The 72,089-nt window shown below is 36.8% G+C and overlaps 1 pseudogene; it reads left to right on the forward strand.

The window, feature by feature from the left end:
* The first annotated feature begins 21,886 nt into the window (after positions 1-21,886).
* Positions 21,887-45,332, forward strand: LOC122896576 (annotated as a pseudogene).
* The last annotated feature ends 26,757 nt before the right edge of the window (positions 45,333-72,089 follow it).

Genomic DNA, 72,089 nt, shown 5'->3' on the forward strand with positions numbered 1-72,089 from the left:
AATTTGTTCTATCACATTGATTGATTTGAGACTGTTGAACCATCCTTGTAGCCCAGAGATGAATCCCACCTGGTCATTGTGGATAATCTTTTTAATGTGCTGTTGGATCCTGTTGGCTAGGATCTTGTTGAGAATCTTAGGATCCATATTCATCAGTGATATTGGACTAATTCTCCTTTTTGGTAAGGTTTTTGCCTGGTTTGGGAATCAGGATAATGCTGGCTTCATAGAAAGAGTTTGGAAGTTTTCCTTCTGCTTCAATTTTTTGAAAGAGCTTCGAGAGAATAGGTGTTATTTCTTCTTTGAAAGTTTGGTAGAATTCCCGAGGGAATCCGTCAGGTCCTGGGCTCTTGTTTTTTGGGAGGTTTTTGATCAATGCTTCAATCTTGTTATTAGATATCCATCTATTCAGGTTGTCGATTTTTTACTGGTTCAATTTTGGGAGTTTATAGTTTTCCAGGAATGCATCCATTTCATCTAGGTTGCTTAGCTTATTGGCATATAACTGTTGATAGTAACTTCTGATGATTGTTGCTCCTTCCTTGGTGTTCGTTGTGATCTCTCCCTTTTCATTCATATTTTTATTAATTTGGTCTTTGTTCCTTTTCTTTTGGATTAGTGTGGCCAATGGTTTATCAATCTTATTGATTCTTTCAAAAAACCAGCTTCTAGTTTCATTGATACGTTCTACGGTATCTCTGGTTTCTCCCTCATTGATCTCAGCTCTAATCTTGATGATTTCCCTTCTTATGTGTGGAGTTGGTTTGATTTGTTGTTGATTCTCCCGTTCTTTAAGGTGTAGAGACAGCTGGTGTATTCTGGATTTTTCTATTTTTTTGAGGGAGACTTGGATGGCTATGTATTTCCCCCATAGGACCACCTTTGCTGTATCCCATAGGTTTTGGCCCAAAGTGTCTTCATTCTCATTGGTTTCCATGAATTGTTTCAGTTCTTCTTTGATCTCCTGGTTGATCCAAGCATTCTTAAGCAAGGTGGTCTTTAGCTTCCAGGTGTTTGAGTTCCTTCTGAACTTTTCCTTGTGATTGAGCTCCAGTTTCAAAGCATTGTGATCTGAGAATATGCAGGGAATAATCTCAGTTTTTTGTTATCTTTTGAGTCCTGATTTGTGACCCAGTATGTGATCTATTCTTGAGAAGGTTCTGTGTGAACTTGAGAAGAATGAGTATTCTGTTGTTTTAGGGTGGAATGTTCTGTATATATCTATGAGGTCCATCTGTTCCAATGTGTCATTTAATGCTCTTGTTTCTTTATTCATTTTCTGCTTCAATGATCTATTTCTTTTTTTTAAAGATTTTATTTATTTATTTGACAGAGAGAGATAAGAAGTAGGCAGAGAGGCAGGCAGAGAGAGAGAGAGAGAGAGAGAGGAGAAAGCAGGCTCCCTGCTGAGCAGAGAGCCCGATGCAGGACTCGATCCCAGGACCCTGAGATCATGACCTGAGCCGAAGGCAGTGGCTTAACCCACTGAGCCACCCAGGCGCCCCTCGATGATCTATTTCTGAGAGAGGTGTGTTAAGATCTCGTACGATTAGTGTATTCATATCAATATGACTCTTTATCTTGATTAACAGTTTTCTTAAGTAATTGGCTTCTCCCATATTGGGAGCATAGATATTTACAATTGTTAGATCATCTTGGTGGATAGTCCCTTTAAGGATTATGTAGTGTCCTTCTGTATCTCTGAGTACAGTCTTTAGTTTAAAGACTAATTTATCTGATATGAGAATCGCTACCGCAGCCTTCTTTTGAGGCCCATTGGCTTGAAAGATGCTTCTCCATCCCTTCACTTTCAGTCTTGGTGTATCTTTAGGTTCAAAATGTGTCTCTTGTAGACAACATATGGATGGGTCCTGTTCTTTTATCCAATCTGCTACCCTGTGCCGTTTTATGAATGCATTTAGGCCATTCACATTGAGAGTGATTATTGATAGATACGTTTTTATTGACATCGAGTTACCTTTGAAGTCTTTCTTTCTGTAGACTGTCTCTATATTTCTGTTCAATGCTATTCTTGGGATTTTTCCTCTTTTATAGAACCCCCCTTAATATTTCCTGCAGTGTCGGCTTGGTGGTTGCATAGTCTTTTAAGCCTTGCCGGTCTTGGAAACTCTTTATCTCTCCATCCATTTTGAATGTCAGTCTTGCTGGATAAAGTAGTCTTGGCTTCATGTTCTTCTCATTAGTATCCTGAATATATCTTGCCAGCCTCTTCTGGCTTGCCAGGTGTCTGTGGACAGGTCTGACGTTATTCTGATGGGCTTCCCTTTGTAAGTAAGGAGCCTCTTTGCCCTCTCAGCTTTCAAGAGATCATACCTACAATTATAATTCCTCAATTTGACTATCAGTTTTCGTGATTTTTTTTTGGAATGTATAATCTTGGGTGGAGACTGTTCAGCCTCTAGTACATGAACGCTGGTTTCATTCATGATACTGGGAAAATTTTCATGAAGGACTTGTTCCACTATATCTTCTAGACTTCTTTCTTTCTCCTCCCCTTCAGGGATTCCAATAATTCTGACATTGGAACGCTTCATGGCATCATTTATTTCCTGACTCTGTTTTCATGGTTTCTAAGCTGTTTGTTCCAGGCTTCCTCCTGATCCTTTCTCTCTATCTGGTTGTCCTCCAGATCACTTATTCTATCTTCTGTCTCAATTACCCTAGCTTTGAGAGAGTTTAGATTAGATTTAAACTCATTGAGAGCATTGTGAATCTCCTCCCTGGTAGCTTTAATCTCCGCCCTAATATTGTGAACATGATCTCCGGTCGCTTTCAGTTCAGCCCTAATCAATTCCCTTTGGTCATCCATGGCTTTCTCCAACCTAGCTATTGCTTGGATAATTGTTAGCCTTAATTCTCTTTCCGACATATTGTCTATGTTGATAGCCATTAGCTCTGTTGCAGAAGGTCCATCCTCTGTGTTTTTCTTCTGTTGGGCATTCCTTCTCCTAGTCATTTTGGTGGGAGATGACTGAATAGATGTAGCTGGATGTATCAACTATGGTGCAGTCAAGGTGCACAGTTGGACACTTCTGAGCAATCAATATTCCCCACCCAAAGGAGAGACAAAAGAAATGAAAAAGAAAAAGAAAAGAAAAGAAAAAAAAGAGAGAGAGAGAGAGACAGGAAAGAAAGGGAAGATGAAAGAGAAGGATCATCCCAGATGGGCCCCAAGGTAAGATATATAAAGTAGACAAACAAAAAGAGACAAAAAGACTGATACAAGTATATGACAAGAGAAAAAGAAATATATATATATGCAAATAAAGGAACAACTTCGTCAAGAAGAACCCCAAGTGTAAATTTATATGCTATCAGGACAAACTCAAAAACACAGAAACACTGGTGGAAGAAGAAGATGGGAGAGTTCTTATAAATTCTCAGTGTGTGCGAGGAAGGTTGTTTTGATTCTTCCTGGATGTATCTTGATATCTTTGTTAAAGAACTCAACTTTCCTAAGATAAAGGGGATTTAAAAATTGGTTTACCTATAGGGGTAGTATTGATTGGGGAAAGAGGATTACTTTGAAGTTTAACTCTATATGAATATTAGAGGATAAAAATAAAAAGGAATAAACTAGACTAAACTAAACTAAAATTTTAAAAAAGGAGTTCAAAAAATAAAAATGCAAAAGAAAAACATAGGTGTATGTATCAAAAAGTTCAGGTTAGAAGGGTATTGTGGAATTTGATGTACTGTACAACTCGCTGTGATGGTAAATAGGTTACAAAAAACCATCTATGTGTAAAAAAAAAAAAAAAAATACCAGAATAGTGGGAACGAGTGAACAATAAAAGTTTTCCTATGAAGTAGTGGTTGTTCTCTTGTAGTCCTTTTTTTTTCCTCTTTTGTTTTTTTTTTTTTTTTTTTCATTTCTTGGTTTGTTTTCTGGGAAGGTGCCTGCCACGTGGGTTGTCAGTCAATGAAGTTTCCTGAGTTAAGTCCTCCTGCCCCCTCAAGGGGGTGGGCTCTGAGGAAACTGTTTTTTTTTTTTTTTCAGGCTTTTGTTCTCTGACTGTTTTTGTTTGTTCACTTTTTTTTTTTTCTCTCACCTTGTCCGCCTTTGATGGTTTTTGTAGTTTTAGAGGAAAACAAACCGCACCTTGATCTCCCTCTCAGAGAGAAGCCTCAGTCTGGCTGCAGAGCCTAAATAAGTTCCCCCTTGGCTGCTGGCAGAGCAGGTACCAAGTTGCAGACCCTGGGGATGCAGGATCTTTTGCTTGTACCCAAAGCCAAGGCAGTGGCGGCTCTCTGGGAGCTCCCGACTGCCAGAGAGGTTCCAATCAGCAATCACACACTGAGATTTTGCCACTGGCCCAGGATGGGAGTGCCTGGTCTTGTTGGGTCTAAGAGTGCCCAGCTTGCACACACCTCTTTCAGGGGCGGCTATGGGTCGCGCGCACTCTCAGGCACTGAGAAGGGGGCACAGATATGAGATCACCAGCCTGGGCTTTTGCGCAACTCTGTCAAGGGAGAGTTTGGGGCGTGCGGCTTAGGCTTTGGAAACAATGGTGCGGGTCAAAGAGCACTGGCTGGGCCTTTGTAACTCTCTCAGTGGAGCATGAGGGACGTGCACGCGTATCTCAGGCTTTGTAGTAGGGCTCACGCGTTCTGCCAACCTGCGTGGCTCCGGTACCCTCACAGGAGCCAGAACCCACGCATTCTCGGGCGCCCTGGCAGCTTAGGGACCAAGACCTAGTTTCTCCGCCGCACTCTCTCTGCCTCAGCACCGGGGAGGCTGTCCTGGGACTGGGGACTTAAGCCCCTGTCCCTAGCTGCCCTGATTCCCACAATTTCCCCCTACAATCCTTTGCTCTTTTGGAGTGCTTTCAACCAGTCTCCAAGTTAATGCTGGTCCCCAGAGGCAGGGCACTCTGATTCGTATTGTATTACTTTCCAACCGGTCACCTCTGGTGGCTCCCTCCCCCTTTTGTTTATCTTCTGATATCAGTCTGCCGTTCCCACTCTGCTTTACCTGCCCACTGGCGTCTTCTGCCCCTGTAGAGATCCAGACGTGTATGATTCTGATCTTAGGCTGATTTCATGGGTGAATGGAGTTCTTTGGTAGGTAATCAGCTCACTTTGGGGTACCGGCTGAAAAGGCACCTCCTCATACTCCCCCGCCATCCAGTTCCTTCCCTGGGTCTTGTTTTTTTTTTTTTTTTTGTCCATTCTGATATCCTGTGTCTTTTGACTGGGCATTTACCCCATTTACATTCAAGGTAACTATTGAAATATATTAATTTAAGGCCATTGTATTGCCTGTAAGGTGACTGTTACTGTATATTGTCTCTGTTCTTTTCTGGTCTGTTACTTTTAGGCTCTCTCTTTGCTTAGAATACCCTTTCAAAATTTTCTGTAGGGTTAGTCTGGTGTTTGCCAACTCTTTTGGTTTTTGTTTGTTATGGAAGCTTTTTATCTCTTCTTCTCTTTTCAATGACAGCCCCGCTGTACATACTATTCTTGGCTCAATATTTTTCTCATTTAGTGCTCTGAATATATCATGCCAGTCCTTTCTGACCTGCCAGGTCTCTGTAGATAGGTCTGCTGCCAATCCAACATTTCTAACATTTTATGTTACAGAGCTCTTGTCCCAAGCTGCTTTCAGGATTTTCTCTTTGTCACTGAGACTTGTAAGTTTTGCTATTAGATGACAGGGTGAGGACCTATTTTTATTTATTTTGAGGGGGGTTGTCTGTGTCTCCTGGATTTTGATGCCTGTTCCCTTCTCCAAATTAGGGAGATTCTATGCCATAATTTGCTCCAATATACATTCTCTCTCTCTCTCTCTCTCTCTCTCTCTCTCTCTTTCTTCTTATTCTGGGATCCCAATTATGCTAAAATTGTTTCATCTTATGGCATTACTTATCTCTTGAATTCTCCCCTTGTGGTCTAATAGTTGTTTGTTTCTCTTTTTCTCAGCTTCTTTATTCTCTATCATTTGGTCTTCCATATCATTCTTTCTCTCTTCTGCCTCTCTTCTGCCTCATCCTAGCAGTAAGAGCCTCCATTTTTTATTGCACCTCATTAATAGCATTTTAAATTTCTACTTGGTTAGATTTTAGTTATTTTATTTCTCCAAAAGGGGATTTTATTTCTCCATAAAGACATTCTCTAGTATCTTCCATGCTTTTTATGAACCCAACTAGCACTTTGATAGTCGTAATTCTTAACTTTAGTTTTGACATTTTACTAATGCCCACATTGATTAGGTCCTTAGCCATCAGAACTGTCCCTTGTTCCCTTTGTGGTGAGTTTTTTTTTTTTTGCCTTGTCATTTTATCCAGATAAGAATAGATGAGTGGGAGAAAAAAATACTAAAAGGATAGCAACAATCCCAGAAAAATATACACTAACCAAGTCAGAAGAGACACAAAACTGGGTGAACAAGAAAGGAGGAAGAAAACAAAGAGAAATTATATGTGTGTTTGTGTGTGTGTGTCTGTGTCTGTGTGTGTGTTTATATATATATATAAATTATATGTATATACATATAATTTATATATCATTTTATATAATATATTTTATATAATATATAAACAAAGAAAAGAAAGGAAGAAAACAAAGAGAAATAATGTATATTTTATATATATTTGTATATATAAATATAAATTACAAATATATACACATATATATACATATGTATATATATCCTCCTTTCTTGTTTACCCATGTGTATGTATGTGTGTGTGTGTGTGTGTGTGTATATATATATATATATATATATATATATATATTAGGCTGGTGAATAGAACAGAGCCACACACTTGATTTTGGATGTATTTTGATCTGTTAGAAGAAACTACCTCCCAAAATTTTAAGGGAAGAAACATTTATATATATAGAAAAATAAGGGTAAACACGTTGAAAGGATGGAATGTGTCTTTAAAGATGAATATTTAAAAGATTCTAAAAAAGAAATTGATTAGATAAGAAGTTGTTTGAAAAAAGAATAAAAAAGAGGAAACAATATGATCATGCTGGAAGCTAGAACAAAGTCCTGTGCTAAATTTAGGGTATATTTTTATCTATTAGAAGAAACCGTACCACACAATTTTAAAGAAGAAAAGAAACCCATATGTACACAAAAAATAAGGTTAAATACAATGAAGAGGTGGAGTATGACTATAACAATAGAAAGTTTAAAATATTTTTAAAAAGGTATTGATAAGATAAGTTAGTTCAAAAACGTTAAAACAAGAGAGAACTATTTTTTTAAAAGAATAAGAAAAAAATAAAATTTAAGAAGTTATCTTTGAAAGACAGGAATCATGGGAAAAAATCCATGAATTCTATGTGTTGCTTTCCCCTAGCTCTGGAGTTTCACAATTCTCATTAATTGGTGAACATGGTCTTGGCTTGTTGTTCTTGTTAATCTTCTGGGGAAGGGGCCTATTGCCATGATTTCAAATATCTTTGCCTGAGGCAGAATTGCAGCACCCTTGCCAGTGGCCAGGCTAAATAATCTGCTCAGTTTTGCTCTCAATAGCTTTTGTTCCCTTAAATCTTTCCATACAGTTTTGGAGGACAGGAATAAAGATGGCAGCCTCCCAATCTCTGGCCCCAGAGGAGCCAAGAGCATCCCCCCCCCCTTCAGTGCACGCTCAGAGAAAAGCAGTCAATCACTCTCATCTCCATGGTCTCCAGCCACACTCCAAGCTCACCAAGCTTGTGACTGAGCATTTCTATCTCTGGTGCACAGCCCCACCTGGAGTCTCCAAACCTGAGTAAGTATTGCAGTGTGCTGCACAGCCCCTGACAGAGGAGGAAGGAGGGAATCTCCCTGGATCTGCCACTTGTGGGGGTCCTGCTCAAAGAGTAGTGGCCTGAATGTGTCTTTGATCATGATTTAAGGTAACCCTGAGCTGAGAGCCCATGCCTCTGCTCCATCTGTAGCCAGCTTTCCTGTTCCAGGAAAATCATCTCAGAGCTCTGCCACACTCAGACACCCCTGGTCTTTTTGTGACCCCCAAGGGTCCTGAGACTGCACTGTCTCCATAAGGGCTCCACCCCCTGCTTAGTCTCTAGAGTGACATCTCTCAGCGGAGCTGACTTCCAAAGTTCTGATTTTGTGCTCTGGTGCTCTACCGCTTGCCAGGAGCTGGCCTCTTCCTCCACAATCTATCCTCCCAAATGTTGTCCTGGATTCACTTCACCCCACATCCTACCATGAGGAAAGCAATAAATTTTCTTTTCCTAGAATTGCTACTCTTCTCTTTGATCTCCTGTTGAGTTTGTAGGTATTCAAAATCATTTGATAAATATCCAGCTGAACTCCTGGGACCTGATGATATTTAGGTCTCCTACTCCACTGCTATCCTGCTCCTCCCCTGAAATCTCAACTTAAGATATGGTTACAGCAATGCAGAGATCACACGTACATACTGCAGTAAAATCCAATGTTGACAGCTGAACTAGATAAGGGTGCATAAAGCTTTTTTCCACATAGAAAAGGTAAGCTGTTTTCTCAGTCCCCAGAGAATCAAATACCCTTCAAATGTTTATCAGTTTGCTACATGGGTACACCAGGACATAGGAATGTCTAAGCAACATCCCCCTCTAACAGCAGAAATGGAATCAGGACTCACAGTCTCCAGCCCATGCTGCCATTCACTGAGGGGTCCAGTGTTCTGTTTGGAGCAATTTTTAATAGTCAAGAACTTTCATGTAATTTATCATATAATTTATTTCCTCAGTATAACCAGATATATTGATTTTTATTAACTGAACAATTTTAAATTATGAATGGGCATTTATTCTCCAGTTAAAATGTGCCTTTCAACATTAGACTCCACAGAGTAATAAGAAAATTTTAAAAGATGAATTAATTGTGATATGTCCAACAGATATGCCAACATTATATTCTATAGTTCATGGCTCTATTACAAGTTCTTACACACAGTATGCAATTCACCAGAGCAAATTATGTATAATTTTCACAATTGTGCTGTGATGCTAGATGTTTTTTGCTATGATCTCAGCATAGTAAATGTAGGAAAATCTTTTAAAATTCCTAGCTCTAGAGTTATATACAATAAGAAGGGCTGACACTTTTTTTCTTTTTTTGTAATAGAGCAATGGTTTGTGCATTTATCCATATATTTATAGTTGAGACTTTATATTTGATTGGCATTTTAAGCAAGTTCACATAGTTGTTTTGTTTGCTTGTGAGTTAATTTTTTCTACAAAAATCATGATTAATTGATGGTTTACAATTAATCATGGAAATAGTAGGACAAATTCAGAAAATAAAAAAAAATAATTAAAGACTATTGGGATTGACACATGTAAAAGATTAAAAGGACAAATTTTATTTGGTCAAATAGTATTTTAGAAAGGTGTGATGTTTAATTTTATGTGTCAATATGTCTAAGCTATTTTCCTATAATATTCATTTAAACACAGGTCTTGATATTACTTACTCTTAAGGTATTTTTAGACAAGATAAATATTTAAATCTGTAGCTTTTGAATAGACATTAACTTTTATTATGTGGGTGGATCTCATCCAATAAGCTGAAGGCCTTAAGAGAAAATACACTGAGGTCCTTTGAGGAAAATGGAAGTTTGCTTCTACACAGTCTTGGACTTCAGTTGCAATACCAACTCTTCTCTGGATCTCCAGCCTGCTTGCCTACCTTGCATAATTTAGACTTCTGTGGTATAAAAACAAGTGAGTCAGTTCTTGTGTATACACATGCATTCACACACCTACACACAGTGTTGGTTCAATTCCACTAGAGAACACTGACTAATATGGGAGTCAAATATAGGATTATAACCTCATGTACTGGAGGTGCAGAAATAGTGTAATTGTAAAAATGGGAATGTGTACCTAGTAGTAATATGATAAAATTCAGTAAACTCAAATGTTGATTGAAAATTTCATTGTTTTTACTTAAATTCCAATTAGTTAACACAGTGTAATATTAGTTTGAGGTGACCAATATAATGATTCAACACTTCCATACATCAATTGTTATTCATCAGAACAACTGCACTCCTTAAGTCCCATCATCACTTATTTAAAGGTTTATTATTTTTTTTAGAGAAATAGAGAGCATGAAAGGGGGAGGGGTAAAGAGAAAGGCAGAGGGGGAGAGAGTAGGGAGAGTGAGAGAAGCAGACTCCCCACTGGGTGCAGAGCCCAATATGGAGCCAAAATCAAGAGTCAGACCTTCAACCGACTGACCCAGCCAGGCACCTGCCCCCCATCATCTATTTAATCCATGCCCTCCCCTTACCAGACTCCATTCTGGTAACCATCAGGTTGTTTTCCATGTTTTTTTTTCTTTTGTTCCAAATCTTTATTTAAATTCTTGTTAATTACCATACAGTGTAATTTGGTTTCAGGAGTATAGTTAATGATGTATCACTTATTTAAAACACACAATGGTCATCATAACAAGTACTCTCCTTAATATGCATCACCCTTTAAGCACATTCTCCACCCACCTCCCTCCATCAACCCTCAATTTGTTCTCTGTAGTTAAGAGTCTTTTATGGTTTGTTTCCCTCTCTATTTTCTTTCCCCCTGCTTCCTACAGGTCCATCTGTTTTGTTTCTTAAATTCCATATATGATTAAAATCATATGGTATTTATCTTATACTGAGTGACTTATTTCACTTAGCATAATACACTCTAGCTCCATCCACATTATAGCAAATATCAAGATTTCATACATTTTTGTGTCTAAATAATATTACTTTATATATATAACCCAGTTGTTATATATATTATGAATTATTAAGAATTATATTTATTAATATATAACATAAAATTATTGTACTTATTTCATACTTAATTATTAAAATGATTATTAATAATTATGATTTATTAATTCACCAATTGATGGACATTTGGGTTTTTTCCATAGCTTGGGTATTGTTGATGAAGCTGATATAAATGTTGAGGTGTATGTACCCCTTTGAATCATCTTTTCTGTATCCTTTGGTAGTGCCTGTATACCTAGTAGTGCAATTGCTAGGTAGTATGGTAGTTCTATTTTTAACTTTTTAAGGAAACTTTATACTGTTGATCAGAGTGACTGGACCAGTTTTCATCCCACCAATGATATAGGAGGACTCCCCCTTTCTCCACATGTTTGCCAACGTCTGCTGTGTCTTGTGTTGTTGATTTTAGCCATTCTGACAGGTGTGAGGTGGTATTTTATCATCATTTTGATATGTATTTCCCTGATGATGAGTGATGTTGAGCATCTTTTCATGTGTCTGTTACCAATCTGGATGTCTTCTCTGGGAAATATCTATTCATGTCATCTGTCCATTTCTTCACCACATTATTTGTTTTTTGAGGTATTGGGTTTGATAAGCTCTTTATAGATATTGGACACTATCTATCAGATATGTCATTTGAAAATATCTTCTCTCATTCTATATACTGCCTTTTAGGGTTTATTGTTTGTTTTGTTTTGTTTTTTGTTTGTTGGTTGGTTGGTTGGTTTGCTTCACTATGCAGAAGTTTTTATCTTGATAAAGCCCCAATAGTTTACTTTTGCTTTTGTTTCCCTTGCTTCAGGGGATATATGTAGTAAGAAGTTGCTACAGCTGAGGTCAAAGAATTTTCTGCCTCTGTTCTCTTCTAAGATTTTGATGGTTTCCTGTCACACACTTAGGTCTTCTATCCATTTTTAATTCATTTTTGTGTAGGATGTAAGAAGGTGGTCCAGGTTCATTCTTTCACATTTTGCAGTCCAGTTTTTCCAACATTTGTTGAAGACACTTTTTATTCCATTAGATATTCTTTTCTGCTTTGTCAAAAGTTAGTTGGCCTTGGGGCGCCTGGGTAATTCAGTCATTAGGCATCTGTCTTGGGCTCAGGTCGTGATCCCAGGGTCCTGGGATCAAGCCCTGCATCAGGCTCCTTACTCAGCAAGAAGCCTGCTTCTCCCTCTCCCTCTCCCTCTCCCCTGGCTTGTGCTCCCTCTCTTGCATTCTCTCTCTCTCTCTCTCTCTCTCTCTCTGTCAAATAAATAAATAAAATATTTTCTAAAAAAATAGTTGACCACATAGTTGTATGTCATTTCTGGGTATTCCATTCTGTTCCATTGATCTATGTGTTTGTGCCAGTATCATCCTGTCTTGATCACTACAGCTTTGTAACATAGCTTGAAGTCCAGAATCATGATGCCTTCAGTTTTGCCTTTCTTTTTAAAAATTGCCTTGTCCATTCAGGGTCTTCTTTGGTTACATACATATTTCAGGGTTGTTTGTTTTAGCTCTGTGAAAAATACTGGTGGTGTTTTGATAGAGATTGTATTATATGTGTAGATTGCTTTGGGCAATCTACACATATAATTTTAATAATAATTCTTCTTCCAATCCATGAACATGGAATACTTTTTCCATTTCTTTGTGTCACCTTTAATATCTTCCATAAATGTTCTACAATTTGCAGAATACAGATCTTTTTATTTCATTAATTAAATTTAATCCTATCTGACGGATTTTGGTGTAATTGTAAATGGGATCCATTCCTTGATTTTTTTCTGATTCTTTATTATTGATGTACAGAAATGCAACAGATTTCAGTATATTGATTTTCCATCCTGCAACTTTGCTGAAATTGTGCATAAGTTCTAGCAATTTTTTGGTGGAGTCTTTTGAGTTTTCTACGTAGAGTATCATGTTGTCTGCTAATAGTGGAAGTTTGCCTTCTGCCTTGACAATTTGGATGATTTTTATTTCTTTTTGTTGTCTAATTGCTGAGGCTAGCACTTTCAGTACTATGTTAAATGACAATGGTGACAGCGGATATCCTTGTCTTGTTTCTGACCATAGAGGAAAAGCTTTCAGTTTTTCCCCACTGAGGATGCTGTGGGTCTTTCAAATGTGGATTTTATGATGTTTAGTTATGTTCCATCTATGCCTATTTTGTTGATTTTTTTTCTTTTTTATCAAGAATGGATTCTGCATTTTGTCAAATTGTTTTTCTGCATCTATTGAGAAAATTATATGGTTCTTACCCTTTCTTTTATTAAAGTGGTGTATGACGTTGATTGATTTGCAAGTATTGATCCACCCCTGCATCCCAGGAACAAATCCTTCTTGATTGTGGTAGGTAATTCTTTTTTATTTTTATTTATTTTTTTAATAGTTTCAGGTGAACACTCTTTTTTTATTTTCTTGGAAGATTTTATTTATTTATTTGACAGAGATCACAAGTAGGCAGAGAGGCAGGCAGAGAGAAAGAGGAGGAAGCAGGCTTCCTACTGAGCAGAGAGCCCGATGTGGGGTTTGATCCCAAGACCCTGGGATAGTGACCTGAGCCAAAGGCAGAGGCTTTAACCCACTAAGCCACCCAGGCGCTCTGGTAATTTTTTAAAAAAAATTTTTTTAAATTTATTTGACAGAGAGAGAGAGACATCACAAGTAGGCAGAGAGGCAGGCAGAGGGGAGGGGGAAGCAGGCTCCCCGCAGAGTAGAGAGCCTGATGCGGGGCTCAATTCCAGGGTACTGAGATCACAACCTGAGCTGAAGGCAAAGGCTTAACCCACTGAGCCACCCAGGTGCCCCGGTAAGTCTTTTAATGTACTCTTGGATTTGATTGTCCAGTACTTTCCTGAGAATTTTTGTATTCATCTTCATCAGGGATATGGGCCTGTTATTCTTCTTTGTCATGGGTTCTTTGTCTGGTTTTGAAATCAAGGTAATGCTGGATTCATAGGAGCTTAGAAGTTTTATTTTCATTTCTATTTTTTAGAACAGTTCCAGAAGAATAGGTATTTCCTTTTCTTTAAATGTTTGGTAGAATTCCCCCTGGGACACCGTCTGTCCTTTGTTTGGCAGGAGATTTTTTAAACTGATTCAATTTCATTTCTGGTTTTACTCTGTTCAAATTACCTATTTTTCCTGTTCCAGTTTTTGCACTTCGTATGTTTTCAGGAACTCACCCATTTATTCCAGATTGCCCCATTTGTTTGCATATAATTTTTCATAATATTCTTTTATAATTGTTTTATTTCTCTCTCATTCATGATTTTATTTATTTAAGAATTGTCTTTGTTCTCTTGGTAAGTCTGGCTACGAGTTTATTAGTTTTATTATTTATTTCAATGAACCATCTTTTACTTTTTTGATCCATTCTTCTGTTCTTTTTGTTTCCATATTGTTTACTTCTGCTCTAATCTTTATTATTTCAGTTCTAGTGGTGTTAGGCTCTAAGTGCCATTCTTTTTCTTGTTCCTTTAAATGTAAGGTTAGGTTGTGCAAATGAGATTTTTCTCGCTTCTTGAGATAAGCCTGTATTGCAATATATTTCCCTCTAAGAACTGTCTTTGCTGCATCCCAAAGATTCTGAAGTGTCTTTGTTTTGTTTTGTTTTTATTTTCATATGTTTGCATGTAATTTTTCCTTCTTTAATTTCCTAGTTAACCCATTCATTTTTATTTAAGATTGTATTTTTTTATTTTTTTATTTTTAATAAACATATAATGTATTTTTATCCCCAGAGGTAAGGTCTGTGAATCGCCAGGTTAACACACTTCACAGCACTCACCATAGCACATACCCTCCCCAATGTCCATAAACCCACCCCCCTCTCCCAACCATCCTCCCCCCAGCAAATGTTTTCTGAGATTAAGAGTCATTTATGGTTTGTCTCCCTCCCAACCCTATCTTGTTTCATTTATTCTTCTCCTACCCCATTAACCCACTTAACCCCCCTTACCCCCTTAACCCCCCCATGTTGCATCTCCACTTCCTCATATCAGGGAGAACATATGAGAGTTGTCTTTCCCCAATTGACATACTTCACTAATCATGATAACCTCTAGTTCAATCCACGTTGTCGCAAATGGCAAGATTTCATTTCCTTTGATGGCTGCATAGTATTCCATTGTGTATATAAATATATCACTTCTTTATCAATTCATCTGTTGATGAACATCTAGGCTCTTTCCATAGTTTGGCTATTGTAGACATTGTTACTATAAACATTCAGGTGTACATACCCCTTTGGATCACTATGTTTGTATCTTTAGGGTAAATACCCAGTAGTGAAATTTCTGGGTCATAGGGTAATTCTATTTTCAACATTTTGAGAAAGCTCCATGCTGTTTTCCAGAGTGGTTGCACCAGGTTGCATTCCCACCAACAGTGTAGGAGGGTTCCCCTTTTTTCACATCCTCGCCAGCATCTGTCATTTCCTGACTTGTTAATTTTAGCCATTCTGACTGGTGTGAGGTGATATCTCATTGTGGTTTTGATTTTTATTTCCCTGATGCCGAGTGATGTGGAGCACTTTTTCATGTGTCTGTTGGCCATCTGGATGTCTTCTTTGCAGAAATGTCTGTTCATGTCTTCTGCCCATTTCTTGATGGGATTATTTGTTCTTTGGGTGTTGAGTTTGCTAAGTTCTTTATAGGTTTTGGACACTAGTCTTTTATCTTATATGTCGTTTGCAAATATCTTCTCCCATTCTGTCAGCTGTCTATTGGTTCTGTTAACTGTTTCCTTTGCTTTGCAAAAGCTTTTGATATTGATAAAATTCCAATAGTTCATTTTTGCCCTTGCTTCCCTTGCCTTTGGCAATGTTCCTAGGAAGATGTTACTGAGGCTGAGGTCGAAGAGGTTGCTGCCTGTGTTCTCCTCAAGGATTTGGATGGATTCCTTTCTCACACTGAGATCCTTTATCCATTTTGAGTTTATTTTCGTGTGTGGTGTAAGGAAATGATCCAATTTCATTTTTCTGCATGTGGCTGTCCAATTTTCCAAACACCATTTACTGAAGAGGCTGTCTTTTTTCCATTGGACATTCTTTCCTGCTTTGTCAAAGATTAGTTGACCATAGAGTTGAGGGTCTATTTCTGGGCTTTATATTCTGTTCCATTGATCTATGTGTCGGTTTTTGTGTCAGTACCATGCTGTCTTGATGATGACAGCTTTGTAATAGAGCTTGAAGTCCAGAATTGTGATGCCACCAACTTTGGCTTTCTTTTTCAATATTCCTTTGACTATCTGAAGTCTTTTCTGGTTCCACATAAATTTTAGGGTTATTTTTTCCATTTCACTGGAAAAAAATGGATGGTATTTTGTTAGGAATTGCATTAAAAGTGTAGACTACTTTAGGTAGTATAGACATTTTCACAATATGTGCTCTTTCAATCCAGGAGCATGGAACATTTTTCCATTTCTTTGTGTCTTCCTCAATGTCTTTCATGAGTACTTTATAGTTTTCTGAGCATAGATTCTTAGCTTCTTTGGTTAGGTTTATTCCTAGGTATCTTATAGTTTTGGGTGCAATTGAAAATGGGATTGATTCCTTAATTTCTCTTTCTTCTATCTTGTTGTTGGTATAGAGAAATGCAACTGATTTTTGTGCATTGATTTTATATCCTGACACTTTACTGAATTCCTGTACAAGTTCTAGCAGTTTTGGAGTGGAGTCTTTTGGGTTTTTCACATATAGTATCATATCATCTGTGAAGAGTGATAGTTTGACTACTTCTTTGCCAATTTGGATGCCTTTAATTTCCTTTTGTTGTCTGACTGCTGAAGCTAAGACTTCTAGTTCTAGGTTGAATAGCAGTGGTGATAATGGACATCCCTGCCATGTTCCTGACCTTAGCGGAAAAGCTTTCAGTTTTTCTCCATTGAGAATGATATTTCTGGTGGGTTTTTCATAGATGGCTTTGATGATATTGAGGTATGTGCCCTCTATCCCTACACTTTGAAAAGTTTTGATCAGGAAGGGATGCGGTACTTTGTCAAATGCTTTTTCAGCATCTATTGAGAGTATCATATGGTTCTTGCTCTTTCTTTTATTAATGTATTATATCACATTTATTGATTTGCAGATGTTGAACCAACCTTGCAGCCCTGGAATAAATCCCACTTGGTCGTGGTGAATAATCCTTTTAATATACTGTTAAATCCTTTTGGCTAGAATTTAGGTGAGAATTTTCATATCTGTGTCCATCAAGGATATTGGTCCGTAGTTTTCTTTTTAGATGGGATCCTTGTCTGGCTTTGGGATCAAGGTGCTGCTGTCTTTAAAATGAGTTTGGAAGTTTTCCTTCCATTTCTATTTTTTGGGACAGTTTCAGAAGAATAGGAATTAGTTCTTCTTTAAATGTTTGGTAGAGGGGCACCTGGGTGGCTCAGCAGGTTAAGCCTCTGCCTTCGGCTCGGGTCATGATCCCAGGGTCCTGGGATCAAGCCCCACATTGGGCTCTCTGCTCAGCAGGGAGCCTGCTTCCTCTTCTCTCTCTGCCTACCTCTCTGCCTACTTGTTGTGATATCTGTCAAATAAATAAATAAAATCTTTTTAAAATAAATAAATAAATATTTGGTAGAATTCCCCCCAGAAGCCGTCTGGCCCTGGGCTTTTGTTTGTTTCGAGATTTTTGATGACTGTTTTAATCTCTTTACTGGTTATGGGTCTGTTTAAGTTTTCTATTTTTTCCTAGTTTAGTTGAGGTAATTTATATGTCTCTAGGAATGCATCCATTTCTTCCAGATTTTCAAATTTATTGGTGTAGAGTTGCTCATGGTATGCTCTTATAATTGTTTGTATTTCTTTGGTGTTAGTTGTGATCTCTCCTCTATCATTCATGATTTTATTTATCTGTGTCTTTTCTCTTTTCTTTTTGATAAGTCTGGCCAGGGGTTTATCAATCTTATTAATTCTTTTAAAGAACCAGCTCCTAGTTTAGTTGATTTGTTCTATTGTTTTTTTTTTTTTTTTTTTTGGTTTCTATTTCAGTGATTCTTGCTCTGATCTTTATGATTTCTCTTCTCCTGCTGAGTTTAGGCTTTCTTTCTTGTTCTTTCTCCAGCTCCTTTAGGTGTAGGGTTACATTGTGTACTTGAGACCTTTCTTGTTTCTTGAGAAAGGCTTGTACCACTCTATATTTTCCTCTCAGGACTGCCTTTGCTGTGTCCCAGATTTTGAACCGTTGTGTTTTCATTATCATTTGTTTCCATGAGTTGTTTCAATTCTTCTTTAATTTCCTGGTTGACCCATTCATTCTCTAGAAGGATGTTGTTTAGTCTCCATGTATTTGGGTTCTTTTCAAATTTCCTCTTGTGATTGATTTCTAGCTTCAGAGCATTGTGGTCTGAAAAGATGCAGGGAGTGATCCCAATCTTTTGATACCAGTTGAAACCTGATTTAGAACTGAGGATGTGATCTATTCTGGAGCATGTTCCATGTGCACAAGAGGGGAATGTGTATTCTGCTGCTTTGGGATGAAATGTTCTGAATATATCTGTGATGTCCATCTGGTCCAGTGTGACATTTAAGGCCTTTATTTCCTTGTGTATCTTCTGCTTGGATGATCTGTCCATTTCAGTGAGGGGAGTGTTAAAGTTCCCTACTATTATTGTATTATTGTTGATGTGTTTCTTTGATTTTGCTATTAATTGGTTTATATAGTTGGCTGCTCCCACGTTGGGGGCATAGATATTTAAAATTGTTAGTTCTTCTTATTGGACAGATTCTTTGAGTATGATATAGTGTCCTTCCTCATCTCTTATTATAGTCTTTGGCTTAAAATCTAATTGACCTAATATAAGGATTGTCACCCCTGCTTTCTTCTGATGTCCATTAGCATGGTAAATTCTTTTCCACCCCCTCACTTTAAATCAGAGGTGTTGTCGGGTCTGAAATGAGTTTCTTGTAGGCAACATATAGATAGGTTTTGTTTTTTTGTCCATTCTGATACCCTGTGTCTTTTGATTGGGGCATTTAGCCTGTTAATATTCAGGGTAACTATCGAGAGATGTGAATTTAGTGCCATTGTATTGCTTGTAAGGTGATTGTTACTGTATATTGTCTCTGTTCCTTTCTGATCTACTACTTTTAGGCTCTCTCTTTGCTTAGAGGACCCCTTTCAATATTTCCTGTAGAGCTGGTTTGATGTTTGCAAATTCTTTCAGTTTTTGTTTGTCCTGGAAGCTTTTTAACTCTCCTCCTATTTTCAGTGATAGCCTAGCTGCATAGAGTATTCTTGGCAGCATGTTTTTCTCGTTTAGTGTTCTGAATATATCATGCCAGCTCTTTCTGGCCTGCCAGGTCTCTGTGGATAAGTCAGCTGCCAATCTAATATTTTTACCATTGTATGTTACAGACTTCTTTTCCCGGGCTGCTTTCAGGATTTTCTCTTTGTCACTAAGACTTGTTAATTTTACTATTAGGTGATGGGGTGTGGGCTATTCTTATTGATTTTGAGGGGCATCCTCTGCACATCCTAAATTTTTATGCTTGTTTCCTTTGCTATATTGAGGAAATTCTCCCTGATAATTCTCTCCAGTATACCTTCTGCTCCCCTCTCTCTTTCTTCTTCTTCTGGAATCCCAATTATTCCAATGTTGTTCGTCTTATGGTGTCACTTATCTCTCAAATTATCCCCTCATGGTCCAGTAGCTGTTTGTCCCTCTTTTGCTCAGCTTCTTTATTCTCTGTCATTTTGTCTTCTATATCACTAACTCTTTCTTCTGCCTCATTTATCCTAGCAGTGAGAGCCTCCATTTTTTATTGCACCTCATTAATAGCTTTTTTAATTTCAACTTGGTTAGATTTTAGTTCTTTTATTTCCCCAGATAGGGCTTTTATATCTCCCGAGAGGGTTTCTCTAATATCTTCCATGCCTTTTTCGAGCCCAGCTAGAACCTTGAGAATTGTCATTCTGAATTCTAGATCTGACATATTACCAATGTCTGTATTGATTAGGTCCCTAGCCTTCGGTACTGCCTCTTGTTCTTTCTTTTAGTGGTGAATTTTTCCGCCTTGTCATTTTGTCCAGATAAGAATATATGAGTAAATACTCTTATATGAGTAAAATACTAAAAGGGTGGCAACAACCCCAGGAAAATATGCTTTAACCAAATCAGAAGAGATCCCAAATCGTGAGGGGGGGAGAAAGGGGATAAAAAGAGGTTCAGAAAGAAAGAAAGAAAAAAAAAGAAAAGAATTTTAAAAAGAAAATGAATAAAGAAAAGTATAAAAAAGAATATATATATATATATATATATATATATATTAGATAAACTAGTTTAAAAAAGTTAAAAAAGAAAAGGGTAAAAGTTAAAAAAAATTTAGCAGGAGAGAAAAAAATAAAAAAGAAAAAAAATAAATTAACTGCAAGACTAAAAGAATCATAGGGAGAAAGCCATGAGTTCTGTGCTTTGCTTTCTCCTCCTCTGGAATTCTGCTGCTCTCCTTGGTATTGAAACTGCACTCCTTGGTAGGTGAACTTGGTCTTGCCTGGATTTCTTTTTGATCTTCTGGGGGAGGGGCCTGTTGTAGTGTTCTCAAGTGTCTTTGCCCCAGGTGGAATTGCACCACCCTTACCAGGGGCCAGGCTGAGTAATTCGCTCAGATTTTCTTTCAGGAGCTTTTGTTCCCTGAGCGCTTTCCATAGAGTTCTGGAGGACAGGAATACAAATGGCCGCCTCCTTGACTCTGGCCCAGAGGAGCCGAGAGCCCAGGGCCCCACTCCTCAGTGCACTGTCAGAGAACAGCGCCCAGTAACTCCCGTCTGTCTGACCTCTCGCTGCGCTCTGAGCTCACGGAGCCTGCGACCGGTTCAAGGTAACCCCCAGCTGTGAGCTCACTGTCGGCTCTGTCTCTGTAGCTGGCTTCCCCGGTCTAATACCTGTAAGCTCTGCGACCCTCAGACATCCCCGATCTTTCTGTGACCCTGCGGGACTTGAGGCCACACTGACCCCGCATGGGCTTCAACCCGGTTTAGCTTCTGGAGCGATGTCCCTCAGTGGAACAGACTTTTAAAAGTCCTAATTTTGTGCTCCATTGCTCTGCCACTTGCCGGGAGCCGACCCTTCCCCCCGAGGTCTATCTTCCCTTCACTTTGGATTCACTTCTCCGCCAGTCCTACCTTTCAGAAAGTGGTTGTTTTTCTGTTTCTAGAATTGCTGTTCTTCTTCTCTTCGATCCGCTGATGGATTTTTAGGTGTTTGCAATCTTTAGATAAGCTATCTAGCTGATCTCCTGCGAACTGAAGTAGTCTCAGCCTGCTACTGCTCTGCCATCTTGACTCCCGTCAAATTTATTCTTAATGAAAACTGTAAAACACCACTATTTTCCATATCCCTATATGTAGATGAGAAAATTCAATTATTTTAACAGAGAAACACTGTTTTCAATTCTCTGTCCCAGGATCCTAAACATACTACCTAAGTGATGAGAGCCAGACAAATTTAACAAAGCAAATTCAGAGCCAGAACTTTTGTGGGAGACAGCAAGCTATAGTAGCATGAAAAGATTTTGTACTTATAAAACTGGAATTCGAATTTTAATTCTATGCAACATATTAGTTGACCTTTAGGAACTCATTTGCATTGTACTATGTCTTAGTTTCCTTGTTTTCAAAACGGGTAGAAAAATGATGCCTACCACAACAATGTATAATACCATTACAATGGTGGGTATAAACACACTTTCTAAAATTGTGACTGACCACTTCCAATTTATGCTGCCAGAATTTGAGTGTTTAAAGCTCAAAGAACTAAAATAATTACCTCCAATCTTTTCACCACCAAGACATATTAATTTGTTGATAAATTATTTCGCTTGAAAAAAAATCTATCAAAACATTTTGGTCAGGAACTGAAACCCTTAGAATATAAGAAAGCTAAGCAGAGTTTACTAATGAAATTATTAGTCAAGAATAACTTTTCCAAAAAGCATTTTAGATGATTTTTTGTAGAAATACTTCTTTATGAAGCATTATTTGATTTTAAAAATTGCTTCAAAGATCAGAAGAAAGATGAAATAATAGTAAAAAAAATATAGCTGCATTTCCCATCTTCCTCTTGAGTAGAACAAGATCATTATTTTCTACTATATAGCTTATGAACCAGCCATATTAGTCCAAATTATAAGAATGAAGTGCTGGCAGTATAGCAGAGGTCCTTGCATCCCCAGCAAGTACGTTTTCCACAAGTAAATTAGGAGCAAGGGAGTAATTATGGGGAAAAAAATTATACTAAAAGGACAGCATTTGGAATAAATGGACAAGTATAAAAGGGTATATTAGTTAAAAGTAATTTGTTAGAATAGATTATATCCCCAGTAACCAATTAAGTAACAAAAAATCAACACAACCAAAACAAGAATAAAAGCCTTCAAACATCACATTTACCAATACATCCTAAATGAAGGCTAAAGGAACAAATCTAATTACCACACATTGTTATCTCAAAGCTTGCTCTATATGTTGTTCTCTCTCTTATTTTGAAAATTATGTGAAGAAAGTGCCTTGAAAATGAAAGGATTCTTTTTTTTTTTTCATTTAAAATATTTCATTTTAAGATTCCTGGGTATCTCAGTTGGTAAAACATCTGCCTTTGGCTCAGGTCATGATTCCAGTGTCCTCAGACCAAGTCCAATATTGGGCTCCTTGTTCAGCAAGGAGACTGCTTCTCCATCTGACTGCCATTCTCCCTGCTTGTGCCTCCCCTCTCTGAAAAAAAAAAAAAAAGTAAATCTAATCTTTAAATAAAATAAAATAAGATATTTCTTTTTTTATAAATAATTTTTTAAAGATTTTATTTATTTATTTGACAGACAGAGATCACAAGTAGGCAGAGAGGCAGGCAGAGAGAGAGGAGGTTAGCAGGCTCCCTGCTGAGCAGAGAGCCCAATGCGGGGCTCAATCCCAGATCCCTGGGATCATGACCCGAGCCGAAGGCAGAGGCTTTAACCCACTGAGCCACCCAGGTGCCCCAGATATTTTCTAATAGAAAGCCACTTGGGTTGAGCTGCAGTGTGCCCATAAGGTTCTCTGAGACTTTTCCCAAGCACATCTTCAATTGAAGTGTCACAACTCTCCCCCAGACTAAGCCTTCCAACCACAGTAATCGCTGACTCTTCTTAGACATGGACATCAGTAGGGAGTGAGTTGGTTTAATTGCCTTAGAATTATTTGCAGATATTGTACCCAAAACTGAAGAAATTTTTCATATGTAGGGTACAAGAGAAAATTCCACTGGACCCACCACTGGGAAAACTCTCCATTTCAAAGGATGTCCTTTCCAATGAATTATTAAGAAATTTATGGTTCAGGGTGGAGATTTCTCAAATCAAAATGAGAAGGTGGAGAAAGTATTTATAGTGAAAGTTTTGAAGATGAAAATTCCTATTATAAGCATGACCAAGGTTTATAGAGCATGGCAAATGCAAGCTGCAACACAAGTGGTTCTTAGTACTTTATCAACAGTTCCAAATCCTCATTTGGAGGGGAAAAATACGGTATTTGGTCAAGTAATTAAAAAAAATGGGTGTGGCAAGGATACTGGAAAATGCAGAAGTGAAAGGTGAAAAACCTGCCAAAATATGTGTTATTACAGAATGCAGAAAACTAAAGGAGGGAGATCATTGGGGTATATTCCCAAATGATGGTTCTGGAGACAGTCACCCAGATTTATTTGAAGAAGCAGATATATGTTTAAAATATGTAGATAAAATTTTGCTAATAAGAGAAGACTAAAAAATTGGAAATATATTTTTTCAAATCCCAGAACTGGGAGATAGCTACTAAAAAATATACAAAACCTTTAAGATATGTAGAAGATTCAAATGCTGTTATTAGTAAAGCAGATGGATTGAAGCTACAACATATAGCTCTAAGCTGTGTGCCAAATATTGGAGCTAATTAACAGAAGATGTCAAATTGGCCGGCAGCAATTGACAGTTGTTTGGAGGCACTTGAAATAGACCCATCAAATACCAAAACATTGTACCATAAACTCAAGGAAGGGAAGTATTAAAAGATAGGATCATGATCCACCGCCCCCCCCCCCGGGGGAATCTGTGTATTTATTTATTTATTTATTTATTTATTTTCAGCATAAGAGTATTCATTGTTTTCACACCACACCCAGTGCTCCATGCAATCCATGCCCTTTCTAATACCCACCACCTGATTCCCCCAACCTCCCACCCCCTGCCCCTTCCAAACCCTCAGATTGTTTTTCAGAGTCCATAGTCTCTCATGGTTCACCTCCACTTCCAATTCCCCCCAACTCCCTTCTCTGTAACTCCCCTTGTCCTCCGTGCTATTTGTTATGCTCCACAAATAAGTGAAACCATATGATAATTGACTCTCTCTGCTTGACTTATTTCACTCAGCATAGTCTCTTCCAGTCCCGTCCATGTTGCTACAGAAGTTGGGCATTCAGACTTTCTGATGGAGGCATAATACTCCATGAGTATATGGATCACAGTTTCCTTATCCATTCATCCGTTGAAGGGCATCTTGGTTCTTTCCATAGTTTGGTGACCGTGGCCATTGCTGCTATAAACATTGGGGTACAGATGGCTCTTCTTTTCACTACATCTGTATCTTTGGAGTAAATACCCAGTAGTGCAATTGCAGGGTCATAAGGAAGTTCTTTTTTTAATTTCTTGAGGAATCTCCACACCGTTCTCCAAAAAGGCTGCACCAACTGGCATTCCCACCTACAGTGTAAGAGGGTTCCCCATTCTCCACATCCCCTCCAACACATGTTGTTTCCTGTCTTAACTAATTTTGGCCATTCTAACTGGTGTAAGGTGGTATCTCAATGTGGTTTTAATCTGAATCTCCCTGATGGCTAGTTATGGTGAACATGTTTTCATGTGTCTGATAGCCATTTGTATGTCTTCATTGGAGAAGTGTCTGTTCATATCTTCTGCCCATTTTTTTTGATATAATTATCTGTTTTGTGTATGTTGAGTTTCAGGAGTTCTTTATACATCCTGGATATCAACCTTTTGTCTGTATTGTCATGATTATTTCTCTTTTTTTTTTTAATTTCATGGTTGACTCATCCATTCTTTAGTAGGATGCTTCTTTTTTTAAATTTTTATTTTTTTAATTTCTTTTCAATGTTCCAGAATTCATTGTTTATGCACCACACCCAGTCTATTCTCTGAGAGTGTTCCCAAGCACATCTTCAATCAAAGTGTCACAACTGTCCCCTGTAATTTTCCCCTTTTCCTAATGTCCTCCATGCTATTACCTATGTTCCACAAATAAGCAAAAACATATGACAAATGACTTTCCCTGCTTGACTTACTTCATTTAGCATAATCTTCTCCAGTCCCAAATATGACAATGCAAAAGTTGGGTAGTCATCTTTTTGATAGGTGAGTAATATTCCATTGTGTATAAGGACCACATCTTTGTTATCCATTTGTCTGTTGAAGGGCATCCTGGCTCTTTCCACATTTTGGCTATTGTGAACAATGTTACTGTGAACTTTGGGATTCATATGTCTCTTCTTTTCACCACATCTGTATCTTTGGGGATAAATGCCCAGTAGTGCAATTGCTGGGTCATAGGGTAGCATTAGTTTTCAGTTTTTGAGAATCCACCACACTGTTTCCAAAGTGGCTACACCAATTAGCATTACCACCAACAGTGTAAGAGGGTTCAACTTCCCCCACAAATTCTCCAACATTTGTTGTTTCCTGCCTTGTCGATTTTTACCATTCTAAATGGTTTCTATTTGTATCTAAATGTGGTTTTGATTTGAATTTCCATGGTGGCTAATGATGATGAACAATTTTTCATGTGTTTGTTATCCTTTTGTATGTCTCCTTTTAAGTTGTCTGCTCATGTCTGCTGCTCATTTTTTTTTTTTTTTTACTTGATTATGTGTTTTGGGTGTTGAGTTTGAAGAGTTCCTTATACATCAGCCTTTTCTCTGTAGTGTCATTTGCAAATATCTACTCCCATTCCATGGGTTGCCTCTTTGTTTTGTTGACTGTTTCTTTTGCTGTGCAGAAGCTTTGGATCTTGATGAAGTCCCAAAATTTCATATTTGGTTTTGTTTCCCTTGCCTTTGGAGATGAGTCTTGAAAGAAGTGGCTGTGGCCGATGTGGAAGAGGTTACTTCCTATATTCTCTTCTAGGATTTTGATGGATTCCTGTTTCATATTGAGGTCTTTCATCCATTTAGAATTTGTCTTTGTGTATGGTGTAAGAGAATTGTTGTTTCATTCTTCTGTATATAGCTGTCCAATTTTCCCAGCACCATTCATTGAAGAGACTTTCATTCTTTCATTAGATATTTTTTTTCTGCTTTGTCAAAGATTAGTTGACCATACAGTTGAGAGTCCATACTCTGGTTCTCCATTCTGTTCCACTGGTCTGTGTGTGTTTTTGTGCCAGGACCCTGCTGTCTTGCTAATGTGGCATTGAAATCAGGCAACGTGATGCCTCCAGCTTTGTTATTCTTTTTCAACATTTCCTTGGTTATTCAGGTTCTTTTCTACTTCCATACAAATTTTAGGAATGTTTGTTCCAGCATTTAAAAAAAAAATTAAAATGTCACTTTGGAGGCACCTGGGTGGCTCACTGGGTTAAGCCCCTGCTTTTGGCTTAGGTCATCATCTCAGTCTCCTGAGATTGAGCCCGATATCAGACTCTGCTTGGCGGGGTGCCTGCGACCTCCACACCTCTCTCTTCCTGCCTCTCTGCCTACTTGTGATATCTCTGTGTCAAAGAAATAAATAAAATATTTTTAAATGCCATTTTTTAAATTGGGATGGTGCTGAAAGTATAGATTGCTTTGGGCAGCATGGACATTTTAACAATTTTTATTCTTCTGATCCATGAGCATGGAATGTTCTTCCCATTTTTTGTCCTCAATTTTTTCATGAGTGTTTTGTAGTTCATGCTGTATAGATCCTTTACCTTGTTGGTTAGGTTTATTCCAAGGTATCTTATCAGTTTTGATTTTATTATAAATGGAATCAATTCTCTAATTTCTCTTTCTACAGTTTCATTGTTAGTGTATAAGAAAGCAACTGATTTCTGTGCACTGATTTTGTATTCTGCCACATTACCGAATTGTTGTATGAGTTCTAGTAATACGAGGGTGGAAACTTTTGGGTTTTCCACAGAAAGTATTATGTCATCTGTGGAGAGAGTCTGACTTATTCTTTGCCAGTGTGAATGCTTTTTATTTCTTTTTGTTGTTTGATTTCTGTTGCTAGGACTTCTAGTCCTATGTTGAAAAATAGTGGTGAGATTGGGCATCTTTGTCATGTTCCTGATCTCAATGGGAAGTCTCTCAGTTTTTGCCCATTGAGAATGATATTTGCTGTGAGTTTCTTTCTTTTATTTTTTTAGATTTTATTTTATTTTATTTTTTTCCCAATTTATTTATTTTCAGAAAAACAGTATTCATTATTTTTTCACCACACCCAGTGCTCCATGCAAGCTGTGCCCTCTATAATACCCACCACCTGGTACCCCAACCTCCCACCCCCCTGCCACTTCAAACCCCTCAGACTGTTTTTCAGAGTCCATAGTCTCTCATGGTTCACCTCCCCTTCCAATTTACCCAAATTCCCTACTACTCTCTAACGCTGTGAGTTTCTTATAGATGGATCTTATGAAGTTGAGGAATGTTCCCTCTATTCTTATACTCTGAAAAGTTTTAATCACAAAAGGATGCTGCATTTTGTTAAATGTATTTTCAGCATTGATTGAGAGGACATTGTGGTTCTTGTTACTTCTCTAATTTATATGTTTTGTCACATTTATTGATTTATGAATGTTAAACCACCATTGCATCCCAGGGATAATCCTCACCTGATCAAAAGGGAGAATGCTTTTAAAGTCCTGTTGGATCCTATTAGCTAGTATCTTTTCAAGAATGTTGACATCCATATTCATCAGGGATATTGTGCTGAAATTCTCCTTTTTGATGATGTCTTTGTCTCGTTTGGGGAGCAAGGTAATGCTGGCCTCACAGAAAAAGTATGGAAGTTTTCCTTGTGTTCTATTTTTGAAAAAGCTTCAGGAGAAAAGGTAAAATATATTTTTGAAATGTTTGGTAGAATTTCCCAGGGAATCCTCAGGTTCTGGACTTTTGTTTTTTGAGAAGTTTTTGATTACTGATTCAATCTGATAACTGGTTATTAGTTTATTCAGGTTGTCAATTTCTTCCTGTTTCAATCTTGATATTTTATGGGTTTCCAGGAATGCATCCATTTATTCTAGGTTGTTTAATTTATTGTCATATAGCTGTTGATAATAATTTCTTAGAATTATGATTATTTCCTTAGTGTTATTGTGATCTCTCCCCTTTCATTCATAATTTTAATAATTTGGGTCCTTTCTCTTTTCTTTTATATATATATATTTTTTTTTATTTTTTATAAACATATATTATTATCCCCAGGGGTACAGGTCTGTGAATTGCCAGGTTTACACACTTCACAGCACTCACCAAAGCACATACCCTCCCCAATGTCCATAACCCCACCCCCCTTATCCCAACCCCCCTCCCCCCGGAAACCCTCAGTTTGTTTTGTGAAATTAAGAATCACTTATGGTTTGTCTCCCTCCCAATCCCATCTTGTTTCATTGATTCTTCTCCTACCCACTTAAGCCCCCATGTTGCATCACCACTTCCTCATATCAGGGAGATCATATGATAGTTGTCTTTCTCCGCTTGACTTATTTCGCTAAGCATGATACGCTCTAGTTCCATCTATGTTGTCGCAAATGGCAAGATTTCATTTCTTTTGATGGCTGCATAGTATTCCATTGTGTATATATACCACCTCTTCTTTATCCATTCATCTGTTGATGGACATCTAGGTTCTTTCCATAGTTTGGCTATTGTGGACATTGCTGCTATAAACATTCGGGTGCACGTGCCCCTTTGGATCACTACGTTTGTATCTTTAGGGTAAATACCCAGTAGAGCAATTGCTGGGGCATAGGGCAGTTCTATTTTCAACATTTTGAGGAACCGCCATGCTGTTATCCAGAGTGGTTGCACCAGCTTGCATTCCACCAACAGTGTAGGAGAGTTCCCCTTTCTCCGCATCCTCGCCAGCATCTGTCATTTCCTGACTTGTTGATTTTAGCCATTCTGACTGGTGTGAGGTGATATCTCATTGTGCTTTTGATTTGTATTTCCCTGATGCCGAGTGATATGGAGCACTTTTTCATGTGTCTGTTGGCCATCTGGATGTCTTCTTTGCAGAAACGTCTGTTCATGTCCTCTGCCCATTTCTTGATTGGATTATTTGTTCTTTGGGTGTTGAGTTTGCTAACTTCTTTATAGATTTTGGACACTAGACCTTTATCTGATATGTCTTTTGCAAATATCTTCTCCCATTCTGTCAGTTGTCTTTTGATTTTGTTAACTGTTTCCTTTGCTGTGCAAAAGCTTTTGATCTTGATGAAATCCCAATAGTTCATTTTTGCCCTTGCTTCTCTTGCCTTTGGCGATGTTCCTAGGAAGATGTTGCTGAGGCTGAGGTCGAAGAGGTTGCTACCTGTGCTCTCCTCAAGGATTTGGATGGATTCCTTTCTCACATTGAGGTCCTTTACCATTTTGAGTTTATTTTCGTGTGTGGTGTAAGAAAATGGTCCAATTTCATTTTTCTACATGTGGCTGTCCAATTTTCCCAACACCATTTATTGAAGAGGCTGTCTTTTTTCCATTGGACATTCTTTCCTGCTTTGTCGAAGATTAGTTGACCATAGAGTTGAGGGTCTATTTCTGGGCTCTCTATTTTGTTCCATTGATCTATGTGTCTGTTTTTGTGCCAATACCATGCTGTCTTAATGATGACAGCTTTGTAATAGAGCTTGAAGTCCGGAATTGTGATGCCACCAACTTTGGCTTTCTTTTTCAATATTCCTTTGGCTATTCGAGGTAGTTTCTGGTTCCATATAAATTTTAGGATTATTTGTTCCATTTCTTTGAAAAAGATGGATGGTACTTTGATAGGAATTGCATTAAATGTGTAGATTGCTCTAGGTAGCATTGACATTTTCACAATATTTATTCTTCCAATCCAGGAGCATGGAACATTTTTCCATTTCTTTGTGTCTTCCTCAATTTCTTTCATGAGTATTTTATAGTTTTCTGAGTATAGATTCTGTGTCTCTTTGGTTAGGTTTATTCCTAGGTATCTTATGTTTTGGGGTGCAATTGTAAATGGGATTGACTCCTTAATTTCTCTTTCTTCTGTCTTGTTGTTGGTGTAGAGAAATGCAACTGATTTCTGTGCTTTGATATCAACCACAGCAACTTCTTTCAAGATATGTCTCCAAAGGCAAAGGAAACAAAAGCGAAAATAAACTTCTGGGACTTCATCAAAATCAGAACCTTCTGCACAGCAAAGGAAACAGTCAAAAAAACAAAGAGGCAACCTACGGAATGGGAGAAGATATTTGCAAATGACAGTACAGACAAAAGATTGATATTCAGGATCTATAATGAACTCCTCAAACTCAACACACACGAAACAGGCCAACACATCAAAAAATGGGCAGAAGATATGATCAGACACTTCTCCAATCAAGACATACAAATGGCTATCAGACACATGAAAAAATGTTCATCACCATTAGCCCTCAGGGAGATTCAAATTAAAACAACATTGAGATATCACCTTACACCAGTTAGAATGGCGAAATTAACAAAACAGGAAACAACATGTGTTGGAGAGGATGTGGAGAAAGGGGAACCCTCTTCCACTGTTGGTGGGAATGCAGGTTGGTGCAGCGTCTTTGGAGAACAGTGTGGAGATTCCTCCAGAAATTAAAAATAGAGCTTCCTTATGACCCTGCAATTGCACTCCTGGGTATTTACCCCAAAGTTACTGATGTAGTGAAAAGAAGGGCCATCTGTACCCCAATGTTTATAGCAGCAATGGCCACGGTCGCCAAACTATGGAAAGAACCAAGATGCCCTTCAATGGATGAATGGATAAGGAAGATGTGGTCCATATACACTATGGAGTATTATGCCTCCATCAGAAACGATGAATACCCAACTTTTGTAGCAACATGGACGGGACTGGAAGAGATTATGCTGAGTGAAATAAGTCAAGCATAGAAAATCAATTATCATATGGTTTCACTTATTTGTGCATTGATTTTATATCCTGACACTTTACTGAATTCCTGTACAAGTTCTAGCAGTTTTGGAGTGGAGTCTTTTGGGTTTTCCACATAGAGTATCATATCATCTGCGAAGAGTGATAATTTGACTTCTTCTTTGCTGATTTGGATGCCTTTAATTTCCTTTTGTTGTCTGATTGCTGAGGCTAGGACTTCTAGTACTATGTTGAATAGCACTGGTGATATCGGACATCCCTGCCATGTTCCTGACCTTAGCGGAAAAGCTTTAAGTTTTTTTCCATTGAGAATGATATTTGTGGTGGGTTTTTCATAGATGACTTTGATGATATTGAGGTATGTGCCCTCTATCCCTACACTTTGAAGAGTTTTGATCAGGAAGGGATGCGGTACTTTGTCAAATGCTTTTTCAGCATCTATTGAGAGTATCATATGGTTCTTGTTCTTTCTTTTATTGAAGTGTTGTATCACATTGACAGATTTGCGGATGTTGAACCAAACTTGCAGCCCTGGAATAAATCCCACTTGGTCATGCTGAATAATCCTTTTAATGTTCTGTTGAATCCTATTGGCTAGTATTTTGGTGAGAATTTTCGCATCTGTGTTCATCAAGGATATTGGTCTATAGCTCTCTTTTTTTGATGGGATCCTTGTCTCGTTTTGGGATCAAGGTGATGTTGGCCTCATAAAATGAGTTTGGAAGTTTTCCTTCCATTTCTATTTTTTGGAACAGTTTCAGGAGAATAGGAATTAGTTCTTCTTTAAATGTTTGGTAGAATTCCCCCGGGAAGCCATCTGGCCATGGGCTTTTGTTTGTTTGGAGATTTTTAATGACTGTTTCAATCTCCTTACTGGTTATGGGTCTGTTCCGGCTTTCTATTTCTTCCTGGTTCAGTTGTGGTAGTTTTTATGTTTCTAGGAATGCATCCATTTCTTCCAGATTGTCAAATTTGTTGGCGTAGAGTTGCTCATACTATGTTCTTATAATAGTTTGTATTTCTTTGGTGTTAGTTGTGATCTCTCCTCTTTCATTCATGATTTTATTTATTTGTGTCCTTTCTCTTTTCTTTGATACGTCTGGCCAGGGGTTTATCAATTTTATTAATTCTTTCAAAGAACCAGCTCCTAGTTTCGTTGATTTGTTCTATTTTTTGTTTGTTTGTTTCTATTTCATTGATTTCTGCTCTGATCTTCATGATTTATCTTCTTCTGCTGGGCTTAGGGTTTCTTTCTTGTTCTTTCTCCAGCTCCTTTAGGTGTAGGGTTAGGTTGTGTACCTGAGACCTTTCTTGTTTCTTGAGAAAGGCTTGTATCACTATATATTTTCCTCTCAGGACTGCCTTTGTTGTGTCCCACATATTTTGAACCATTGTGTTTTCATTATCATTTGTTTCCATGATTTTTTTCAATTCTTCTTTAATTTCCCGGTTGACCCATTCATTCTTTAGAAGGATGCTGTTTAGTCTCCATGTATTCAGGTTCTTTCCAAACTTTCTCTTATGGTTCAGTTCTAGCTTCAGAGCATTGTGGTCTGAAAATATGCAGGGAATGATCCCTATCTTTTGATACCGGTTGAGTCCTGATTTAGGACTGAGGATGTGATTTATTCTGGAGAATGTTCCACGTGCACTAGAGAAGAATGTATATTCTGTTGCTTTGGGATGAAATGTTCTGAATATATCTGTGATGTCCATCTGGTCCAATGTGTCATTTAAGCCCTTTATTTCCTTGTGGATCTTCTGCTTGGATGATCTGTCCATTTCAGTGAGGGGAATGTTAAAGTCCCCTACTATTATTGTATTATTGTTGATGTGTTTCTTTGATTTTGTTATTAATTGGTTTATATAGTTGGCTGCTCCCACATTGGGGGCATCGATACTTAAAATTGTTAGATCTTCCTGTTGGACAGACCCTTTGAGTATGATATAGTGTCCTTCCTCATCTCTTATTATAGTCTTTGGCTTAAAATCTACTTGATTTGATATAAGGATTGCCACCCCTGCTTTCTTCTGATGTCCATTAGCATGGTAAATTCTTTTCCACCCCCTCACTTTAAATCTGGAGGTGTCTTCGGGCTTAAAATGAGTTTCTTGGAGTCAACATATAGATGGGTTTTGTTTTTTTTATCCATTCTGATACCCTGTGTCTTTTGATTGGGGCATTTAGCCCATTAATATTCTGGGTAACTATTGAGAGATATGAATTTAGTGCCATTGTATTGCTTGTAAGATGATTGTTACTGTATATTGTCTCTGTTCCTTACTGATCTACCACTTGTAGGCTCTCTCTTTGCTTAGAGGACCCCTTTCAATATTTCCTGTAGAGCTGGTTTGATGTTTGCAAATTCTTTCAGTTTTTGTTTTTCCTGGAAGCTTTTAATCTCTCCTTCTATTTTCAATGATAGCCTAGCTGGATAGAGTATTCTTGGTTGCATGTTTTTCTCGTTTAGTGCTCTGCAAATATCATGCCAGCTCTTTCTGGCATGCCAGGTCTCTGTGGATAAGTCAGCTGCCAATCTAATATTTTTACCATTGTATGTTACAGACTTCTTTTCCCGGGCTGCTTTCAGGATTTTCTCTTTGTCACTAAGACTTGTAAATTTTACTATTAGGTGACGGGGTGTGGACCTATTCTTATTGATTTTGAGGGGTGTTCTCTGAACTTCCTGAATTTTGATGCTCGTTCCTTTTGCTATATTGGGGAAATTCTCCCCAATAATTCTCTCCAGTATACCTTCTGCTCCCCTCTCTCTTTCTTCTTCTTTTGGAATCCCCATTATTCTAATGTTGTTTCGTCTTATGGTGTCACTTATCTCTCGAATTCTCCCCTCATGGTCCAGTAGTTGTTTGTCCCTCTTTTGCTCAGCCTCTTTATTCTCTGTCATTTTGTCTTCTATATCGCTAACTCTTTCTTCTGCCTCATTTATCCTAGCAGTGAGAGCCTGCATTTTTTATTGAACCTCATTAATAGCTTTTTTTTTTATTTCAACTTGGTTAGATTTTAGTTCTTTTATTTCCCCAGATAGGGCTTTTATATCTCCCGAGAGGGTTTCTCTAATATCTTCCATGCCTTTTTCGAGCCCAGCTAGAACCTTGAGAATTGTCATTCTGAATTCTAGATCTGACATATTACCAATGTCTGTATTGATTAGGTCCCTAGCCTTCGGTACTGCCTCTTGTTCTTTCTTTTAGTGGTGAATTTTTCCGCCTTGTCATTTTGTCCAGATAAGAGTATATGAATGAGCAAGGAAAACACTAAAAGGGTGGCAACAACCCCAGGAAAATATGCTTTAACCAAATCAGAAGAGATCCCAAATCGTGAGGGAGTAGAAAGGGGATAAAAAGAGGTTCGAAAAGAAAGAAAGGGAAAAAAAGAATTAAAAAAAGATAATAAAGAAAAGTATAAAAAAGAAAAACTATATATATTAGATAAACTAGTTAAAAAACGTTAAAAAGGAAAAAGGTAAAAGTTAAAAAAATTTAGCAAAAGAAGAGAAAAAAAATGAAAAATAAAAAAAATTAACTGCAAGACTAAAAATATCACAGGGAGAAAGCCATCATTTCCGTGCTTTGCTTTCTCCTCTTCTGAAATTCTGCTGCTCTCCTTGGTATTGAAACTGCACTCCTTGGTAGGTGAACTTGGTCTTGGCTGGATTTCTTGTTGATCTTCTGGGGGAGGGGCCTGTTGTATTGATTCTCAAGTGTCTTTGCCCCAGGAGGAATTGCACCGCCCTTACCAGGGGCCAGACAGAGTAATCAGCTCGGGTTGCTTTCAGGAGCTTTTCTTCCCTGAGCGCTTTCCGTAGAGTTCTGGAGGACAGGAATGCAAATGGCGGCTTCCTGGTCTCTGGCCAGAGGAGCCGAGAGCCCAGGGCTCCACTCCTCAGTGTGCCCTTATAGAACAGCCCCGTCTTCCTGACCTTCGGTAGCCCTCCGAGGTCACCGCACCTGCGACCGGTTCAAGGTAACCCCGAGCTGCGAGCTTACTGTCAGCTCTGTCTCTGTAGCTGGCTTTCCCATTCCAATACCCGCAAGCTCTTCAACACTCAGACACCCCCAATCCTTCTGTGACCCTGCGGGATCTGAGGCCACGCTGACACTGCGTGGGCTTTGCCCCGGTTTAGCCTCTGGAGCGATGTCCTTCAGCGGAACAGACTTTTAAGATTTTATTCATTTGACAGAGGGAGGCCACAAGTAGGCAGAGAGGCTGGCAGAGAGAGAGGAGGAAGCAGGCTCCCTGCTGAGCAGAGAGCCCGATGCGGGACTCGATCCCAGGACCCTGAGATCATGACCTGAGCCGAAGGCAGAGGCTCAACCCACTGAGCCACCCAGGCGCCCCCTTTTAAAAGTCTGATTTTGTGCTCCGTTGCTCCGCCACTTGCCGCGAGCTGGCCCCTCCCCCCGGGGTCTATCTTCCTGTCGCTTTGGGTTCACTTCTCCGCCAGTCCTACCTTTCAGAAAATGGTTGTTTTTCTGTTTCTAGAATTGCTGTTCTTCTTCTCTTCGATCTGCCAATGGATTTTTAGGTGTTTGCAATCATTAGATAAGTTATCTCGCTGATCTCCTTCTAGCTGATAGTCTCAGCTTGCTACTTCTCTGCCATCTTGACTCCTCCCCCTCCTTTCTCTTTTCTTTTGGATTAGTCAGGTCAATGGTTTATCTATCTTATTAATTTTTTCAAAGAACAAGCTTCTAGTTTCTTTAATGTGTTCTACTGAATTTCTGGTTTCTGTTTAATTAATCTCTGCTCTAATCTTAATTATTTACCTTTTCATTCCTGGGTTAGGTTTAATGTGTTGTTGCTTCTCTAGATCTTTAAGGTATAAAGATAGTAGGTGTGTTTGGGATTTTTTTTTTTTTTTTTTTTTTTTTTTTTGAGTGAGGCTTGGATCACTATGCATTTACCCCTTAAGACCACCTTTGACGTATCCCATAGTTTTTGGATTGATGTTTCTTTGTTCTCATTGGTTTCCATGAATTAAGTTCTTCTTTGATTTCCTGATTGACCCATCATTATTGAGCAGGACAGTGTTTAGCTTCCAACGATTTGAATTTCTTCCAAACTTTTTCTTGTGATTGAATTCCAGTTTTACAGCATTGTGGTCTGAGAATATGCAGCAGATCATCTTAATCTTTTGGTATCAGTTGAGCCCTGATTTGTGACCCAGTAGGTTGTCTATAGAAAGTTACATGTGTGTTTGAGAAGAATGACCATTCTGTTGTTTTAAGGTGGAATGTTCTGTATACATCTATGAGATTCATCTGGTCCAGTGTCATTCAAAGCTCTTGTTTGTTGATTTTATGCTTAGTTGATCGGTCTATTGCTGAGAGTGGGGTGCTAGGGTCTCCTACAATTAATGTATTTTTATCAATATGTCTCTTTATTTTCACAATTGGCTTATGCAGTTCACTTCTCCTATTTTGGGGACATAGATATTTATAATCGTTAGATATTCTTGTTGGATAGACCCTTTAAGAAAGATATAGTGTCCTTCTGTATCTTTAACTATAGTCTTTAGCTTACAGTCTACTTTGTCTGATATGAGAATTGCTACTCCAGCTTTACTTTGCAGTCTGTCAGCATGAAAGACAGTTCTCCATCCCTTCACTTTCAGTCTGGATGTATCAAAATGAGTTTCTTGTAGACAGCATATATATGGTTTCTGTGTTTTTATCCAATCTGAAACACTGTACTGTTTTATGGGAGTATTTATGCCATTCACGTTGGGAGTGATTATTGATAGACAAGATTTTATTGTCATCATGTTACCTGTGAAGTCCTTATTTCTATGGATCATCTTTTTATATCTCTGTTCTGTATCACTCTTGGGGCCTTTCTTCTTTTATAGAACCCCTGTTAATATTTCTTGCAAGGCCAGCTTAATGGTCACATATTCCTTAAGTCTCTGACAGTCCTGAAATTTTCTTATATCTCCATCTAAGCTGAACGACAGCCTTGCTGGATAAAGAATTCTTGGTTGTATATTCTGTTCATTTAGTATGCTGAATATGTCTTTCTAGGTTTCTGTGGACAGAACTGATGTTATTCTGATGCTTCTCCTTCTGTACATAAACAATCTCTTCCCCCTAACTTCCCTTAAAATGGTTTCTGTGTTTCTAAGATTTATGAGTTTTACTATTACATGCTTGGGGGTTTATCTTCCCTCATTGACCTTGGAGGGTATCCTCTGTGCCTCTAGGATAGGATTACTTGTTTCAGTCCCCAGATTAGGGAAGTTCTTGGCTACAATTTGGTCAAATATATATTCTAGTCCCTTCTCTCTTTCTCCCTCTACCCCCTCAGGTATCCCAATAATTCTGACATTGAAATGTGTCATGGCATCATTTATTTCTCTAATTCTATTTTCATGGACTTTAAACTGTTTGATACACGCCCCCTCCTGCTTCTTTTCTATCAGTTTTTCTTCAAGATCACTAATTCATTCTTCATTTACCCTAACTGTTAGAATATCTAGATTAGTTTGTATCTCATTGATAGCATTTTTAAGTTCTGCCAGATCTGCTTTCACTTCTGCCCTTAATGAATCTAAGTTTCCATTAATAGTTTTCTCCAGCCTGATTGTTTTCTTCATAAGTGCTACCCTGAAGTCTATTTTTAACATCTTGCTTACATCCATATCCATTAGATCTGCTAGAGAGGTCATTGTCTCTGGGTATTTTCTTTTTTGGGAGTTCCTTCTCCTTGTAATTCTGTTGAGTTGTGGTTGTATAGCTGAAAATATCAATCACTAACCAGGCAAGTTTCACCCTCTCGACTGATGATCCTCTGTCCCTGTAGAAATCCAGACAAGTATAATCTTACATCTCAGGCTGATTACATAGGTTTTCATAGTGTTCTTGTAGATATGCAGCTCAATTCAGGGGAACAGTTGAAATAGGGTCCCCTACTCCTCTGCCATCTCGACCCCTCATATGTATTTGAGTTCTTTCCCACTTTCTTCCTGTGATTGAGTTACAATTTCAAAACACTGTGGTCCAAAAATATGCAGGGGATGACCCCATTTTTTTGGTACCATTTGAGACCTGATTTGTGACCCAGGATGTTTTCTATTCTGGAGAATGTCCCATGTGCACTTAAGAAGAATTAATATTCTATTGCTTTGGGATGGAATGTTCTAAATATATCTGTGAGGTCCATCTTGGTCAGAGTGTCATTCAAAGCCCATATTTCCTTCTTGATCTTCTGTTTAGATGATCTGTCCATTGCAGTGATGGGGAATATTAAAGTCCCTTACTATTATTGTACCATTATCAATGTGTTTCTTTGATTTTGTTATTAATTCGCTCATATAATTGGCTACTCCCATGTTAGTGGCATAAATATTTATAATTCTTATATATTCTTATTAGATAGGCCCTTTAATTAATTATGATATGTTGTCCTTTTTCATCTCTTATTACAGTCTTTGGTTTAAATTCTAATTTGTCTGATACAAGGATTGCCACCCCAGCTTTCTTCTGATGTCCATCGGCGTGATAAATGGTTTTCCCCCCTCACTTTAAACCTGAAGGTGTCTTTGGGTGTAAAATGAGCCTCTTGCAAACAGTGTATTAATTGGTCTTGTTTTTGTTTTTTTTTTTTTATCCAGTCTGATACCTATGTCTTTTGATTGGAGCACTTAGCCCATTTACATTCAGGGTACTATTTAGACTTATGACTGTAGTACCATTGTATTACCTGTAAGGTGACAGTTACTGTATATTGTCACTTTTCCTTTCTGATCTATATTACTTTTGGGCTCTCTCTTTGCTTAGATGACCCCTTTTAATATTTCTTGTAGGACTGGTTTGGTGATCACAATTTCTTTTAGTTTCTGTTTGTCCTGAAAACTTTTTATCTCTCCTATTTTTTTATTTAATTTTATATTTTCAGTGTTCCAAGATTGTTTATGCACCACACCTAGTGCTCCATGCAATACGTGCCCTCTTTAATGCCCAGTGATAACTTAGCTGGATAAAGTATTCTTTTTAAAAAATTATTTAGTTATTTGATGAAAGAGAGAGACAGAGCATAAGCAGGCAGAGTGTCAGGCAGAGTGAGAGGGAGAAGTAGACTCTCTGCTAAGTAAGGAGCCTGACATGGGGCTCAATTCCAGGACGCTGGGATCATGACCTGAGCCAAAGGCAGTTGCTTAACCAAATGACCCACCGAGGTGCCCCTAAAGTATTCTTGGCTGCATATTTTTATCATTTAGTAAACTGAATATATCATAGAGTCCTTTCTGGCCTGACAGGTCTCTGTGGATGCTTCTGCTACCAATCTAATGTTTCTACCATTGTAGGTTACAGACCTCTTGTCTTGAGCTGCTTTTAGTATTTACTCTTTGTCTCTGAGGCTTGTAAGTTTCACTATTAGATGTCCGACTGTTGATGTATTTTTATTGATTTTGAGGGGGGTTCTCTCTGTCTCCTGAATTTTGATACCTGTTTCCTTCCCAATATTAAGATAGTTCTCTGCTATAACTTGCTCCAATATACCCTCTGCCTCTCTCTTTCTTCTTATGGGATCCCAATTATTTTAATATTGTTTTACTGTATGATATCATGCAAATTCTTCCTTCATGAGCCAGTAGTTGCTTAACTCTATTTTTCTCAGCTTCTTTATTCTCTATCATTTGGTAAACTGTATCACTAATTCTCTCTTCTGCCTCACTTATCTGAGCAGTTAGAGCCTCCGTTTTTTACTGCACCTCATTAATAGCCTTTTTTATTTCAATTTGGCTAGATCTTAGTTCTTTTATTTCTCCAAAAGAGATTCTCTAGTGTTCTCTGTGCTTTTATCAAGCCCAGCTAGTATCTTTATAATCATTATTCTGAACTCCAGTTCTGACATCTTCTTAATGTTTGTATTAATTAGGTCCCTGGAAGTCAGTACTGCCTCTTGTTCTCTTTTTTGAGGTAAGATTTTCAATCTTTTTTTTTTTTAAAGATTTTATTTATTTATTTGACAGAGAGAAATCACAAGTAGATGGAGAGGCTGGTAGAGAGAGATAGAGAGAGAGAGAGGGAAGCAGGCTCCCCGCCGAGCAGAGAGCCCGATGCGGGACTCGATCCCAGGACCCTGAGATCATGACCCGAGCCGAAGGCAGCGGCTTAACCCACTGAGCCACCCAGGTGCCCCAAGATTTTCAATCTTGTCATTTTGTCCAGGGGAAGAATAGATGTATGTGAGAACAGAACACTAAAAGGGCAACAATGACACAAGAGAAATACACATTAAACAAATCAGAAGAGATACAAAACAGGGGGCAGGGGGAGAATAAAATCAGACAGGTGAGCCCAATAGAAAGAAACACTGGATTCTGTGTGTACTTTGGTCTGTTTTTTTTAGAAAACTAGATCCCAAAACTGTAAAGAAAGAAAAACTTGTATATGTACAAAAATAAAATTAAATACAATGAAAGGATAGAATGTAACTGTAAAAATGGAAATTAATAAAAACAAGAAAAAATCAAAAGAGAAAGAAATAGCAACAACTACAAAGAAGGAAAGGAAATAACCAGTGAACAGAACAGAGCAATACCCTATCTCCTGAGTGGACTTTGGTTGATTTGTTAGAGGAAGACACATCTCAAAATTGTAAAGAAAGAAAAATGAGAAAAATGTGTATATACCAAAATAAAATTAAATACATTGAAAGGATACAATGTAACTATAAAGGTGAAAATTTAAAAAGACTTTAACAAAACAACAAAAAAATCAAAAACAAAGAAAGAAAAAGAGAAAACATAATATGATCGGGGGATGAATAGAACAGAGCCATACACTAGACTTTGGGTGTATTCTGGTATGTTTTTGTGTGTGTTCCAAAATTCATTGTTTATGCACCACACCCAGTGCTCCATGCAATACATACCCTCCTTAATACCCACCACCAGTCTCACCAATCTCCCCATCCCCATCACCTCCAAAACCCTCAGTTTGTTTCTCAGAGTCCACAGTTTCTCATGGGAAGTCAGAGGCGGGAAAGAATTTTTTTTTTATTTTAATTAGGAGAAAAAAAAAGCAATTAAAGTAGAAAGACTTAAGACTCTTGGGAAGAAAGCCATGATTCTATGTGGCGTATTCCCCTAGTGCTGTAGTTTTGTAGTTCTCATTGATTGGTAAACTTGTTCTTGTTTGGATGTTCTTGCTGATCTTCTGGGGAGGGGCCTGTTGTATTGATTCTTAAATGTCTTTGACCCAGGCAGAATTGCACCATCCTTGCCAAGGGCCAGGCTAAGTAATCTGCTCCAGCTCACTTTATGTGACTTTGATATCCTGTAGTCTTTCTGTGAAGCTTTAGAGGATGAGAATGAAAATGGCAGCCTCCCAATCTCTGACCCCAGAGGCAAAACTTGGGGCCCCATTCCTCAATAAGACCTCGGAGAAAAGCAACCTATCCCTACACTTCAATGACATTATGTGCTAACTGGCCTGTGATTGAGTGTTTCCTACCCCAAGAACAAGACTCAATTTGGAGTCTCCAAACCCAATAGACTTCTGCTGTGTGCTCCCACACCATTCCTCCTGAGGGAGGAAGGGAATCCTCCTGGTTCTTCTGTGTGTTGGTCCCATGCACAAAGAGAAGAGGACTGACTATGTGGTGGATCATGGTTTACGGCAATCCTGAGCTGAGAGCCCACTTGTGGGCTCACTATTTGCAGCCAGCTTTCCTGCTCCAATACCTGGGAGTTCTGCCCCATTCAAGCACCCCCGGTATTTCTGTGACCTTGAGGATCTTGAGATCACACTGCCCCAGTGAGGTTTCCACCCTCCACTTAGCCATCTGAGCTATGACCCTCACCAGAGAAGATTTCAAAGTCCTGATTTTGTGCCCCAGTGCTCTATCACTTGCTGGTAGCCAGCTGATGGAGGTTCCCAAACCCTGTGGCATATTGTCCCATATAACATCTTGGATTCACATCTTTACACCACCTACCTTGCAGAAAGTGGTCACTTTCCTATTTGTAGAGTTGCAGCTATTATTTTCTTCAATCTACTATTGCATTCACAGGTGTTAAGAATGGTTTAATTGCTATATAGCTGAATTCATGGGACCAGACTAAATTAAGATCTTCTACTCTTCCAGCATCTTGGACTCTTCAAATAGTTCTCAATTCATGGAGACAAATCAAATTGAAAACACAACTGTTCAATATCTTTCATATGCAGCAAAGATGGTCCTAAGAGGGAAGTATATAGCACTATAAGACTTCCTCAAGAAACAAGAAGGATTTCAGATACACAACCTAATCTTACACCTAAAGGAGATAGAAAAATAACAGCAAGTAAAGCCTAAATCCATCATGAGAAGAGAAATAATAAAGATCTTAGCAGAAACCAATGAAATAGAAACCAAAAGAAGAGTAGAACACATTAAAAAAAAAGGAGCTTGTTCTTTGAAAGAATTAGTAAGATTGATAAACCCATGGACAGACTTATCAAAAAGAAAAGCAAAAGGGCCCAAATTAATAAAATGGTGAATTAAAGAAGAGAGATGACCGCCAGCACTACTGAAACACAAAAAATTATAGAAACATATTATGAACAACTATATGCCAACAAATTAGACCATGTGAAAGAAGTGGATGCATTCCTAGAGACAGATTAACTATTAAAACTGAACCAGTAGAAATAGAAAACCTGAACAGACCCATACCCAGCAAGGAAATTGAAGCCATAATCAAAAATTCCCAAACTAATAGAAACCCAGGGCTTGATGGCTTCCCAGGGGAATTCTACAAACATTTAAAGAAGAATTAATACCTATTCTCCTGAAACTGTTCCAAAAATAAAAATGGAAGGAAAACTACCAAACTCATTTTATAAAGCCAACATTACCTTGATCCCCAAACCAGACAAAGACCTCATCAAAAAGAAGAATTACAGACCAATGTCCCTGATGAACATGGATGTAAAAACTCTAGCCAAAAATACTAGCCAATAGGAACCAACAGTACATTAAAAGGATTATTCATCATGACCAAGTGGGATTTATTCCTGTGTTGCAAGGTTGGTTCAACATTCACAAATCAATCAATGTGATACACTACATAAATAAAAGAAAGGACGTGAACCATATGATCTCCTCAATAGATGCAGAAAAAGCATCTGACAAAGTACAGCATCCTTTCTTAATTAAAACCCTTCACAGTGTAGGGATGGAGGGTACACACATAAATATCATAAAAGTGATATATGAAAAACCCACAGTGAATATAACTCTCAATGGGCAAAAACTGAAAGCATTTCCCCTAAGTTCAGGAACGTAGCAGGGGTGTCCACTATCACTATTGTTGTTCAACATAATAGTAAAAGTTCTAGCCCTAGCAATCAAACAACAAAAAGAAATAAAAGTCAACCAAATTGGCAAAGAAGTCAAACTCTCTCTCTCTTCAGATGATATGACACTTTATGTGGAAAACCCAAAAGACTCTACCCCAAAATTGATTGAACTCATAAAGAAATTCAGGAAAGTGGAAGAATATAAAATCAATCATAGAAATCAGTTAAATTTTTATACACCAACAATGAGACAGAAGAAAGAGAAATTAAGGAGTCAAAACCCTCAAGATACATCCCAGGAATAAATCTAACCAAAAAATCAAAATATCTATACTCAGAAAATTATAGAATACTTATGGAAGTACTTGAAGAAGATACAAAGAAGTGGAAAAACATTCCATGTTCAGGGATTGGAAGAAGAAATATTGAGTAAATGTCTATGCTACCTAGAGCAATCTACCTATTCAATACAATCCCTATCAAAATAACATCAACTTCTTTTCACAGACCTGGAATAAATAATACCAAAATTTGTATGGAACCAGAAAAGACCACAAATCACTAGGGGATGGTTGAAAAAGAAAACAAAAGCTGGTGGTCTCAGAATTATGGGCTTCAAGCTCTTACAAAGCTGTAATCATTAAGACAGCATAGTATTTGCACAAAACAGACACATAGATCAACGGAACCAAATAGAGAACCCAGAAATGGACCCTCAACTCTATGGTCAACTAATCAACAAAGCTGTACAGAATACTCAATGGAAAAAAAGACAGTCTCTTTAACAAATGGTGTTGGGGAAAATGGACAGCCACAAGCAGAAGAATGAAAGTGGACCATTTCCTTAAACCATACACAAAAATAGACTCAAAATTGATGAGTGAGACAGGAACCCACCAAAATCCTAGAGGAATACACAGGCAGCAACCTTTTCAACCTTAGGCTGCAAGAACTTCTTGCTAGACATATTTCCCAAGTCAAGGGAAACAAAGACAAAAGTGAATGATTGGGACTTCATCAAAATATTTTTTTTTTTTTTGCACAGAAAAGGAAACATCAAAACCAAGAGTTAACCAACAGAATGGGAGAAGATATTTGCAAATGTTATATCAGATAAAGAGCTAGTATTCAAAATCTGTAAAATTCAACACCCAAGGAACAAATAATACAATCAAGAAATGGGCAGAAGACATTAACAGACATTTCTGAAAAGATATCCAAATGGCCAAAAGACACTTGAAAAAGTGCTCAACACTACTTGGCATCATGGAAATACAAATGAAAACCACAATGAGATACTACTCACACCAGTCAGAATGGTTAAAATTAAAAAGTCAGGAAATGACAGATGTTGGGGAGTGTGCAGAGAAAGGGGTACGCTCCCACAGTGTTTTTGGGAATAAAAAGTGTTGCAGCCACTCTGGAAAGCAGTATAGAAGTTCCTCAAAAAGTTGAAAATAGACCTACCCTATGACCATTTCACTACTGGGTATTTACCCCAGAGATACAATGTAATGATCCAAAGGGGCACCTGAATCCCAATGTTTATAGCAGCAGTGTCCACAATAGCTAAACTATGGAAATATGGAAAGAGCCCAGATGTCCATTGACAGATGAATGGAAAGGGATGTGGTATATATACATAGATACCAGAGGGTATTATGCTAAGCAAAATAAATTAGTCAGAGAAGACAATTATCATATGATCTCACTGATACTTGGATTTCAAGAAACAAGGCAGAGGATCATAGATGAAGAAAGGAAAAAAAAAAAAAAAGAAGAAGAACCAGGACGAATTCAGAGAGGGAGACAAACCATAAGAGACTCTTAATCTTAGGAAATAAACTGAGGGTTGCTGGAGGGGAGAGGGGTTGAGGAGATGGGGTCACTGGTTGATGGACACTGGTGAGGCTATGTGTTGTGATGAACACTGGTAATCAGTTGTTTAAGACTGATGAATCAGAGACCTGTAGCCCTGAAACAAAAATTACATGTTAACTTAAAAATAATAATAAAAAAATTTAAAAAAAAAGAATAGGATCAAGAATTGACTGATCTTTTAAAAAGCCAGGAGATAGCACCAGAAGATAAAGCTCTCCAGGTAGAAATGATGAAAGGCACACAAAGATAAAGGGAAGGCAGCATATGCAAAAATGTTTGCCTAATAAGGAATTCAGTTTTACTTAAATGCTATGCTTTGATTGTATATTGACAAGAAGAAAACTAGGAAACTTTTCACTGTGATATGTGATCAATAAAGTATTTCCTTTTATATTTCAGTCTTACATTGTTTACAGTTTAGGAATAGTGAAAAATCTTCACTCTTAAAGAAACAGTGTTACAAAAAATAAAATGTTTAATTTATTTTAAGAAAATTACATTTGATTATCTTTTCCAGTTTTGAGATAAAATTAACATAAAATTGTGTTTCTTTTTTACATTTTTATTTAAATTCCAATTAACATACAATGTAATATTAGTTTCAGTTGTACAATTTAGTGATTCATCACTTACATACAACACCTGGTGCTCATGACTGAAAGTGCCATCCACAACAAGTCACTCATTTAACCTGTCTCCCCACCCAACTCCCCTTTAACAACCCTCAGTTTGTTCTGTATAGTTAAATTTCTGTTTCTTGGCTTGCTTTTTTTTTCTTATATGTTCATCTGCTTTGTTTCTTACATTCCACATATGAGTGAAATTATATGATATTTATTTATCTCCAACTGATTTATTTTGCTCTGTATAATAATATCTAGGTACATACATGTAGTTGCAAATGACACTATTTCATTCATTTTTATGGCTGAGAAATACTCTATTCTATCTAACTACCTATGAAGAAGATACATACCATATCTTCTTTATCAATTCATCAGTAGATGGACATTTGTGCTCTTTCCATAATCAGGCTATTGTTGATTATGTTGTTATAAACATCAGAGTACCTGTATCCCTTTGAATGAGCATTTTTCTATCCTTTGGGTGAATATCTAGTAGGGCAATTGTTGGGTCATTGGGTAGCTCTATTTTTAACTTTTTGATGAACCTCCTTACGGGTTTCCACAGTAGTTGCATCAGTTTGCATTCCCACCAACAGTTTAAGAGGGTTCCCCTTTCTCTGCATCCTGACCAGCACCTGTCATTTCCCATGTTGTTAATTTTAGCCATTCTGACTGGTGTGAGGTGATAGCTCTTTGTAGTTTTGATTTGAATTTCCCTGATAAAAGCATGTTGAGCATGTTTTCTTATTTCTGTTAGCCATTTGGATGTAATTTTTTTTTTTGAAAAATGCCATTTATGTCTTCTGCCCATTTTTAAACTGGATTATTTGTTTTTTTGGGTGATGAGTTTGATAAGTTCTTTATATATTTTGGATACTAATGCTTTACCAGATATGTCATTTCCAAATATCTTCTCCCATTCCATGGATTGCCTTTTACTTTTGTTGATTGTTTTCTTTGCTGTGCAGAAGCTTTTTATTTTGAAGTCCCAATAGTTTATTTTTGCTTTTGTTTCTCTTGCCTCGGAAGACATATCTAGTAAGAAGTTGTAAGGGCCAATGCTTGTGTCCTCCTCTAGGATTTTGTTGATTTTCTGTCTCACATTTAAGTCTTTCATTCATTTTGAATTTGTTTCTGCATATGGTGTAAATGTGATGATCAAGTTTTATTCTTTTTCATGTTGCTATCCAGTTTTTACAACACCATTGGTTGAAGAGACTGTCTCTTTTCCATTGGATATTCTTTCCTACTTTGTCAAATGTTAGTTGACCATATAGCTTTGGGTTCATTTCTGGGTGTTCTATTTTGTTCCATTGATCTATGTGTCTATTTTTGTGCCAGTACAATACTGTCTTGATCACTATAGCTTCATGATATTGTTCGGAGTCTGGAATTGTGATGTCTCCAGCTTTGCTATTCTTTTTCAAGATTAAGGTCCCTATAGTTTGGAGTTTTAAAAGTCAGCAGGATTTGTTGGGATAGAACCCAAGGTGCTCTGTGCTGCTCTAGGCAGGTATGCAATCTGGAGGCAGATAGGTTGAAAACAGTGATCTGAAAAATGCTTGGGCTGCACGATGGAAATTTAACCCTCTTCTGGAAGTGCTTCCCTGAGGCTAGCAAGCACTGACTTCCTTCTCCATGGGCAAAGGAGTTGCCTGGCGCCACTTCCCTCCTCTTTCCCCCCAGCATAAACAAACTTCAGTAAGCAGCACAGCACTAACATTGGCTGGGTAAACTGCTTACAGCAAGTCCCACCCTCCCTGTGTTCTGCTGGTACTGCTTTTCTCTTGCAGTGTGTCTAAGGACCAGCAAAAGAGGCCCCTTTGCCAGAAGACCAGCAGAAACCTCCACATGCACCACGTCTACCAACTATAGTGTTCTGCAATGTTGTAACTTTAACAGAAGTAATATCAGGTCTCATTTATCAAGCAGAACAGAGCATACATAGTTAAAACTTGCCCCACTCTGGCCAGGGTCCAAATATTGGATTAGTTAATGGTGTACAACATAATGATTTGGTAGATAGATAGGTAGATAGATAGTAAAATGATTGCAAAAATAAGTTTAGTTAACATCCATCACCACACACAGTTAAAACATTGTGGGGTTTTTTTTTTGTTTGTTTGAGATTTACTCTTTTAAGCATTTTTGAATATTCAATATAGTAGAGTTAATTATAGTCAGCATGCTGTACATTACTTTCCAAAAATTTATTTACCTTTTAACCGAAAGTTTGTACCTTTTGACCATTTTCATCCATTTCACCCACCTCACATCCTCTTATCTCAATTTTGCATAAGCAAACTTCAACAATTTAAATGTAATACTTGGTACAACTTACTTGTTTGGAAGTATATTCTCTTCAAGAAACGGTGTTGAACATAAGGAATAACATGGAGTATATTGGGAGAGGAAAAGAAGAAGTGAGTTGGGGGAAATTGGAGGGGGAGACAAGCCATGAGAGGCTGTGGACTCTGAGAAACAAACGGAAGGTTTTGGAGGGGAGGGGCTTGGGGGGTTGGGTGAGCCCAGTGGTGGGTATTATAGAGGGCATGTATTGCATGGAGCACTAAGTGTGGATAAACATAAACATATCTAGATCTAGATCTAGATATATAGATAGGTATAGATATAGAAATGGATACAGTTATAGACATAGATATGCCTTGGTGGCACAGTAGGATTCCATCATATATATATATATATATATATATATATATATATATGGGATCTTACACAGCTTTGAAAGAAGGATGATATAGTTTGTGACAACATAGATAGACATAAAGGGTATTATGTTAAGTAAAATAAGTCAGACTGAGAAAGAAAAATACAGTATAGTTTTTCTCAAATGTGGAAGTTGAAAAAACCCAAATGAATGAACAAACACAGAGAAAAATCAGAACTATAAGTAGAGTCTAGACTGATGATGACCAGAGGAAAGAGCGCTGGGGGAATGGGCAAAATGTGTAAGGGATAGTGGAAGATACCTACTTCCATTATGGAATTAATATGTCAAGGAATTAAAAGGCACAGAATAAAGAATATAGTCAATGATACAGTAATAGTGTTGTATGGTGGCAGAAGGGAACTACACTTGGGGTGAGCATAGCATAACATATGGAGAAGTTGGATCAGTATGTTTTATACTTTAAACTAATGTAACATTATATGTCAGCTATACCCAAATTAAAAAAAAAAATACAAAGGAAATATGCCATATATCTTGCATCATATATATATCACATCTACTACATATACTTTATTATATGATACATATATCATACATAATATACAGTAGAATACTGTTCAGCCATAAAAAAAGAAAGAAATCTTGCCATTTGCCACAACATAGATGGAATTTGAGGGCATTATCCTAAGTGAAATAAGTCAGACAGAAATACAAATATCTTATGATCTCACTTACATATGGAAACTAAACTAAAACCAAAAATCCAAACTCATAGACACAGAGAACAAATTGGTATTTGTCAGGGGGAAGGCAGAGGGATATGGGCAAAGACAGTCAAAAATTACAAGCTTCCATTTATAAAGCAAATAAGATCTGGGGATTTAATGCAACTATAATTAATAATACTGTATTGTATATATGAAAGTTTCTAAGAGAATAAATCTTGAAAGTTCACATCACAAAAAAGTAACTATATATGGTGTTAGATAGTAACTAAAATTATTGTACTCTTTATTTTATAATACATACATATATTAAATCATTATATTGAACACTTACAGCTAATGTAATGTTGTATGTTGATTATAATCTCAATTTTTTTAAAGTGGATAAGGAAGGAAAACATCTCTTTATCACCTCTTTCATATATTCAATAATTTTCATAGTGTTAAGAGCATATAATAAGACATGGAGAAACCCAAAATCTGAAGGGTTTTAAGTTTATACAGTTTTGATTGGGTACTTTTTAAGGACAATAATCCAAAATTATAAGCTTAAATTTGCTAGGCTCTCTCCTGCAGTTTATAAAAGATACATGCAAACAAAACACCTTGAAGTTTATCTTTCATTAGCTATACAAAAAGCCACTTCTCCAAACGTATTATGGATATCATAAAAACAAGCTAGTACTTGGTAAAAGTGTGATTTATTATTTTGGAAGGACAGAATAAGAGGAAGTTGCATTGTGTCTGTTAGAAGAAATATGATTTTTTTATACAGTGTAAATACAAAACTGACAGCCAGTGCTGAGAAAATCCCATAGAGGGTTTGAATGGAATGCAAATTCAGACTCCCTTTCCGTGAAGCATACTTATTAATGACACATATTCCTCAGATATTTGATATTTTCTGATTTATTAATGTCCTATAGGTTCAATTTTACTTATAAATAAAAATAAAAGTGTTCCTATTAATTTTAATAGTTATCATCAACAGTTACACATTGCTGACTGTCTTATAACTTGGAATTAGAATGTTAGAATTAAGGCATTTTGACTATTTTAATAAAGAAGTAAAAAGCTTTTAAAAAATAGAATTTTCATTTTCTCTTTTTTCTTTTATTTTGGAATGTATGTATTTTATGTGTTTCATTGTTATTTTACTTGGCAGAATCATTTTTGCTTTAATAAAAATAGTAATAATGGGGATATTGATTATATATATGATAATGTAAATATTACAATACAGAAATAATTTATATATATATGGATTTATATGTGTCAGACATTCTCAGCATTTTGCATGGATTAGTTTATATAATTTTCACCCTAACCCTATTGGATTAAGTACTATCTCCATTTTTTTCTTTTTTTGGATGACTACTATGGCATAAAGAGTTTCAAAAGCTTTCCTAAGGTCACATAAACAACCTGCAAGTTAACATAGCCATAGTTGGAACTCATATATTCTAAGGGTGGGATCTATGCACCTTGACACTGTAATATTATCTTGTAGAAAAAACATTTTAATACTTTCAGCATATCGATATTTTTATGACCATAGTATCCTTTGAGAATGAAGACACTTCGGTCCAAAACCTATGGGATACAGCAAAGGCAGTCCTAAGGGGAAAATACATAGCCATCCAAGCCTCCCTCAAAAAAATGGAAAAATCCAGAACACACCAGCTGTGTCTACACCTTAAAGAACTGGAGGATCAACAACAAATCAAACCAACTCCACACATAAGAAGGGAAATCATCAAGATTAGAGCTGAGATCAATGAGGGAGAAACCAGAGATACAGTAGAATGTATCAATGAAACTAGAAGCTGGTTTTTTGAAAGAATCAATAAGATCGATAAGCCACTGGCTACACTAATCCAAAAGAAAAGAGAGAAAGCCCAAATTCATAAAATTATGAATGAAAAGGGAGAGATCACAACTAACACCAAGGAAGTAGAAACAATCATCAGAAGTTATTATGAACAGTTATATGCCAATAAGCTTAGCAACCTAGATGAAATGGATGCATTCCTGGAAAAATATAAACTACCAAAATTGAACCAGGAAGAAATCAACAACCTGAATAGACCGATATCTAATAACGAGATTGAAGCAGTGATCAAAAACCTCCCAAAAAACAAGAGCCCAGGACCTGACGGATTCCCTGGGGAATTCTACCAAACCTTCCAAGAAGAAATAACACCTATTCTCCTAAAGCTGTTTCAAAAAATTGAAGCAGAAGGAAAACTTCCAGACTCTTTCTATGAAGCCAGCATTACCCTGATCCCCAAACCAGGCAAGGACCCTACCAAAAAGGAGAATTTCAGACCAATATCACTGATGAATATGGATGCTAAGATTCTCAACAAGATCCTAGCCAACAGGATCCAACAGCACATTAAAAAGATTATCCACCATGATCACGTGGGATTCATCCCTGGGCTACAAGGATGGTTCAACATTCGCAAATCAATCAACGTGATACAACAAATTAATATGAGAAGAGAGAAGAACCACATGGTCCTCTCAATTGATGCAGAAAAAGCATTTGACAAAATCCAGCATCCGTTCCTGATTAAAACGCTTCAAAGTATAGGGATAGAGGGAGCATTCCTGAACCTCATCAAATCTATCTATGAAAGACCCACAGCAAATATCATCCTCAATGGGAAAAAGCTTGCAGCCTTCCCATTGAGATCAGGAACAAGACAAGGATGTCCACTTTCACCACTCTTGTTCAACATAGTATCCTTATTACAAATTTTCACCTTGCAAAGTTGGTAATTCATCTATACACATTTCTTTTATCAGGGATCTTCTTTTCTTCAATATCAGAAAAGAATAAAGCCAGCATGTCATTCCAGATTTTTCAGATTTAAATTATATAATAATTTGGTTTAAGCATCTGAATCCTAACCAGCTTATAACTTACTATACTATAGGGCAAGTATTGTTGCATAAAACCAGAAAGACAGAGAGTATATGATGGAGTAAAAGACATAGACTAGATTATGTAGACATAGACTAGATTATCTAGATTAAGTAAATTAGTCTTTATGGCAAATACAAAAGGATTTAATCTATTGCTATTGGTATGCACAAGACCTTTTTAATCTTGGGTTAGAAAATGATTTCCAGCTAGTAATAAGCTATTTCTGCCTGTTTACATTCCATTGTGGAATATTTACCATTAGTTTTTTAGACATGACACATTTCCCCCAAGTGATCAACAGAACACACAGGCAGCCTTGAATATCTCCACATGTGGAAAAGCACTAAAAATCATTTTGCTATGCCAAGTTATTTCAATAATTTGTCAGAAGATGAGTATGTAGACAAGAAACTTAGAAGCCAAAGTGGATTATTATCAAGTATACATATCATCATTAAAAAAATGGAAAACAGGATAGTATGTTCTCCAATGTCTATCATTTTAAAGCAGCTTGTGGAACTACATATAAAATAACTACTTACATTAGTAAATATAACATTAGGTATCTTGTGTCCACATCACAAATTGTACTAATTGGTAATTCAGATTAACCAAAGACAGAATGAGTCATGGAAATGAAGCTCTTCTTTCATTTTTTAGAATTGGTTTCTTCAAATGAGAGTTGAGATTTTTTTAAGGAAGCTGTTTTCTATACTACATAAAAATAGAGAATTGATCCCACAGGAATAATGGTGTTAATCTGAATAACAATCTCAATCACCTCTCTGTGTTTACTTTCTCTGCTATTAATATTTTCTCTCTATGTCCCACTCTTCCTTCAATCAAATTTTCCAAAAAATAGTTAGTTTCTAAAACATGTCAAATGATAAAAAAATTGCTGAACAAACTATATAAGGATTTAATACATTAATGCTGAACCAGTATTTATCATGTTATAAATACTTTTTCCTTTTTCCTATATATTAAAGGATAATTTTTTAAACTATAAATTCAAGATATTTGGCTTTGACATCCATATTACATTGTTATGTATGAAATAGAAAGGTGGAATGTGTGTCAAAATAAACAAAAATGGTATCAAGGAAGCTCAGGGTGGGGGGATTAACAAAGTGGTGGATATGAAGCCAGTAAAACCACATCATGACAGTTTTTTTTTTTTTCCTAATCACCATTGTATTTAACTTCTTTATTTTTTTTAAAGATTTTATTTATTTATTTGACAGAGAGAGATCACAAGTAGGCAGAGAGGCAGGCAGAGAGAGAGAGGAGGAAGCAGGCTCCCTGCTGAGCAGAGAGCCCGATGCGGGACTCAATCCCAGGACCCTGAGATCATGACCTGAGCCGAAGGCAGTGGCTTAACCCACTGAGCCACCCAGGCGCCCTAACTTCTTTACAATCAAGTTGTGCTGTATCGGACAACACAATATCATTCGTCCTGTAGAGGTAAATGTAAATGAAGTATACTGCTTTTAGTAGAAACTAGAAGCCAGTGATCTTCATATTCTTTCCCCAGTATATTTTAGAAAACATTGCAAATAGTACATTAGCCAGTTGATTCATGGGAGATTGATGAATTATAAATTTGTTAAGTGGATTAAAGCCCTGACACTGTATTTTTGAGAGGGTGACTGAAATTGAGTCTCTTTCTCTGAAATGATTTTTTAAACTCTGTGTACTACTTTTCATAACCTTAAGCAAAAATAATGTAAATTAATAAAATATTTTCAACATCTATATGTTTTAATACGTTCACACACAAAAAAGTACAAAATCATAGTTATTGTAATGTGTGGTTACGTATAGGTATGGGCACAGTAACTAAAGCTCTTTCTTTTTTGTTAATATGTTTATAAATATTTAAATGGAAAAATCTAAATTTTTAATTTAGATATCATCATCACTTTTCTTTTTTTTTCTTTTTTTATTTGAATTCAATTTACTTGACATACATTGTATTGTTATTTTCAGGTGTAGAATTTAGTGATTCATCAGTTGCATACAACACCCAGTGCTCATTACATCAAGTGCCCTCCTTAATACCCATCACCCAATTACCTCACTGCAAATAACTTTTGAGATAAAGGGCTAATATTCAAAATCTGTAAAGAACTTATCAAACTCACTCTTCCAATTAAAATGTTCAAAACATAATTTTTAGTTATATCTCTGTTCCACTACTTTTTATACTATTTGGATTTTGTCATATAGAATTGATAGTAGTAAGATATTCTGGTCAAGTGTTGAAGAGAGTCTTCATTGTTTGAATTGCATTAGATTATTTTAGGTATCTAAACTAATTCTTACAGATATTCAGAATCAGAAATGCAGGGGTATTTTAATAACTTCTTGTGTTTTAGGGAATGATTACTTAAAATTGTAAGATTAGTGGGAGACACAGGCTTCCAGTTAAGAAATAAATAAGTCATGGAGATAAAAGGTACATTATAGGGAATATAGCTTGTGGTAAGCACAGCATAACATAAAAGTTGTTAAATCACAATGATGTACAACCAAAACTAATGTAGCATTGTGTGTAAGCTATACTTTAATGGTTAAAAAGTAAGATAAGTCTTCAAAATGAATGCAAGAAGAGTTCATGAAAGAAAGAGATAGAGATTAGAAAATAGATTAACACCAACAATGAGTCTGAGAACAGATAGGATAATACTAGCAATTGAATGGAATAAAGGTGGAAAGCATCAGAAGAAGTATCACCTATTGCATAATTGGGAATGATTCTTATATGAAACATTGAGAATTTCTAATACGTAGGCTTCTGAGAGGCTTATCCAGGGAAGTGCAGAAGAGAACTTGCACAGCATGCTTATCAAATCTGAATTTGGCAGACAGGCATGACTGTCTAAGATAATCTTATGTGGTGATAGGGGTGTATTATCAAGATTATGAGAAGCAGAAACTATTTGAATGTGTAATCAGTATATTTATAGCACAATCTCATCAACTGACAGGGGAAAAACTGATCTCCATATTCCTTCCCCTGTATATTTTAGAAAACATTGCAAATGGTAAATTAGACTAGGGATTAGTTCCTGTGAAGTATTAGAGCACAAGTCAGATTGAAATGAGATAGAATCTTAGTATGTGGTTTAAAAAATAGAGGAATGTCTTAGTCCATTCAGACTGCTACAACAAAACAACAACAACAACAACAACAACAACAACAACAAACAGAACAAAACAAAACAAAAAGAAGAAACATGACTGGGTAACTTAAAAACAACAGAAATTTATTTCTCACAGTTCTGGTGGCTGAGAAGTCCAAGAAAAATATGTGGGGAAATCCTTTGTCTGGTGAGGTCCCCCTTCCTTGTTCATAAGTGGCACTTTCTTGCTGTATTTTTATATGGTGGAAGGGAGGAGGGAGTTCTCTTGGGTTTATTTCATAAAGGCACTAATCTCATTCAGGAGGGCTTTATCCTCATGACCTAAGTATTTGCCAAAGGCTGTGTCTCCTAATGCCACTACTTATAAGGTTTAGGGTTTAACATACAAATTTGGGGGTGATACAAATGTTCAGATTAGGGATGCCTTGGTGGTTAAGTCTGTTAAGCATCTGCCTTCTACCCAGGTCATGATCCCAGGGTCCTTAGATCAAGTCCTGCATCTGGCTCCTTGCTCAGTGAGGAGACTGCTTCTCTCTCTGCCTCCTGCTCCCCCTGCTTGTGCTCTTTCTCTCCTTTTCTCTGACAAATAATTAAATAAAACGTTTTAAAAAATGAAATATTCAGATTGTAGCAAGGAAAACATGGAGTGATTATGTCAGAGACACAAGAGCTTAGTCTCTGGTAGCAAAGCAAGTTCCACTATAAATTCCAAGTTTCCTCCATTAAGTTTATTTTATGCCACTTTGCTTTTACAAAATACCTACATTAGTTCCTCTTTTTGATAACTGAAAGAAACCCAGGGAGGATTTTTGCTTTTACAAAACAGTAATTGCTGTGCTCGCTTCGGCAGCACATATAAAAACAGTAATTGCTTCTTCACTTTATGCCATTTTGGCTTGCAAAGATTTCATAAGAATGTACTACATTTGAGTACTAGGGGAAACTTGAACTTTGGTTTTTCGGACAAGTGGGAGAAATTTATGGACTAGGTGGTAACCAAGGAACCAACAGCACAGTAGATAATCTCTTAACAGTCAATGCACAGTTGTGATACTATATTGTGAATCAAAGTTCATTAAAGCCAGAAGAATATCATCTAAAAAAAAAAAAAAAAGCAAGTTCAATCAATCAGTGAGTCAAATAGTAAAATGATCCATCTAGAAAGCAAGTACTGCAGTCTCAAATCAAAGGAAAATCCAAATAAGTACTATCCCAAAAGTCAATAGAGTTAAAATTGGGGGCACCTGTGTGGCTCAGTGGGTTAAGCCTCTGCCTTTGGCTCAGGTCATGATCCCAGGGTCCTGGGATTGAGACCCTCATCGGGTTCTCTGAAGAGAAGGGAGCCTGCTTCCCCTTCTCTCTCTCTGCCTGCCTCTCTGCCTACTTGTTATCTCTCCTTGTCAAATAAATAAGTAAAAAATCTTTTTAAAAAATAGAGTTAAAAGTGGTAGACCTGGATAGCGGGCATACATATTCTCTCCGCTTTTGAGTATCGGATTTATACACATTCTGATGTTCAGAGGTCAGGGTTATAGGACAACTAGATTCATCAGGTTTTGGTTATTTTGGATTTTGACTTGCATGTCATATATATCAGTGACTCAAACTTGAAAGGGCTGAACTATGTTCTTTGGAAATTGAGAAGAAACTAATAAGGTTTGTTTTCATTCCACTTAGCACAGACTTCTCAACCTTTTGGATAAACACTCAGAAAAAATAAAGTAAAAGAAAACAGTTCAGTTTGCATCTTGTTTTATTTAAATTATTTTAGTATCTTATGTCTTATATATTTTAGAATACTTAATCACTTAAACAAGGGAAGGATGATGTACAGCACTAATTTCTTGTGAGTGAGTGTCCAAAATTTTAAATAAGTATTACATAGAAGAGTATCAGTTTCAGATATACATCACTGTTGGAATTCCTCCACAGTTCAGTTAAGTAACAACCAGATTTTATTTCTCTAGGTTATAACTAAGTGTGTTGTATTAATCAAGGAGAATATAAAATAAAACTAGAGTTGGGTTTAGTGAATTGTTTCACTTATTTAAATTAACCAAGGACAATATACAAATATGTCAGTGGGAGAGTAGGTACGATTTAAAAGTCAAAAGCAGAGGACACTTGGCCACAGAGTTTTATTAAAGGCACTATGAAAAAGGACATATATTGTCCCATATTCCATATGCATTTATGAATAAGATACTCCTGAGGGTACTTAGCATAATTTCATTTGGAATTAAATTAGATTTAAAAGAAAAGCTTAAATAAAACATCTCATTTAGAACTATAATATGGTTCACAGTAAAATATTCTATCCAAGTTAGAGCTTGGTTAGAGCCATAATTTTTAGTTTTACTACTGGTAAAACCGATTGGAAATACTTATTTTAAAATCTCGGGAATTCAAACTTTTGTCATCCTCATGCAGACTGAAGTGTTTGAGGGAGCCTGAACTCAGAGTCTTCTTAGGAATATAAGATGAAGATAATCACTTTGTTAAGTTGAAGCTTTACCTTCCAAGGTAACAACTAGTACTATGCATTTAATAGTACTTTCTCCTAATTCAAATACTCAGAGAGGAAATTTCTCACTGCATATAGTTATGTATGTTAAATATGCTTTGGGAACAAATTAATTCTGTGAATTACAGCATAATTGTTTATCTTCTTTGGTTATGTTTGATTCCAGCAAATCATTGGACATTTTCAGCTTGTTTGCAAAAGACTTATCTTTCAATACATATGCTCTTCAAAAAGTTAATCAAATTATGTATTTTGAATTGTGGGATTATACAAGTGTTTTTATTTATTTATTGCAACATTGTGAAAATCTCCCTTTTCAGAATAGTTTGGCTAAAGGGATCAAACAATTATAAATTACTTTCCTTTAAACTTAAATGTCTGATTTCCATATTTGGCCTTGGAAACACCATTTCTTAGTCTAGGACCATGGACCTAAGGGAATACAGGAAGCAAGTAATATATATACACACTCAAAATTTCATGAATATATAAAAATATTTATTCTCTTTTGAGAAAAATGTATAATTTTCATCAGATTTTCAAAGATGTCTGTAAACCAAAAATTGATAAGAACACTTTATTGACAGTGTGAAAATGACCAATTTTCATCTCAAGGGCTGCTTCAAACAAATTTAAGTAACACTATTTAAAGTATGAGTGAATAAATAAAAAAAAAAAAAAATCCCCCCTATTCTGAAGTGACATTTGGCCTTCTTTGGAGTCTGATAACCTATAAATCTTATCTTGCTTTTTGACTGAAAAATCCTATTGACTTTTCATAACAAATATCTAAATAAATATACATGTTGAAAATAGTTCTTAGAGAGGGTTTCATTCATTTAAAAGTTTGTGTAATCCTCATTAAAGATAATTCCAAAACAGATGTGATTCTGATAGATAAAAAGGAACATCAGATGTCCATTAATGCCTTGATTCATGCTCTCTCAATTGAAGGCCCTATATCCCTTGCCATGGAAATTTACCACCTCAGAATATTCTTGAGTTTACAGCTATTATTTGAATTCCATGTGGCAGATATAGAAAGCTTTCATCCAATTTAGTTGAGATAAAAGTTACAGTTACCTCTCTTGTGTCTTTCATAGCAATGTACACCATTCTGTCAAATAGACAAGATAACATCAGAAGAATGACCTTTATACTTGAAGGCCACTTGCTAGATCAACCTGAAACAGCCTAGGTAGGTAAAATTATGTTATTTCTTTCAAGCATACACTTGCTTATTTATTCTTTGAAATCACAGTATGTGGACTTGAAGATATTTCCAGGGATCCCTTCAGAGCAGCATAGTAATTAGGATCAGCTTAGATGACCCTGCTTCTGCTTCTGCTTCTCTGATTTTAATTGGAGGCAAACACAGGTATATGTATTCCTGTAAAACTTTTGCATTCAGAAGAGTCCTTGCTGTTTCAACTGACAGGAAAGTAAGGCTGCATCTTTCAGATTTTTTTTATTCCCATGACTAGAATCTTTCTTGAGAGTTCACTGTTATAATGTTCTTGATTTGTGTTTATTAAATATATATATATTCATATAAATATATATATATATTTATATATTTTTTGTCAGAGAGAGAGAGAGAGAGAAAGTACAAGCAGGGGGAGAGGCAGGCAGAGAGAAGCAGGCTCCCTGCTGAGCAAGGAGCCTGATGGGGGACTCAATCCCAGGACCCTGAGATCATGACCTGAATGAAAAGTAGATGCTTGACTGAGACACCCAGACATACCTTGATTTGTATATTTTGAACTACATCTTATATATGGCCCTTTAATTTCTGCACTAGAAGGACAGAGAAGTTTCCATGTAATTTAATTAATTTTAGTTTTGGGAAGCTATTTTGGTTCAACATTGAAAATCAGTGGGGGATGCTTATTTCTCATTTCTTAAAACAAGATTTTTACCACTAGGACTGGCAGCAAGTGAATTCAGAGTAAGATATCATTTTGCCTCATGAAAAATAAACTGAGAAAAAGGGGGTTATATAATGGTAGCACTATGTAAAAGAGGTTGGGTCCTTGGAGACATGAGCTTTATCTGATATTTTCTTTTCTTTTCTTTTTTAGATTTTATTTATTTGTTTGACAGACAGACTACAAGTGGGCAGAGAGGCAGGCAGAGAGAGAGAGGAAGAAGAAGGCTCCCGCTGAGCAGAAAGCCAGATGCGGGGCTTGATCCCAGGACCCTGGGATCACGACCTGAGCTGAAGGCAGAGGCTTTAACCCACTGAGCCACCCACGTGTCCCTTATCTGATATTTTCTATTTATAGCTCTATCTATATAAGATCAGGACAACACAATGACATAAATTTTTGATCAATATTGTGATTAATTTGCATACATCATATCAAAATGTAAAGTTAACTTATCCCCTATACTTCCAATCCAATGATCTTTTCTTTTCACATGTTGCTTTATCAGTAATAATTACCAGCGTTAATCTGTATGGCATTGAATCTGTACTTATAAATCAGAGACATCTCACTGATTTTCTTTGGGTTATATTTACACATAGAAAAAGGTGTGTGCACGTATTAGGGAGGCAGTTAAAGTTTGTCAAACCAGATCTGAATCTGGTACTTTGGAATTAACACAGTTTTTCTTAGCAGTCAAGGGATTCTTCCTGCTATTTTGGCTGTATAGCAACCTATATACTTACATAATCTGAGATTTTTGATCACCAGTTTTTTAGGGGGTGGTGAAATGTGGAGGAGAGTTATTTGTGTTATACTTTGAGTCTTTCATATTCTTAACAAGAAATATGAGTTTTCCTGAAAGTAGAACAAGTGCTCAAAAATATTTTCCATGCATGAAAATGAAAAAATAAATGAAAAATAAACTAAAGAAGATGAGTTAATGTGGAAAATTAAACCTATAAGTATTTGTCCTTCTGTTTCTAGGACTTTCCTGGTGAGTCAGCAATAGCTACACTCTTCTCCATTTGTTAAAATTCCAATAAACAGTAAAGAATGAATTTGAAATAAAGCAATGACAAGAAAAAAACAAAACAAAACAAAAAGATTAAAAAAAACCAAATTAACAAAAACCTTGAGTCCAGCTAGTAATAAGAAACAAAGTAACTTATAAAGGGACTACACAGAAAGGGAAGACACCATCAGGTACCCATTGAAAAGCTCCTCACATTGTACCTATCTGCTGTCCTTGAAAAAGTCAGTCCATTATCTTCAAATATATACCCATCTTTTTTTCTTTCCTTGAGCATCAAATGTGCAATGAAACAAATAATCTCTAACAATTGCACAAATAATATACTGAAGTAATTAATCCCATTGAAGCTATTTTTGACAAGGTTAGGTTGAAGACAATTTTATGTTGAAGGCTGAAATCCAGAAGGAATAAATGAGTAATGATCAAAGATACTTATTTCCAATCATGACTCAGTATTTGAGCCTGAGAAACAAAGTGTAGAGGAGGTAAGTAGTTGAAGCACATGAAAAGGATATGAAGAATAACAGAAGGCAAAGATTAGTTTTCATATTAATTAAATGAAAGTTGTAAAATTTAGTTTTTGTGTGATTTGCAATTGCTGCCTTGGAAAGACATGTTTTGGGTCAACATTGGTAGACAAATGTAGTTACCCTTTATATTGACATAATTTAACATATTTTTAGTGCATGGTGTGATTAAGTATGCTACATATCAAAATCCTTTCTATCTATTCCCTTAGTAATAATAAAGTAAATCATGTATGAGTCTCTCTATTTAATAGCTAAGTATTTTCTTTCCTGTAATGTTACACAATACATTTATAAAACATGTTAGAATTTAATATCTTTAATCAAACTCACTATAAAATACATTATATATGTTCTGTATCTTTAAATATATTTATAAAATATAAAAATGGAACACAGGCTGCTATAATTCTGTGTGTGTGTGGTTGTAAGTGTGTGCTTCTTTTGAAGAACTATTCTTCTGGGATGATGCAATCCCTGAGGTTTTAAGGGAAACCCAGGAACTGGGGGATACACATTGATGTACAACATCCTGTAAGTTATATTGTGTGTTGCAAAAAGCCATAAATCTTCAATCATCTTGTCAGTTACTATACCTAACTGCAAATGTGAGTTTCTATAGTTCTGTTACATATTCTCTTATTAATGATTTTAGTATATGCTGAGTGGAGAGCTGTAGATGTAGTGGCTGACTAGGTAGTACAATTGACATAAAGCTGCAAAGCCTTTAAAGTACTCACTTTAAAGTACTCACTTAAAATACTTTACAGTGAAAGTATAAAAAACTGCCAGCCAACAATTTTGTCAGTGGACATTTCTAAGTAACAATTAATCTAAGATCCGCTTTCATTTATCTTGTTTATGTTTAGTAAATGTAATTTAATAATTAAATAAAATTCATCTAAAGACAGAATATTACTTCAATCAGTAAGACAGTTTTGGAAGAAAGCTTGCAATTTCTTCATAAGCAATCATGTTCAAAATCTGTACATGATTCCTAAACACATAAATTTTTCCTTCATTTAGCCTTTGAGCTATGATAGAAATCTCTATTTGAAACATTTCAAACACTTTGTTTATTCTTAAATTTATTTATTTATTTGACAGAGGGAGAGAGAGAGAGCACAAGTAGGGTAAGTGGCAGACAGAGGGAGAGGGAGAAGTGGGCTTGCCACCAAGCAGGGAGCCAAATGTGCTGTTTGATCCCAGGACTCTGGGATCATGCATGACCTGAGCCAAAGGCAGACACTTAACTAACTGAGCCACTCAGGTGCCCCTTTCAAGCCCCTTTAAAGCCCTTGTATTAGTATAACAGAATATAATTAAAAAATCAGCCAGGTTCCTGGCCATAAGTGGTTAGTAATTTTCAAAGATTTATCTAGTTATATTTGCAACTAATGATATATTAAAAAATGAAAACAAAGCAAAATGAAACATGTCTGTCTAACCTTACAATTCTCTAAAAAACTAGGTTATGTTATATAAGACTTACACTTAATTGAAGCTTAACTTTAGCATATTTCCCCCTTTTAAATCTATTGCCAACTTTCTGTGTTTTTGACAATCAAATATCACTAACTTGAAAATTATAACATGCATTACAGAAATCAAACTGAAGCAAGACAAATAATTTTTTCTGGTTTTCTTTCTGTTCTCTGTGTAAGATCAATCATTCCCCTGAAGAGAATAAATTTAAATCAGAATTGCTAGATTTGAAACTTTCTTGGTATTGCCACACCTTTTATATTATGCTTTACATTGGAGATTATTTTCTTTTGCTTTCTCAAACTTAGTATTTTAGAGGTACCCCTCCAAATATCTTGTTAAACTCTTCATCTTAAGCATGATAGAATGATGATTATGATAAAATTTAATGTTAACTTCTTGCTAGCCTTTTTTGTTGCATTATAACAGAAAAGCTTTTTATGTTGTTCTTAAATGACTTCTCTATTTATGACTAAAGCTTGCCATCTAGTGGGAATACTGAAACATGTAGAAAATTTTGTTAGTTTTTTCTGAAACCGAGTTTTAAAGGCTATATCTAATTTCATTGGGTTTACTGGATTTATCAGTCTATTTTAATAGTATTTTCATAGATAAATCAGCTATCTAACTTAGTCAAAGTGGGTCTGTTGATATGTCTCCATAAAAACAACCTGGATAAATTTATTATTTTTTTAATTTATTTATTTGACACAGAGAGAGAGAGATCACAAGTAGGCAGAGAGGCAGGCAGAGAGAGGAAGGGAAGCAGGCTCCCTGCTGAGCAGAGAGCCCAACACAGGGCTGGATCCCAGAACCCTGGGATCATGACCCAACCCAAAGACAGAGGCTTTAACCCACTGAGCCACCCAGGTGCCCAAAATTTATCAATTTTTAAATAGAAAACACTGAATCTGACTTGAAAACAGCATATTTCAAATATGAAAATGATTTTATCTTATCTATATTAGGAATTTAACAAGTTTTCAAGTTAATCTCTCACAGGAAATTCTTTATCACTTCCTTCTTCACCAGATAGCTTTAACGAGAGTACACATAAGACATCATTTTCATCTATACACATTTACACAGTAAAAATCAACTGAGGAAATGAGGAAATCATTTGAGGAAATCAAATGAGGAAAATAAACTAGAATTATAATTCTTCATGGTGTAGCCTAAATATCAAGCCATTTCTTTTTACACAGTTGTGTTTTTTTAAAAAATATGTTTTACAAACGAATCTATCCTGTCATATCAAAAGATGACTTTCCTTCAGGTCATTTGATTAAATGTAATGCGTTTGTTAAGAAAGGCAAAGTTCCAAAGCCAAGTGAAACAAAAGTGAAAAAAATGAACTTTTGGGACTTCTTTAAGATAAAAAAGCTTTTGCAGAACTTCTCAAACTCAGCACTCAAAAAAAAAAAAAAAAACAAACAAACAAAAAAAAATGACTCAGGCAAAAAATGGGCAGACAACATTAACAGACACTCCTTCAAAGATGTAGGAATAGCTAACAAACACATGAAAAAATGCTCAATATCACTAGCCATCAAGGAAATACAAATCAAAACCACAATGAGATACCACCTTACACCAGTTATAATGGCAAAAATGAACAAAACAGGAAACAACAAATTTTGGTGAGGATGTAGAGAAAGAGGAACCCTCTTACACTGTTAATGGGAATGCAAGCTGGTACAGCCACTCTGAAAAATAGTATGGGAGTTCCTCAAGATGTTAAAAATAGAGCTATTCTATGACTCAGCAATTGTACTACTAGCTATTTACCCCAAAGATACAGATGTAGTGAAAAGAAAGAATATATGCACCTCAGTGTTCATAGCAACAATGTCACACAATGCTATTGTGGACACATAATAGCCAAACTATGGAAAGAGTCTGAGATGCCCTTCAATAGATGAATGGATAAAGAAGACTTGGTGCATATATACAACAGAATATTATTTAGCCATCAGAAAGCTGACATAGATGGAACTGTAGGGGATTATGCTAAGTGAAGTAAGTCAAGCAGAGGAAGACAATTATCATATGGATTCACCCATATGTAGAACATTAGCAAAAGCATGGAAGACCATAGGGGAAGGGAGGGAAATCTGAACAGGGGAAATCAGAGGAGGAGATTGTAAGAGTGGGTTAGCATAAGAATGGCCATCCTGAAGGCCCGGAAGCCATTTTACTGAGCATCCCTAACCAGCCCACACAGCCTCTGTGACTTGAGATAAGAGAAAATAGCTAAAACCTGAAAAAACAACTTAATCATATATCACCAAGGTGGTTAGGCAATGATGCCACAGGGACCAGATGTTAAAAAAAAAAACAGAGTTAACTTGCAGAGATCACAATCCTGCAAGACAGGAGTTTGCCTTGGTTTGCAAATGTCCTGATTTACAACAAAAAGGCTATCTTTTCAATGCCTCAAATTCCAGAGACAAATGGCTCAGTTCCTCAAGGCCTAAGGTCCCCCTCCCCACCATAAAACTGAGGGAGGATGAGGCAGAAGGAAATGTAAATAAAGCTAAATTTCTTCCATACCTAAATCACACTTAACCACCAGCATGGCACCAGGGTGACGCCAGGGTGGCAGAAGTTTAAACAAAGTTAAACTGTCAAAGTGGGGTGCAAGATATGTATGTAGCTATGAAATAGTGCCTTAAAAATGCTATATAAACCCTTGGCTTTGAGTGCTCAGGGTCCTTGTTGAAACCCACTGCACCGGGCAGATACTTGGAAATAAACCTCACTGTGTGACTTGCATTATCTAGAGAGTTCTCTGTCTGATTGAGGGGTGGTCAACTCCGTACTCTAACAGAGATGAACCATGAAAGCCTATGGACCAGGAAACAAACTGAAGGTTTCAAAGGGGAGGGGGTTTGTGGGAGGGGTAAACAGGGTGATGGGTATTGAGGAGGGCACATGTTGTGATGAGCACTGGGTATTATACATATCTAATGAATCATTGAACACTACATCAAAAACTAATAATGTACTATACAGTGGTTAGCTAAACATAATTTAAAATATTTTTAAAAATTTAAAATATTTTAAGTTGTCTTATTTCCTGGGCTTTAACTCCAGTTCTGCCATAGTACTTTTAATTCTCATCCTTGGCGGCTATTTAAGAGATGCCAATAGTGATAGTAAATCTTACTGTATTTTCTGGTGTCTATGGCCTGATTGAGGAAGTAAAATAGGTAGATGACTGGAAGTAGTAAAGTGTCTATAATAGTAATCTGAGCACAGAGCCATTAAGATAAATTAACAGGCAATTGTATGGAAGTCTCAAGAAAAGATGACAAAGGGCAAGAAGGTAGAATGGAAAACTATTCATTCACTGGCAAAAGCAAAAGCAAAATAACATTTTTATTCATTTACACATTAAAAGGTGGAGGTGAGTTGAATAAGACATTTAGTCTTTTCCCACAGTGCAAATATTAGTGATGCCATTTGGGATAGAAATATCAGAGTACTTTTATAAAAATTAAGACTAATTTTTTTAGAGCAACTTGAGGTTCACAGAAAAATTGAGGAGAAAGTGTAGAGATTGTCCATATACCCTCTGCCTCCACATATGCCTAGCCTCTTCCCTTACCAAAATCTTCCACCAGAGTGGACTGGAGCTGTGTATTTCTCTTCTCCCACACAGGACAGAATTAGATGGAGCTGTGTTTCACTTTCCCCATTCAGTTAGTCTCTGATAGTCCTCCAGCAGGTTAAGCTGTTGTTAGTCCCTTCCCCCTGAGAGCAGGCTTTGCTAATAAGAATAAAATTATCTGGTGTTATTTTAAAATGGTTCCCTCTGGAGGCAAAGGGGGATTTTTCTCCAATATTTACTGTGAGAACCTGTTTAAACTCTTGGAAGTTGTTGGGTCGGCGGACTCCAGGAGTGTGGGAGGAACAATAGAAATGGCCTGCATCTCCGGAGGCTCCCAGAGTGCGGGAGGAACAATGGAAATGACCGCTGCTGGGTCTTGCCATCTTCCAGTCTCCTCCCCCACCACCCCTTTCCTTCACCCTTGACTCTCCCGCCAAAAGGATGTATGCCCAGGTCACAGCTCCATAGGTAACCTGATACCTATGCAGGAAACAGATAAAAGACTCCCGCCAATGCCCTCCCAGTGCGACTTCCTCCACTCTGCTTTCCAGAGTCCTGGAACCTCGCCCGAGGGTGCCCACATCCTCCGGGTGCAACTTTCCTGGCTCCCCTTCTCCTGAGCCCTGAAACTTCGCCGGCGAATGCCTTTAATAAATCTTGCCTTGCGCCTACCTCATCTGGTGTCGTGTTCATCTCCCCTATAAAACCTTACAGAAGTAAATCACAATATTGTGGGTGATGACTTATGACTGAGACTCTGGAATTTTTAGCTCTCTGAATTATGAACACTTAGTCTTCAGGTATTTGTCCCACCCCAACATGGATTTCTATGGTGGTGTTAGCTCTTGAGTCTGCTCTGGCAAGCTGTGACATCCTGTATACATTTGCAAGTTTCTCCAGCCTTAGAAGATATTGTTGGCCCTCTGTCCTTTTCTGTTAAAGAGATGCAAGAAAATTGTTGAATTTTCAGTCTGTTTAGGTTTTTACTTGTTGTTAGGATGAAGTGGCAACTTCTAAACTGTTTACATTTGAGACTAGAAACCAGGTCATTGTGATCTTAACAACCATTGTCTCTTCCATGAAAAGAGAATAGCATCTCATTTTGTTTTTCCAAATTCCATATATTTGGTTCTAAACAATCATGTTTTGTGAAAATACATATATAGGTATGCTTATACATTTTCTATTGCCTTTGAATGATAATGTCTGATTCTGATCACTTTCCCACGTTTTATGGAAATGCTAACTTTGAGTTTCCTTTAGTGTTTCCAAAGAAATACCACTATCCAAGGAGGGTGGGCCACAGAAGCAAGATAAATTAAAAAAAAAAAATAAAATAAAGAGTCACTTAGCTCTTTTGATGCTAGTTAAATAGAATAATATGTTCATGATCCCAACCATAGCCTAAGTTATTTAAATAAAAAATAGAAGCTTTAACTCTCACACTATTGATGTTATATTGAATGTGATTATTTCTAGGGAGAAAATATTTTAAGGCTACAAGTGAAAGATACATAAAATGTTTGGATATTCTTGATTGATTCCTAAATGCATACTATTTTTAAATGTCTTTTTCCCAGAACCTAGGTAGTAATATTGTATATCATTACTCAGAGTGAGGATATATGACACGAAAGTTGTTTATTTGTTTAAGAATGCTTTTATTGATTGTTCTTGTTGGCAATGGATAGATTGATAGTAGATAATATGCATCATAAAATGACACATTTTTACCATACACAAAATTATCTCTTTCCTCTCTCTTCTCTCTCTCTTCCTCCCCGACACACTTATGCACTCACACACACTATTTGCCCTTTAGTTATAAGACAGGCAAATGGTCCTTAAAAGCAGTCTCTTGCTCTCTCAATTGGATTGTCATTTTTATTTTTTTTTCTCTTTGAAGAGCATTAGTTTACTAATGTCAGCTTCTTTAAATTCTTTTATTAAGATCTGATTATAAAGTCAAAACCCTTTTCTGAAAACCCCAGTCATTTAATGAATTCAAGATCAACTATTTTTAAATTACATCTTGTAGTGGTATTAATCATCTGGCAAGTCAAACTGGGTTCTCAACACTACACTCACTCTGAATGATCTTCCAGTTTTTCTCCTACATGAAGTGCCTGGGTTTGTGACCTTCCAGGTGTAGAATCTGGTAGATAACTATTCAGATAAAAAAGACTTGGTTTTAAGTATGGTGTTTTAATTTACTAACTGTGTGGTATCAGACAAGCCACATAATCTTTTTGAGATGTCTTATCAGCTGCAAAATATATTAACTTACAAGATTGTTACAAAGATAAAGTGAGATAAGAATGTGGAAGTAGCTTGTAAATAAAGTGTTGTACAAATAATGAAGTATTTCTGTTTCTTCATTATATTGAGATATGGTACTAGTCTCTAAAGTCATATTTTTTGTAATCTTATTAAAATTTGAGCACTTTTTCTATTTTCTTTTATTGTCGTTAACTCATTTGTTTTACCACAGGCCAGCCTGCTTTATTTCTCAACAGTCTCATTTCTTTAGTACGTGAATTTAAGTATTCTGGAAGAAAGCTCTTATACATAATGAAAGTGTGGAGATCTTATGTACATGCAAAAATCTACTATCATTGCTACCACTCCCTTTTTCTTTGCAGATTCAGAAACATCCACTGAAACTCAACTGGGGTTATACTGATACTGATTTAATGTCATTTTTCTTCATGCTTTGTTAAGTGATGTTGAAGTCAGGTTCAGCCCGCCCTTGGAAAGGGCCGTGCAATTCTGTCTGGGGCAAAGACAGGAGAATCACTACAACAGGCCCCTCCCCCAGAAGATCAACAAGAAATCCAGCCAAGACTAAGTTCACCTACCAAGCAGTGCAGGTTCAATACCAAGGAGAGCAGCGGAATTCCAGAAATGAGATAGCAAAGCATAGAACTCATGGCTTTCTCCCCATGATTCTTTAGTCTTGCAGTTAATTTACTTTTCTTTTCTTCTTCTGCTAAACTTTTCTTTAACATTTACCCTTTTCTTTTTTAACGTTTTTAACTAGCTTATCTAATATATGTATATATATTTTTTCTTTATTCATTTTCTTTTTCTAATTGTTTTCTTTTTTTTCTGAACCCCTTTTTATCCCCTTTCCCCCCCACTATTTGGAATTTCTTCTGATTTGGTTAAAGCGTATTTTCCTGGAGTCTTTGCCACCCTTTTCGTGTTTTACTTACGCCTTCATATAGTCCTACCTAGACAAAATGACAAGGCAGAAATATTCACCACAAAAAAAAAGAACAAGAGGCAGTATCAGAGGCTAGGGACCTAATTAATACAGACATTGGTAATATCTCAGATCTAGAGTTCTGAATGGTGATTCTCAAAGTTCTAGAGGGGCTCGAAAAAGTCATGGAAGATATTAGAGAAAACCTCTCGGGAGATATAAAAGCCCTTTCTGGAGAAATAAAAGAACTAAAATCTAACCAAGTTGAAATCAAAAAAGCTATTAATGAGGTGCAATCAAAAATGGAGACTCTCACTGCTAGGATAAATGAGGCAGAAAAAAGAATTAGTGATATAGAAGACCAAATGACAGAGAATAAAGAAGCTGAGCAAGAGGGACAAACAGCTACTGGACCATGAGGGGAGAATTCGAGAGATAAGTGACACCATAAGATGACACAACATTAGAATAATGGGGATTCCAGAAGAAGAAAAAGAGAGAGGGGAGCAGAAGGTACACTGGAGAGAATTATTGGGGAGAATTTCCCCAATATGGAAAAGGGAACAAGCATCAAAATCCAGGAGGTGCAGAGAACGCCCCTCAAAATCAACAATAATAGGTCCACACCGTGACACCTAATAGTAAAATTTACAAGTCTTAGTGACAAAGAGAAAATCCTGTAAGCAGCCTAGGACAAGTCTATAACATACAATGCTAAAAATATTAGATTGCCAGCGGACTTATCCACAGAGACCTGGCAGGCCAGAAAGAGCTGGCATGGTATTTTCAGAGCACGAAACGAAAAACACATGCAGCCAAGAATACTCTATCCAGCTAAGCTATCATTGAAAATAGAAGGAAAGATAAACATCTTCCAAAACAAACAAAAACTGAAAGAATTTGTAAACACCAAACCAGCTTTACAGGAAATATTGAAAGGGGTCCTCTAAGCAAAGAGAGAGCCTAAAAGTAGTAGATCAGAAAGGAACAGAGACAATATACAGTAACAGTCACCTTACAGGCAATACAATGGCACTAAATTCATATCTCTCAATAGTTACCCTGAATGTTAATGGGCTAAATGCCCCAATCAAAAGACACAGGGTATCAGAATGGATAAAAAAACAAAACCCATCTATATGTTGCCTACAAGAAACCCATTTTAGACCCGAAAACACCTCCAGATTTATAGTAAGGGGGTGGAAAACAATTTACATGCTAATGGACATCAGAAGAAAGCAGGGGTGGCAATCCTTATATCAGATCAATTAGATTTTAAGCCAAAGACTATAATAAGAGATGGGGAAGGACACTATATCATACTCAAAGGATCTGTCCAACAAGAAGATCTGAGAGTTTTAAATATCTATGCCCCTAACGTGGGAGCAACCAACTATATAAACCAATTAATAACAAAATCAAAGAAACACATCAACAATAATACAATAATAGTAGGGGACTTTAACACTCCCCTCACTGAAATGGACAGATCATCCAAGCAAAAGATCAACAAGGAAATAAAGGCCTTAAATGACACACTGGACCAGATGGACATCACAGATATATTCAGAACATTTCATTCCAAAGCAACACAATACACATTCTTCTCTAGTGCACATGGAACATTCTCCAGAATAGACCACATCCTGGGTCCTAAATCAGGTCTCAACCGGTATCAAAAGTTTGGGATCATTCCCTGCATCTTTTCAGACCACAAAGCTCTGAAGCTAGAACTCAATCACAAGAGGAAATTTAGAAAGAACCAAAATACATGGAGACTCAACAGCATCCTTCTAAAGAATGAATGGGTCAACCAGGAAATTAAAGAAGAATTGAAAAAATTCATGGAAACAAATGATAATGAAAACACAGCGGTTCAGAATCTGTGGGACACAGCAAAGGCAGTCCTGAGAGGAAAATATATAGTGGTATAAGCCTTTCTCAAGAAACAAAAAAGGTCTCCCTACATCTAAAGGAGCTGGAGAAAGAACAGGAAAGAAACCCTAAACCCAGCAGGAGAAGAAAAATTATAAAGATCAGACAGAAATCAATGAAATAGAAACCAAAAAAACCAACAGAACAAATCAATGAAACTAGGAGCTGGTTCTTTGAAAGAATTAATAATATTGATAAACCCCTGGCCAGACTTATCTAAAAGAGAAGAGAAAGGACCCAAATAAATAAAATCATGAATGAAAGAGGAGAGATCACAACTAAAACGAAGAAATACAATTATAAGAACGTACTATGAGCAACTCTACACAAACAAATTTGACAATCTGGAAGAAATGGATGCATTCCTAGAAATATATAAACTACCACAACTGAATCAGGAAGAAATAGAAAACCAGAACAGACCCATAACCAGTAAGGAGATTGAAACAGTCATCCAAAATCTCCAAACAAAAGTCCAGGGTCAGACGGCTTCCCAGGGGAATTCTACCAACATTTAAAGAAGAACTAATTCCTATTCTCCTGAAACTGTCCCAGAAAATAGAAATGGAAGGAAAACTTCCAAACTCATTTTATGAGGCCAACATCACCTTGATCCCAAAACCAGACAAGGATCTCATCAAAGAAGAGAACTACAGTCCAATATCCT

Source organism: Neovison vison, chromosome X (assembly GCF_020171115.1).
Source record: "Neovison vison isolate M4711 chromosome X, ASM_NN_V1, whole genome shotgun sequence".
Lineage (NCBI taxonomy): Eukaryota > Metazoa > Chordata > Mammalia > Carnivora > Mustelidae > Neogale > Neogale vison.